This window comes from Lolium perenne, chromosome 2 (assembly GCF_019359855.2).
Source record: "Lolium perenne isolate Kyuss_39 chromosome 2, Kyuss_2.0, whole genome shotgun sequence".
NCBI classification, from domain to species: Eukaryota; Viridiplantae; Streptophyta; class Magnoliopsida; order Poales; family Poaceae; genus Lolium; species Lolium perenne.
Window position 1 is genome coordinate 278,004,940 of NC_067245.2, and position 72,089 is coordinate 278,077,028.

The following is a 72,089-nucleotide window of genomic DNA, read 5'->3' on the forward strand; positions in this document are numbered from 1 at the left end:
CACCTCAAGAAGCAAACACTTGTGTGAACTGTGCATTGATTCCTACATACTTGCATATTGCACTTATTATATTACTCTATGTTGACAATATCCATGAGATATACATGTTACAAGTTGAAAGCAACCGCTGAAACTTAATCTTCCTTTGTGTTGCTTCAATGCTTTTACTTTGAATTATTGCTTTATGAGTTAACTCTTATGCAAGACTTATTGATGCTTGTCTTGAAGTGCTATTCATGAAAAGTCTTTGCTATATGATTCACTTGTTTACTCATGTCATATACATTGTTTTGATCGCTGCATTCACTACATATGCTTTACAAATAGTATGATCAAGGTTATAATGGCATGTCACTCCAGAAATTATCTTTGTTATCGTTTTACCTGCTCGGGACGAGCAGAACTAAGCTTGGGGATGCTGATACGTCTCCGACGTATCAATAATTTCTTATGTTCCATGCCACATTATTGATGATATCTACATGTTTTATGCACACTTTATGTCATATTCGTGCATTTTCTGGAACTAACCTATTAACAAGATGCCGAAGAGCCGATTCTTTGTTTTCATTGTTTTTGGTTTCAGAAATCCTAGTAACGAAATATTCTCGGAATTGGACGAAATCAATGCCCAGGGTCCTATTTTGCCACGAAGCTTCCAGAAGACCGAAGAGGAGACGAAGTGGGGCCACGAGGCGGCCACACCATAGGGCGGCGTGGCCTGGCCCTTGGCCGCGCCGACCTGTGGTGTGGGGCCCTCGTGTGGCCCCCTGACCTGCCCTTCCGCCTACTTAAAGCCTCCGTCGCGAAACCCCCAGTACCGAGAGCCACGATACGGAAAACCTTCCAGAGACGCTGCCGCCGCCAATCCCATCTCGGGGGATTCAGGAGATCGCCTCCGGCACCCTGCCGGAGAGGGGAATCATCTCCCGGAGGACTCTACGCCGCCATGGTCGCCTCCAGAGTGATGTGTGAGTAGTCTACCCCTGGACTATGAGTCCATAGCAGTAGCTAGATGGTTGTCTTCTCCGCATTGTGCTTAATTGTCGGATCTTGTGAGCTGCCTAACATGATCAAGATCATCTATCTGTAATTCTATATGTTGTGTTTGTTGGGATCCGATGAATAGAGAATACTTGTTATGTTGATTATCAAAGTTATGTCTATGTGTTGTTTATGATCTTGCATGCTCTCCGTTACTAGTAGATGCTCTGGCCAAGTAGATGCTTGTAACTCCAAGAGGGAGTATTTATGCTCGATAGTGGGTTCATGTCTCCGTGAATCTGGGGAAGTGACAGAAATCTCTAAGATTATGGATGTGCTGTTGCCACTAGGGATAAAACATTGGTGCTATGTTCAAGGATGTAGTTACTGAAGGAGATATGCCCTAGAGGCAATAATAAAGTGGTTATTATTTATATCTTTATGTTTATGATAAATGTTTATATATCATGCTAGAATTGTATTAACCGAAACATTAGTACATGTGTGATATGTAGACAAACAAGAAGTCCCTAGTATGCCTCTTAAACTAGCTTGTTGATTAATGGATGATTAGTTTCATAATCATGAACATTGGATGTTATTAATAACAAGGTTATGTCATTGTGTGAATGATATAATGGACACACCCAATTAAGCGTAGCATAAGATCTCGTCATTAAGTTATTTGCTATAAGCTTTCGATACATAGTTACCTAGTCCTTATGACCATGAGATCATGTAAATCACTTATACCGGAAAGGTACTTTGATTACATCAAACACCACTGCGTAAATGGGTGGCTATAAAGGTGGGATTAAGTATCCGGAAAGTATGAGTTGAGGCATATGGATCAACAGTGGGATTTGTCCATCCCGATGACGGATAGATATACTCTGGGCCCTCTCGGTGGAATGTCGTCTAATGTCTTGCAAGCATATGAATGAGTTCATAAGAGACCACATACCACGGTACGAGTAAAGAGTACTTGTCAGGAGACGAGGTTGAACAAGGTATAGAGTGATACCGAAGATCAAACCTCGGACAAGTAAAATATCGCGAGACAAAGGGAATTGGTAATATATGTGTATGGTTCATTCGATCACTAAAGTCATCGTTGAATATGTGGGAGCCATTATGGATCTCCAGATCCCGCTATTGGTTATTGGTCGGAGTGAGTACTCAACCATGTCCGCATAGTTCTCGAACCGTAGGGTGACACACTTAAAGTTGGATGTTGAAATGGTAGTTCTTGAATTATGGAATGGAGTTCGAATATTTGTTCGGAGTCCCGGATGAGATCCCGGACATCACGAGGAGTTCCGGAATGGTCCGGAGAATAAGATTCATATATAGGATGTCATTTTATGTGAAATAAAATGTCGCGGAAGGTTCTATGGAAGGTTCTAGAAGGTTCTAGAAAAGTCCGGAAGAAACCACCAAGGAAGGTGGAGTCCACAAGGGACTCCACCTCCATGGCCGGCCAGCCCTAATGGGGGTGGAGTCCCAAGTGGACTCCACCATAGGGGGCCGGCCACCCCCCCACATGGGAGGTGGGAATCCCCCCTTTGGGTGGGATTCCTAGTTGGGCTAGGTTTGCCCCCTCCTATGGAAGGTTTTGGTTTCGGGTCTTATTCGAAGACTTGGACACCAACACTTGGGATCCACCTATATAATGAGGGGCCAAGGGAGGGGGCCGGCCACCCCAAGACCATAGCTTGGCCGCCCCCTTTGAGTGGCCGGCCACCCCCTCCCAAACCCTAGCTTTGCTCCTCCACTTCATATTTCCCGCGTAGCTTAGCGAAGCTCCGCCGGACTTCTACACCGCCACCGACACCACGCCGTCGTGCTGTCGGATTCAAGAGGAGCTACTACTTCCGCTGCCCGCTGGAACGGGGAGGTGGACGTCGTCTTCATCAACAACCGAACGTGTGACCGAGTACGGAGGTGCTGCCCGTTCGTGGCGCCGGAACCGATCGTGATCAAGATCTTCTACGCGCTTTTGCAAGCGGCAAGTGATCGTCTACCGCAGCAACAAGAGCCTCATCTTGTAGGCTTTGGAATCTCTTCAAGGGTGAGACTCGATACCCCCTCGTTGCTACCGTCTTCTAGATTGCATCTTGGCTTGGATTGCGTGTTCGCGGTAGGAAAATTTTTGTTTTCTATGCAACGTTATCCTACAGTGGTATCAGAGCCGTGTCTATGCATAGATGGTTGCACGAGTAGAACACAATGGTTTGTGGGCGTTGATGCTCTTGTTATCTTTAGTTTGAGTACTTTGCATCTTTATGGCATAGTGGGATGAAGCGGCTCGGACTAACTTTACATGACCGCGTTCATGAGACTTGTTCCTCGTTCGACATGCAACTTGTATTGCATAAGAGGCTTTGCGGGTGTCTGTCTCTCCTACTATAGTAAAGATTCAATTTACTCTTCTATTGAAAACATTAGTATCAACGTTGTGGTTCATGTTCGTAGGTAGATTAGATCTCTCTCGAAAACCCTAAACCACGTAAAATATGCAAACCAAATTAGAGACGTCTAACTTGTTTTTGCAGGGTTTGGTGATGTGATATGGCCATAATGTGATGATGAATATGTATGAGATGATCATTATTGTATTGTGGCAACCGGCAGGAGCCTTATGGTTGTCTTTAAATTTCATGTTGAGTAGTATTTCAAAGTAGTTGTAATAGTTGCTACATGGAGGACAATCATGAAGACGGTGCCATTGACCTTGGTGCTTCGCCGACGATGATGGAGATCATGCCCGAAGATGATGGAGATCATGTCCGTGCTTTGGAGATGAAGATCAAAGGCGCAAAGACAAAAGGGCCATATCATATCACATATGAACTGCATGTGATGTTAATCCTTTTATGCATCTTATTTTGCTTAGATCGCGACGGTAGCATTATAAGATGATCCCTCACTAAAATCTCAAGATAATAAAGTGTTCATCCTTAGTAGCACCGTTATCAAGTCTTATCGTTTCGAAGCATCTCGTGATGATCGGATGTGATAGATTCGATAAGTACATACAACGGGTGCAAGACAGCTTTTGCACATGCGGATACTAAGGTGGCCTTGACGAGCCTAGCATGTATAGACATGGTCTCGGAACACGTGATACCGAAAGGTAGAGCATGAATCATATGGTTGATATGATGAACACTTTGAGTGTTCGCCATTGAAATCACACCTTTTCTCGTGATGATCGGGTTTAGGTGCGGTGGTTTTGGTTCGTGTGATCACTAAGACAATGCGAGGGATATTGTTTTGAGTGGGAGTTCACTTAGGTTTTTAATTATGTTGAATTAAAACTTGAACTCAATATGTCATAAACTTAGTCTAAACTATTGCAAATATATGTTGTAGAGATGGCGTCCCCAATCAATTTTAATCAGTTCCTAGAGAAAGAGAAACTTAAGAGCAACGGTAGCAACTTCACCGATCGGTTCCGTCATGTGAGGATCTTCCTCTCGGCGGAAATCTGCAATTTGTGCTTGATGCACCGCTAGGTGACCCTCCTGAGAAGATGAATCCGATGAAGTAAAAGCTGTTTACGTGACTCGGAAAACTCGGTACTCTCAAGTTCAGTGTGCCATCCCGTGCGCCTGAATCCGATCTTCAAAAACGTTTTGAGCACCATGATCCTCATGAGTTGATGAATGAGCTGAAAGCTATATTCGAGACTCATGCGGCGATGGAATGCTATGAAGCATCGAAACATTTCTTCATGTATGATGGAAGAAGGCAGCTCCGTTAGTGAGCACATGCTCGCCATGACCGGGCATGCGAAGAAACTCAGTGACTTGGGAATAGTGATTCCTAACAGACTGGGGATTAATCGTGTCCTTCAATCACTGCCACCAAGTTACAAGAACTTTGTGATGAACTACAATATGCAGAACATGAACAAGGAGTTACCTGAACTCTTTGGCATGCTAAAAGCTGCTGAGATTGAGATCAAGAAAGAGCACCAAGTGTTGATGGTCAACAAGACCACCAGTTTCAAGAAACAGGGCAAGTCTAAGGGAAAATTCAAGAAGGGTGGCAAGAAAGCTGCCACGCCTCCTATGAAACCTAAGAACGGCCCTAAGCCGGATGCGGAGTGGTATTCTTTTGCAAGGAGAAGGGACACTTTGGAAGCGTAATTGCTCCAAGTATTTGGCAGATCCGAAGAGCGGCCTTGTCAAGAAGAAGAAAGAAGGTATATCTGATATACATGTTATAGATGTTTATCTCACTAGTTCTCGTTCTAGTACCTGGGTATTTGATACTGGTTCGGTTGCTCATATTTGTAACTCGAAACAGGAACTAAAGAATAAACGACAACTACTGAAAGATGAAGTGACGATGCGCGTTGGAAATGGATCCAAGGTCAATGTGATCGCAGTCGGCACACTTCCTCTACATCTACCTTCGGGATTAGTTTTAAGCCTAAATAATTGCTATTATGTACCTGCGTTGAGCATGAACATTATATCTGGATCTTGTTTAATGCAAGACGGTTATTCATTCAAGTCTGAGAATAATGGTTGTTCTATTTTTATGAATAATATCTTTTATGGTCGAGCACCACAAAAGAATGGCTTATTTCTGTTAGATCTCGATAGTAGTGATACGCACATACATAACATTGATGCTAAGCGAATTAAACTTAATGATAATTCTACTTATATGTGGCACTGTCGTCTTGGTCATATTGGAGTGAAACGCATGAAGAAACTCCATACTGATGGATTACTTGAATCACTTGACTTTGAGTCACTTGATAGATGCGAAGCATGTCTAATGGGAAAAATGACAAAGACTCCATTTTCTGGTATGATGGAGCGAGCTACTGACTTATTAGAAATCATACATACCGATGTATGTGGACCAATGAGCGTAGCATCGCGCGGTGGTTATCGTTATGTTTTAACCTTCACAGATGATCTGAGTAGATATGGGTATATCTATTTCATGAAACATAAATCCGAAACTTTCGAGAAGTTTAAGGAATTTCAAAGTGAAGTAGAAAATCAACGTAACAAGAAGATCAAATTTCTACGATCTGATCGTGGAGGTGAATATCTGAGTTATGAGTTTGGCATACATTTAAAGAAATGCGGAATACTTTCACAATTGACACCGCCGGGAACACCTCAACGAAACGGTGTGTCCGAACGTCGTAATCGAACTCTCTTAGATATGGTTCGTAGTATGATGTCTCTTACTGATTTACCATTATCATTTTGGAGTTATGCATTAGAGACAGCCGCATTCACTTTAAATAGAGCACCATCAAAATCCGTAGAAACGACACCGTATGAATTATGGTTTAATAAGAAACCTAAGCTGTCGTTCCTGAAAGTTTGGGGTTGCGAAGCCTATGTAAAGAAGTTACAACCGGACAAGCTAGAACCCAAAGCGGAGAAATGCGTCTTCATAGGATACCCTAGGGAAACTATAGGGTACACTTTCTATCACAGATCCGAAGGCAAAATCTTTGTTGCTAAGAACGGAACCTTTCTTGAGAAAGAATTTCTCACTAAAGAAGTGACTGGAAGAAAAGTAGAACTCGATGAGATTGATGAATCTATACTCGTTGATCAGAGTAGCGCAGATCCGGAAGTTGTACTGCATCGCCTACACCGGCAACAGAGGAAGCTAATGATAATGATCATGAAACTTCGAACGAGGAAACTACTGAACCTCGCAGATCGACAAGGGAACGTGCCACTCCTGATTGGTATGATCCTTGTCTAAATGTCATGATTGTAGATAACAATGATGAGGACCCTGCGACGTATGAAGAAGCGATGATGAGCCTAGATTCCAACAAATGGCAAGAAGCCATGAAATCCGAAATGGGATCCATGTATGATAACAAAGTATGGACTTTGGTAGACTTACCTGATAGCCGAAAGGCTGTCGAGAATAAATGGATCTTCAAGAGAAAAACAGATGCTGATGGTAATATTATCGTCTAAAAAGCTCGACGTGTCGCAAAGGGTTTCCGACAAATTCAACCAGTTGACTACGATGCGACTTTCACACCTGTAGCGAAGCTAAAATCTGTGAGGATTTTGTTAGCAATAGCTGCATTTTTCGAGTATGAGATTTGGCAGAAGGATGTCAAAACGGCGTTCCTTAATGGAGACATTGAGGAAGAGTTGTATATGGTACAACCCAAAGGTTTTGTCGATCCTAAAAATGTCGACAAAGTATGCAAACTTCAGCGTTCAATCTATGGACTGAAGCAAGCATCAAGAAGTTGGAACCGACGCTTTGATAAGGTGATCAAAGACTTCGGGTTTATACAAGTGTCATGGAGAGGCCTGTATTTACAAGAAAGTGAGTGGGAGCTCTGTAGCATTCCTGATATTATATGTAGATGACATATTATTGATCGGAAATGATATAGAACTATTAAGCAGTGTTAAGGGTTATTTGAATAATAGTTTTTCAATGAAAGACCTTGGTGAAGCATCGTATATATTAGGCATCAAGATTTATAGAGATAGATCAAGACGCCTAATAGGGCTATCACAGAGTACATATCTGGACAAGATTCTAAAGAAGTTTAGAATGGACGAAAGTAAGAAAGGGTTCTTACCTATGTTACTGTGCAAGGTATTGAGTAAAACTCAAGGACCGGCTACGGCAGAAGAAAGAGAAAGGATGTGTAACATCCCCTATGCCTCGGCGAGAGGATCTATCATGTATGCCATGCTATGTACTAGACCGGATATAGCACATGTCGTTAGTTTGACTAGCAGAGATATCAAAGTGATCCAGGAATGGAACATCGGACAGCGGTCAAGAATATCCTGAAGTACTTGAAAAGAACTAAGGATATGTTTCTTTGTTATGGAGGTGACCAAGAGCTCGTTGTAAACGGTTACACCGATGCAAGTTGGAACACCGATCCTCGATGACTCTAAGTCACAATCTGGGTACGTGTTTATATTGAATGGTGCCGCAGCAAGCTGGGCAAGCTCGAAAGCGGTGCACGGTGGCGAAGTCTTCAACAGAATCGAGTACATAGCGGCTTCAGAGGCTTCATCGAAGCGGTATGGATGAAGAGGTTCATTGTAGAGCTCGGTGTGGTTCCTAGTGCATTGGACCCATTAATCATTTATCGTGATAACATGGGTGCCATCGCCAATGCACAAGAGCCAAGGTCACACAAGAGGCTGAAGCATATCAAGCTGCGTTACCACTCGATTCGCGAGTACATCGAAGATGGAGAAGTAAAGATTTGCAAAGTACACACCGATCCGAATGTAGCAGATCCGTTGACTAAAGCTCTCCCTAGGGCAAAGCATGACCAACACCAGTAATGCCATGGGTGTTAGGTATATTACAATGTAATCTAGATTATTGACTCTAGTGCAAGTGGGAGATCGAAGGAGATATGCCCTAGAGGCAATAATAAAGTGGTTATTATTTATATCTTTATGTTTATGATAAATGTTTATATATCATGCTAGAATTGTATTAACCGAAACATTAGTACATGTGTGATATGTAGACAAACAAGAAGTCCCTAGTATGCCTCTTAAACTAGCTTGTTGATTAATGGATGATTAGTTTCATAATCATGAACATTGGATGTTATTAATAACAAGGTTATGTCATTGTGTGAATGATATAATGGACACACCCAATTAAGCGTAGCATAAGATCTCGTCATTAAGTTATTTGCTATAAGCTTTCGATACATAGTTACCTAGTCCTTATGACCATGAGATCATGTAAATCACTTATACCGGAAAGGTACTTTGATTACATCAAACACCACTGCGTAAATGGGTGGCTATAAAGGTGGGATTAAGTATCAGGAAAGTATGAGTTGAGGCATATGGATCAACAGTGGGATTTGTCAATCCCGATGACGGATAGATATACTCTGGGCCCTCTCGGTTGAATGTCGTCAAATTTATTGCAAGCATATGAATGAGTTCATAAGATACAACAAACAACGGTACGAGTAAAGAGTACTTGTCAGTAGACGAGGTTTTACAAGTTATAGAGTGATACCGAAGATCAAACCTCGGACAAGTAAAATATCGCGAGACAAAGGGAATTGGTAATTTATGTTTATTGTTCATTCGATCACTAAAGTCATCTTTGAATATGTGTGAGCCATTATGGATCTCGAGATCCCGCTATTGGTTATTGGTCGGAGTGAGTACTCAACCATGTCCGCATAGTTCTCGAACCGTAGGGTGACACACTTAAAGTTGGATGTTGAAATGGTAGTTCTTGAATTATGGAATGGAGTTCGAATATTTGTTCGGAGTCCCGGATGAGATCCCGGACATCACGAGGAGTTCCGGAATGGTACGGAGAATAAGATTCATATATAGGATGTCATTTTATGTGAAATAAAATGTCGCGGAAGGTTCTATGGAAGGTTCTAGAAGGTTCTAGAAAAGTCCGGAAGAAACCACCAAGGAAGGTGGAGTCCACAAGGGACTCCACCTCCATGGCCGGCCAGCCCTAATGGGGGTGGAGTCCCAAGTGGACTCCACCATAGGGGGCCGGCCACCCCCCCACATGGGAGGTGGGAATCCCACCTTTGGGTGGGAGTCCTAGTTGGGCTAGGTTTGCCCCCTCCTATGGAAGGTTTTGGTTTCGGGTCTTATTCGAAGACTTGGACACCAACACTTGGGATCCACCTATATAATGAGGGGCCAAGGGAGGGGGCCGGCCACCCCAAGACCATAGCTTGGCCGCCCCCTTTGAGTGGCCGGCCACCCCCTCCCAAACCCTAGCTTTGCTCCTCCACTTCATATTTCCCGCGTAGCTTAGCGAAGCTCCACCGGACTTCTACACCGCCACCGACACCACGCCGTCGTGCTGTCGGATTCAAGAGGAGCTACTACGTCCGCTGCCCGCTGGAACGGGGAGGTGGACGTCGTCTTCATCAACAACCGAACGTGTGACCGAGTACGGAGGTGCTGCCCGTTCGTGGCGCCGGAACCGATCGTGATCAAGATCTTCTACGCGCTTTTGCAAGCGGCAAGTGATCGTCTACCGCAGCAACAAGAGCCTCATCTTGTAGGCTTTGGAATCTCTTCAAGGGTGAGACTCGATACCCCCTCGTTGCTACCGTCTTCTAGATTGCATCTTGGCTTGGATTGCGTGTTCGCGGTAGGAAATTTTTTGTTTTCTATGCAACGTTATCCTACAGTTACTGATTACATTACGCGCAATACTTAATGCAATTGTCTGTTGTTAGCAACTTAATACTGGAGGGGGTTCGGATGATAACCTGAAGGTGGACTTTTTAGGCATAGATGCATGCTGGATAGCGGTCTATGTACTTTGTCGTAATGCCCAATTAAATCTCACTATACTCATCATAATATGTATGTGCATGGTCATGCCCTCTTTATTTGTCAATTGCCCAACTGTAATTTGTTCACCCAACATGCTGTTTATCTTATGGGAGAGACACCTCTAGTGAACTGTGGACCCCGGTCCAATTCTCTATACTGAAATACAATCTATCGCAATCGTTCTATCGCTTTTCTCGCAAACAATCATCTTCCACACAATACGGTTAATCCTTTGTTACAGCAAGCCGGTGAGATTGACAACCTCACATTTCGTTGGGGCAAAGTACTTTGGTTGTGTTGTGCGGGTTCCACGTTGGCGCCGGAATCTCTGGTGTTGCGCCGCACTACATCCCGCCGCCATCAACCTTCAACGTGCTTCTTGACTCCTACTGGTTCGATTAAACCTTGGTTTCTTACTGAGGGAAACTTGCCGCTGTGCGCATCACACCTTCCTCTTGGGGTTCCCAACGGACGTGTCGAAACCAAGGTTTAATCGAACCAGTAGGAGTCAAGGATCACGTGAAGGTCGTTGGTGACAGAGTGTAGTGCGGCGCAACACCAGGGATTCCGGCGCCAACGTGGAACCTGCACAACGCAATCAAAGTACTTTGCCCCAACGTAACAGTGAGGTTGTCAATCTCACCGGCTTGTTGTAAACAAAGGATTAAATGTATAGTGTGGATGATGGTGTTTGTTTGCGAAGAACAGTAAAGAACAATTGCAGTAGATTGTATTTCAGATGTAAAGAATGGACCGGGGTCCACAGTTCACTAGTGGTGTCTCTCCCATAAGATAAATAGCATGTTGGGTGAATGAATTACAGTTGGGCAATTGACAAATAAAGAAGGCATAACAATGCACATACATATATCATTATGAGTACTATGAGATTTAATCAGGGCATTACGACAAAGTACATAGACCGCTATCCAGCATGCATCTATGCCTAAAAAGTCCACCTTCAGGTTATCATCCGAACCCCTTCCAGTATTAAGTTGCAAACAACAGACAATTGAATTAAGTATGGTGCGTAATGTAATCAACACAAATATCCTTAGACAAAGCATTGATGTTTTATCCCTAGTGGCAACAGCACATCCACAACCTTAGAACTTTTTGTCACTGTCCCAGATTCAATGGAGGCATGAACCCACTATCGAGCATAAATACTCCCTCTTGGAGTTACAACTATCAACTTGGCCAGAACCTCTACTAGCAACGGAGAGCATGCAAGAACATAAACAACATATATGATAGATTGATAATCAACTTGACATAGTATTCAATATTCATCGGATCCCAACAAACACAACATGTAGCATTACATATAGATGATCTTGATCATGATAGGCAGCTCACAAGATCTAACATGATAGCACAATGAGGAGAAGACAACCATCTAGCTACTGCTATGGACCCATAGTCCAGGGGTGAACTACTCACACATCGATCCGGAGGCGATCATGGTGATGAAGAGACCACCGGGAGATGATTCCCCTCTCCGGCAGGGTGCCGGAGGCGATCTCCTGAATCCCCCGAGATGGGATTGGCGGCGGCGTCTCTGGAAGGTTTTCCGTATCGTGGCTCTCGGTACTGGGGGTTTCGCGACGAAGGCTTTAAGTAGGCGGAAGGGTAGGTTTAGGGGCGACACGAGGGCCCCACACAACAGGGCGGCGCGGGCCCTAGCCTGGCCGCGTGGCCCTGTCGTGGCGGCGCCTCGTCGCCCCACTTCGTAATCCTTTCGGTCTTCTGGAAGCTTCGTGGAAAAATAAGACCCTGGGCGTTGATTTCGTCCAATTCCGAGAATATTTCCTTTGTAGGATTTCTAAAACCAAAAACGGCAGAAAACAGCAACTGGCTCTTCGGCATCTCGTCAATAGGTTAGTGCCGGAAAATGCATAATAATGACATATAATGTGTATAAAACATGTGAGTATCATCATAAAAGTAGCATGGAACATAAGAAATTATAGATACATTTGAGACGTATCAAGAATCCCAACCACATAATGGAAGAACCGACATTAGTATGTAAATGGAAAGTTATTTGCAAAGTAAAGTAACAGGTGTAAGTGAAAAACATAGTGCCTAAGAGATTTGCACAAAACCAAGATTGCATGCACATGAGAGCTTCAACCACATTATGAGTAAGTCTACTATGATGTGCATTGAGTACTCTTCCAGTACTAGTGTTGAATGCAGATTCAGAAGCCACGAATGTTATGAGATAGGCAATGTACTACGAGCAAGTTTTTGCAAGGTAGGAAACATCGAGCCGCTAACCTTCCACAAATTGATGGTATCCAATTCTTGTGTTCTAGTCAGTCTAGCTTCTTCCAAATACAAGTCCAATTCTGTATGGATTAATGAAGAAGGGACAACGGGGTGACTAGACAAATATATATCATAGAGTTTCATGGCTTCTTCTTCATCTCTAGATGGCTTAGCAACAAAACCATCTGATGTATCACCACCTTCAACTTCATCTTATATTGCTTCCACAATTTAATCAATAAAAACTTCTCACCTTCTCTATTTCTATGGTTGCATGCTCTCTTACATAGATGGGGCCATAAAGGGCATTGAGAATGTGAATTTTATACCTTAGATGAAGAACCGTTGCAATGTACATAAGACCATCGGTGTCTTTCCAATATTTCTCAAACTTAGCCTTCATTTTCTCAGAGATTTTTTGTATAAGCTCCTGTCACTCTTATCCCATTTCCCTTTAGGGGGGGGGGGGGGAGATTTGGTGTGACATAATTGATGCCCGAGAATGATTTGGTGATATCGAAGAAGAGCTTCATCCTATCACATATTTATTTTGCAAACTTCCAATCATCTTTGGTTGGGCAACACTTACTTTTTTTCACGTCCCTTTAATTTTTTAAATATCTCTATGTATTGAAGTGCAATGCTAATCATAATATAAGGTGAATTCCATCTATTCTTACAATCGAGAGTTAAACTTTTTTTACACTCTATGATCAATTTTTTTACCATATTTTCAAACTTATCATGTACTTTAGGTGTGGCTGAGCAAAATGCAACACTATCACACAACCTCTATATACCATGCTCTAATACACTCATTCCATCTTTTAAAGGTGAGTTTAATATGCTAGCAACACAAGACATATGTAATTGACCATCCAACATGGGAAAACTTGTATCGAACTTATCTGGCAAAATAACCATAGCCTTGTCGTTTGTTGTACAATTGTCCAAAGTGATGGGTGAAATCTTCCTCTCAAGGTGACACTCAACGAGGCATGCATACAAGGCTTCACATATAACCTTAGTATACATGGCACATAAGGAAAACTATTTGACACAATAAAACGGCAAAATTCATAAGTATTGCATAAGCATAGTATGGAAATGTTCCATAAGTGGCACATGGGAAAATACTACTGAAGAGCAAAACCTACGGTACATGGGTGCCACCTATGGAAATGTTCTAATTTGGGAGAAAGTTATAGCTGTGTGATCAAAACCACCAAATTTGTATTCAGTCAGCAAAAGATATACTGAACGGAGACAAATAAGATAGTTTAGTTAATTAGTCATTAGTATAGAACTATAGAGATAAGCCAATATAAAATATTGAGAATACCAATGTTGAAATCGGGAAGGATGAGTATTCAACCTGTCCAATAAACTTTGCTAGCTCCCCTTTATCTTACTCGAACAAAAAACACATCCATGAGAAACTTAAAGTTCAACATTGCAATGAAATAGGTAATCTTAACTTATGCTCGGGACGCAAAGATTTTCATCCACATTTAGCCACCTAAATATTAGTTCAAATAAGATAAATAACCAAGTTTAGGCTAAGTATTGGTTAGACCAAATTATCCATAATAAATTGTTAGTTAGTTAATTTGTTGATCTAATAACTAATCCAACTCAATCTAGTCTGTTTTGAGTTGCAAGTGGTCACGAAAAGTAAGAAAGAATGTATGAGCAGTGTAAAAAAGGAAAAGTAGAAATAGAGGATTTGTATGAGCTCTACAACCAAATAGTTTCAGTTACCACATCTAGTTCTTAGAATGAAGAAACATAACCCTTTAGGTAAATGGGACCACTCTTGAGAGAGGCTTGGAAGTTGGAGCTAAAAAGGTTTAGTTTCTAAACAGTATTCAATGTTTTACGAACACAGCGTCTCTACTATAGTTGTTATTCCACTCATAGATGAGATTCGGGTTCAACCCCATTGGATCGGTCATTGGACATGGAAGTATCCATCTCCCTTTGATTCAAATCTCCATTTCGGAATCCTGAAGAGAATGGTGCGAGCACACCTACTTGTATAGCTATACAACTAGCCTCTTTCATCTAGGAAAAATACTACTGCCTCTTTATGAGGTACCTTCGAAAAATATAGTTACTACACCGTTAGTTGCCTATACTATTTATATTTTTTTTATCAAGGACAATTACATACATTTGGAAAAACGTACTTACTCCACCGCTCGCCGCCCTTCTCAATCGGGAGAAATACTACTACCTTCTTATGTAGCAACTTCGGAAACAAATATACGCTACCGTCCACCTATACTACTTCCCTCTTTTAAACGGGAAAAATATTATTGCCTTCTTCTACGGTATCTTTGGAAAAACCATTGTTTCTCCACCGTCCATAGCTTATATACTACTGCAGTCTTCTACCGTACACACTTACTCCACCATGTGCCCCTCTTTCGACATGGGAAAATATTACTGCCTTTTATTTTGTAGCAATTCCGAAAATATCTAGAGCAATTATTGTCTCCTTCTCTATGTTATCTACGGAAAAAGTTGCTCCACCGTCCCTTGCCTCTTTCAGCTGGCACGCGTTGTCCTCCCTCCAGGTACTGCCATGCTACTCTCTTCTATTCCATCTCTGCAAATTCACCTTAGCTCTACAGTAGCACTTCTCCATTATTTTAACAGTGTTTCGATCATAGCACTTCTAGAATGCCTCAACAACCTGGATATTGTGTTACTTTTATAATATATAGTTTAACAAATAATTTAATAGCTAAGGGCAGGGCGTGCCGCTGCAGATACCTTTCCTAGTATAAATTATATTCGTAAATGAACACATTTTACCTGGCTTTTATGAGTTCCCTCTCATTTACAATCCCATTGGTCCTTCAAATTATTGACCTCATGGACACCAATGGAAAAAATTGCATGTTTCAAATTTATCTGGTCGTCGAGTCGCCAGAACATTGGCAGAAACTTGTGGCTCTCGTAAGTGGCTGCAGCTTGTGATGTTTTCATTGAAAAGAAGTCAAGTACTACCACAAGTCCAATTTTGCCTTGGACGATAGCTTTCGTGATGCATTGGACCCCAAATTCGCCTGCCAGCACTTCAGATCTGTGGCATCACAAGTTAACTGGTGGCTGTCCACCGGGCACGAGCTACGTGGACCAAGCATCCCCAGAGGCCAAATGAGGCCGTGGTTTCCCCTCGTGTTGCCCCCAAGATCTGAGCTTCTTTCACTTGCCGGGTAACTACACCTCCACGTCATGGATCTCCTCGAGTTTCTACGGGAACTCACGTGGCTAGATCCCACCCGTCCGAAACAGACACTCCCACCACAAGATGCACTTAAAAAACAGCGATACGGAATCTCCTCCATCGCAGGATAAGGTGCCTTCGTCCTGAACATCGTCGTTCTTCCATTCCCAACCTCCAGTTTCCACTCCATCGTGATGGCAGCCAAATGCTACTCAGACTGGCCTCCCCTCCCCCCTCTCCATCCATCGAGACGAACATCGCCCAGCACCTCCCTCTGCACGATCAAGCGGCAGCTCGCAACTTTCGTCCTGCACTGCTCCAGGTCCTGCGCTTCCCCTGTTCTTGAGCCCAAGAATTTCTCCGGTGAGCTCCATGTCTTGTCTGCTCCGTCGCCGGCGCCGCCGGCGCCCGTGCCGCCGGTTCGGGACGCTCCGAAGCTCGGCATCTCCAACAAGTTCATCCGAGGCCTCTGCAGCGACCGGCAGACCGAGCAGCTCGCCTTCGAGTGCTATAGGCGGGCTCTGCAGCAGCCGGAGTTCCGGCCGGACAAGAAGACGATGAACGCGCTGGTGGTGCAGCTGCTCAGGGCCAAGCAGTGGAGCTCGCTGGAGCACCTGGTCGAAGATCTCAGGGCCTACGGTGTGCTTCCGGAGAGACGGACGTGCGCGCGGCTCGTGGCGAGCTGCGTCAGGGCGAGGAAGTTCGGTCTCGCCGACGTACTGCTCGGGGTTCTCGAAGGGAAGAAGGGCCCAACCGCCGCCGTGTGCTTCAGCTCGGCGTTGCAGGCTTACAACAAGCTGCACATGTACCGGAGCACGGTGCTGCTGTACGAGCGGATGAAGGCGGCCTGCCTGTCGGTGAACGCTGACGCCTACCGCGCCGTTATGGCGGCCTTCGGGGCGTTGGGTGAGCCGGACCTGGTGGCATCGCTGTTCAAGCAGTACAAGGCTCGGAAATGGTACCCCTCTGAAACCTGCCTCGAGACGTACACCATCGCCTGCGACGCGCTGGGACGAGCAGGCAGGGCCTTGGACGCGCTCAAGTGCCTGCGAGAGATGGAGGCGGACGGCATCTCGCCGAACGCCGCGATCTACTCCTCGGTCATCGGCGCTTTGGCAGATGCCCGAGAGACGGCGTCGTCGGAAGACGTGTACCATGAGGCGTGGAGGAAAGATATGCTGCGAGATCCGGACATGTTCCTGAAGATGATCATCATGCAGGTCGAGGCCGGGATGCTGGAGGACACGCTCGGCGTTGCGAAGGACATGAGGGAGATCGGCTTGAGGGTCACCGACTGCATCATGTCCACGATTGTCAATGGCTTTGTGAAGAGGAGAGGCCTGAAGCCAGCCATCAGAGCTTATGACAAGCTGATCGGCTTAGGATGTGAGCCTGGTCAGGTCACCTACGCCTCGGCGATCAACGTGTACTGCCGGCTCGGCCGGAGCGACAGGGCGGAGTCCGTCTTCTCAGAGATGATCGACCGGGGCTTTGACAAGTGTGTGGTGGCATATGGTAACATGATCTCCATGTATGGGCAGATCAGGAGAGCGTCGGACGCCACGAGGCTGCTCGCGCTGATGAAGCAGAAGGGGTGCGAGCCCAATGTCTGGGTGTACAACTCCCTCCTGGACATGCGTGGCAAGCTTGGAGATTCCAGGCAGGCTGAGAAGATCTGGAAGGAGATGATGCGGCGCAAGGTCCAGCCTGACCGGGTGAGCTACACGGCCATCATCGGCGCGTTCAACCGGTCGGGAGAGCTTGATCGCTGCATTGAGTTCTACCAGGAGTTCAAGGAGACAGGGGGGAAGGCTGACAAGACCCTGGCTGGTCTCGTGCTAGGGGTGTTCTGCAAAACCAGCCGGTTCAACGAGCTTGTCCAGCTGCTGAGGGACATGAAAATGCAGGACATAAAGCTGGACAGGAGGTTGTACACGATCGTCCAGAACAGCCTCCGAGAAGCCGGACTGGAGGTTCATGTGAGGTGGCTCCAAACTTATTTCACTTCAGTGGAGGAGAAAACTTGATGTCACACTCCAGGAGTGGGTTCCTGGTGTTCATCTTCAGCACCGGAACATGGCGATTGGGTGTCTTCAAAAGGCACTGCTCTGTAAATTTGAAGCAAAATAGGTAAATATTTGCTTGCCCGATGCTCCTTGAAGCTTACATGCTTGCGTTCCTCAGGCTCCGTCCTTCCCTGCATCATGAAGCATTGACACTGTAAATGTATTTTAGAATGTGCGACCTTTGTATCACCAAAATGATCTCATTCGAGATTTCTCGGATAAGCTGTATAGCTCAATAATCAATTCTGGATTAATGTTAAATGTAAAATGATACTCGTGTACAGTTGTACTATAGCCCACCGTGGAGGCGGATGTAACTTAACATTTCACAGATGCTCACATTGGGCTTTTTATATTATTAATTTTTATTTGAATTGTTCTAGAGAAATATCAAGTCAGAATATTATATAGTCCGAATCATTGTGAACATATTGAACATATATGCTATCCTTTGGCTATACCTTCAAGCCAATCTGGATTTCTAAATTTAAGGCTAAATAGGTACATATTTCTTTTTTATAACTGCATGTCGCATAGGCTTCGTCGAAAAAAATGGCAGTCATTATCGGTATGACACTTTGTAGTGCTATGATGTCGGTATTATTAATTCCGGATTAATGCCGAATGAATGATACCCTTGTACAGTTGTACTATAGCCCATTGTGGTGGCAGGTGTAACTTGGTATCAATACTTAAAATTTCACATATGCTCACATTGGGATTTTTATAATATTATTAAAAAATGAATTGTATTAGGGAAATGTGAAGTCACAATATTGTATAGTCTGAATGATTATGAGCATATTACACATATATGCTCACAATAGACTATACCTTGGAGACAATCACACAAAAGAACATGGCGGGAGATTTCAGAAATTGAGGCTAAATAGCTACATATTTTCTTGTCCCAATGCTCCTTGAGACTACATGTTCGTGTGCTTGATTCCGACTTTCCTTGAAACACCAGACTATTTTAGATAAAGTTGTCACATATGTATCATCAAATGATCATGTCGAATAAAGTGTATAACATTTTGGTATGCTTATCAAATTTCATGGTACAATCGCAACTATACCATGGCCTAGTGTGGCAGGCATAACTTTCTACCAATACTAAACTTTAAACATGAGCTCGCATTAGGTTTTTATATGGGGTTGTATGCATCAATTGATGCAGAGGATGAAGCTATGCTCTCTTTTTGGATAAAAAAGGTTTTTCTATTATTTCCATTTGATTTGTGCTAGAGAAAAAGCAAGCTGCACCAGCATATATGTTGATAAACTATGTATATGCCACATAAACACAAAGTCATCCACATGCTACACTTTGCAACCAGCCATCAGAAGAAAATTGTAATTTGCAATGTACTGAACAAATTGTGCTTCGTTTGTTTATACCTTCACGTTGTGTACCATATCATATAAACATGGAAGAATGAGAAAACTGTGAACAATATCATCAACCAAAAAGAAAGGGGTGGGTCTAGACGTCTAGTAGCAAATAAAAATGGTGAGATGCATTTCATTGAATAATTGTATCTGTTGTGGCTACCAGAGAATGAGGAAAAACTAAGAAGAGAATTTTTCAATGAAACATAAAGGACCTAGTAGACGATGGCAGTTAAATGAACATCCATATGGTTAATGTTGATGGCTGTGTTTACAATATCAATCCCCATAGGCCTCGTTGAGAAAAAAGGAGGCACGGGTTCCTTCATTATCCTCCGTCGGTATATCACTTTGTACATCAAGGATGAGGCGGAATAAATGGTTATCGGCTAGTTATACTAAATATTTTTACTTTTATACGCTCAATTTCACCAATCATCGATTTTAGTTGATAAGAAATTTATCAAACAATTGTAAGCACCATATTTTATTTCTAACACATATGATATTATTTTTGGTAAAATTAAATCTCAAACTTAACTTTATACAAATTGAGTGTTACAAATAACAAATTCTCAGCTTCATGGATAAAATCTTTAAATTCTCTAAGCAAAGTTTCTAGGATAAAATCTTTCTTTTCATCATCCTCAGCTTCATGGAGTTTAAGAAACATTTGCTGCATTATAGGATTAAGGCTAACAAATCTAGCCTCCAGCATTTGAACTAAATAAGCTGCAGCAGTTTCATAATTAGGAGCAAGTTCTACCAGGGATTTATCCTCAATATCTTTATGCTTATTAACATGATTGTAGAATTTTTCAATGTTATCTTTCCCAATTATAGAACCACTACCTACAGATAGGTCCTTCAGATCGTACTTAGGAAACAACATAATGAACTAGAAACAAAATAACAACTATGTAAGAAACTAAGTTTTTTGTGTTTTTTATATAAAGACAACTATAAAAGAAACTAATTCTTTTGTGTTTTTGATATAATCAATCAAACAAAACAAAATAAAGTAAACTAAGCAAAACAATAATAAAGTAAAGAGATTGGAGATGAGATACTTCCCTTGCAGAAATCCTCTTTCTCCCCGGCAACGGCGCCAGAAAAAGAGCTTGAAGGTGATTATCGTAACGCCGACTTCACATTGTTGGGGAACCCCAAGAGAAAGGTATGATGAGCACAATAGAAAGTTCTCCCTCAGTAAGAAACCAAAATCGACCAGTAGGAGAAAGGCGTGACTTCTGAAGGTGTTGCTAGCTGACTAGTGGCAGAGCGCACTACCGGCGTCAGCAACAACGTGGAACCTGCACACAACAAAACCAAAATACTTTTCCCCAACTTACAGTGAGGTTATCAATCTCACCGATTTTGCTGAACACAAAGGATTAAATGTATCAAGTGGAAGGAGATTTTTGCAGTAACTAAAGAGAACAGAGCTTTCTAGTAAGTAATAGAACATGATTGCGGTGATTGAATTTATGAGTGTAAAGGAAAGGACCGGGGTCCACAGTTCACTAGAGGTGTCTCTCCATAAAGATAAATAGAATGATGGATGAACAAGTTACAGCTGGGAAATTGACAGGATATCGACCATACATGACAAGATGATTACTATGAAATTTGTTTGGGGATTAAAAAAAATACATAGACCGTAATCCAATTGCGTCTATGACTAATAATCCACCTTTCGATTATCGTCTGAACCCCTTTCAGTATTAAGTTGCAAGCAACAGATTATCGCATTAAGCAATGTGTGTAATGTAAACAATAGAATTACCCTTGGATAAAACATTGTTGTTTTCTCCATAGTAGCAACAACACATCTACAATCTTAGAAGTTACTGTCACTCTCCCAGATTACTAGAGGTATGAACCTACTATCGAGCATAAATACCCCCTCTTAGAGTCACAAGCATCTACTTGGCCAGAGTATCTACTAGCAACGGAGAGCATGCAAGATCACAAATAACATATGACATGAATATATAATCAATCTCAACATAGTATACAATATTCACCGAATCCTAGCAAACACAAGATGTAGGATTACATAAGAATGATCTTGATAATGTAGGGAACCTCACGAGATCTAAACATGAGGCACAAATTGGAGAATACAACCATCTAGCTACTGCTATGGACCCATAGTCCAGGGATAAACTACTCATGCATCACTTCGGAGGCGGGCATGGCGATGTAGATGCCTCCGGCGATGATTTCCCCCTCCGGCAGGGTATCGGGAAGATCTTCAGAACCCCCGAGATGGGTTCTACAATGGCGGCCGCGACAGAACTTTTCGTGGATGGAGGCTCGGGCATTCAGGGTTTTCCCGAGATCGTGAATAAATAGGCGGAGGGGCGATATCGGTGGCCACTTGGGTGAGCCACACCATGCCTTGGCGTGGGCCCAGGCATGGCCGCGCCAAGGGGTGGTTTGCCCCCCCCCTGTGGCTCCTCATCGTCTCCCCTTCGGACTCTGTCTTCGTTACGGTAAGATATTAACTTCGGCTTTTGTTTATTCCAATTCCGAGAATATTTCATGTACAACTTTTGTAAAATACAAAAACAACAGAAAACAGGGAACTGGAACTAGGCATCTTGTTAATAGGTTAGTGTCGGAAAATGTATATAAGTGCAACGAAGCATGAGAAAAACATATATAAATTGTTGTAAAACAAGCATGAAGCATCAAAAATTATAGATACGTTTTAGACGTATCATTCATCGAAAACGGAATCCGCATGCATCTTCTATCGCGTGTTCATGTTTGGAGGTTTTACCTGTTTGATGTTTCATAGATAGGCCAAAACTTTTATATTATTTTTCTTACTCAACGGTTGGACTATGATATTTCTATGCATAATGTTATAGAGATCGTTTTCGTGATTCCAACGAGCCCAAGATCATCGAAATCGGAGTCCGGGTGCAAAAGTTATCGCATTTTCGACGTGTGGCTCGGCATGCCAAGTGCTGCTGCTGGGTAGGTCGGCAGCCACCCGGCCCTCGATCCCCCCCCCCCCCCCAACGTGTAGGATAACGTTGCATAGAAAACAAAAAATTTCCTACCGCGAACATGCAATCCAAGCCAAGATGCAATCTAGAAGACGGTAGCAACGAGGGGATTATCGAGTCTCACCCTTGAAGAGATTCCAAAGCCTACAAGATGAGGCTCTTGTTGCTGCGGTAGACGTTCACTTGCCGCTTGCAAAATCGCGTAGAAGATCTTGATCACGATCCCTCCGGCGCCACGAACGGGCAGCACCTCCGTACTCGGTCACACGTTCGGTTGTTGATGAAGACGACGTCCACCTCCCCGTTCCAGCGGGCAGCGGAAGTAGTAGCTCCTCTTGAATCCGGCAGCACGACGGCGTGGTGTCGGTGGTGGTGGAGAACTCCGGCGGAGCTTCGCTAAGCGTGCGGGGGAGAAGGAGGAGCGGGGCGGCTAGGGTTTGGGGAGAGGGGGCGCCGGCCACTCTAGGGTTGCGGCCACCTTGTGGTGTTGGGGTGGCCGGCCCCCTCCCCTTGGCCCTCATTATATAGGTGGAACACCCAAGAGTTGGTCTACAAGTCTTCGAATAAGACCCCAAACCAAAACCTTCCATAACTCATGAAACCTACCCAAGCTAGGACTCCCACTAGAGGTGGGAGTTCCACCTTCCTTGGGAGGGGGTGGCCGGCCCCCCTTGGGGAGTCCACTTGGGACTCCTCCCCCTTAGGGTTGGCCGGCCATGGGAGGTGGAGTCCCACCGGGACTCCGCCTTCCTTGGTGGTTTCTTCCGGACTTTTCTAGAACCTTCTAGAACCTTCCATAGAACCTTCCGAATCATTTTAAATCACATAAAATGACATCCTATATATGAATCTTATTCTCCGGACCATTCCGGAACTCCTCGTGATGTCCGGGATCTCATCCGGGACTCCGAACAAATATTCGAACTCCATTCCATATTCAAGTTCTACCATTTCAACATCCAACTTTAAGTGTGTCACCCTACGGTTCGTGAACTATGCGGACATGGTTGAGTACTTACTCCGACCAATAACCAATAGCGGGATCTGGAGATCCATAATGGCTCCCACATATTCAACGATGACTTTAGTGATCGAATGAACCATTCACATACGATACCAATTCCCTTTGTCACGCGATATTTTACTTGTCCGAGGTTTGATCTTCGGTATCACTCTATACCTTGTTCAACCTCGTCTCCTGACAAGTACTCTTTACTCGTACCGTGGTATGTGGTCTCTTATGAACTTATTCATATGCTTGCAAGACATTAGACGACATTCCACCGAGAGGGCCCAGAGTATATCTATCCGTCATCGGGATGGACAAATTCCAATGTTGATCCATATGCCTCAACTCATACTTTCCGGATACTTAATCCCACCTTTATAACCACCCATTTACGCAGTGGCGTTTGGTGTAATCAAAGTACCTTTCCGGTATAAGTGATTTACATGATCTCATGGTCATAAGGACTAGGTAACTATGTATCGAAAGCTTATAGCAAATAACTTAATGACGAGATCTTATCCTACGCTTAATTGGGTGTGTCCATTACATCATTCATACAATGATATAACCTTGTTATTAATAACATCCAATGTTCATGATTATGAAACTAATCATCCATTAATCAACAAGCTAGTTAAGAGGCATACTAGAGACTCTTTGTTGTCTACACATCACACATGTACTAATGTTTCAGTTAATACAATTATAGCATGATATATAAACATTTATCATAAACATAAAGATATAAATAATAACCACTTTATTATTGCCTCTAGGGCATATCTCCTTCAGTCTCCCACTTGCACTAGAGTCAATAATCTAGATTACATTGTAATATACCTAACACCCATGGCATTCTGGTGTTGGTCATGCTTTGCCCTAGGGAGAGCTTTAGTCAACGGATCTGCTACATTCAGATCAGTGTGTACTTTGCAAATCTTTACTTCTCCATCTTCGATGTACTCACGAATCGAGTGGTAACGCAGCTTGATATGCTTCAGCCTCTTGTGTGACCTTGGCTCTTGTGCATTGGCGATGGCACCCATGTTATCACAGTAAATGATTAATGGGTCCAATGCACTAGGAACCACAACGAGCTCTACAATGAACCTCTTCATCCATACCGCTTCTGATGAAGCCTCTGAAGCCGCTATGTACTCTGATTCTGTTGAAGACTTCGCCACCGTGCACTGCTTCGAGCTTGCCCAGCTTACTGCAGCACCATTCAATATAAACACGTTCCCAGACTATGACTTAGAGTCATCAGGATCAGTGTTCCAACTTGCATCGGTGTAACCGCTTACAACGAGCTCTTGGTCACCTCCATAACAAAGAAACATATCCTTAGTTCTTTTCAAGTACTTCAGGATATTCTTGACCGCTGTCCAGTGTTCCATTCCTGGATCACTTTGATATCTGCTAGTCAAACTAACAGCATGCGCTATATCCGGTCTAGTACATAGCATGGCATACATGATAGATCCTACTGCCGAGGCATAGGGGATATTACTCATCCTTTCTCTTTCTTCTGCCGTAGCCGGTCCTTGAGTCTTACTCAAGACCTTGCCTGGTAACATAGGTAAGAACCCTTTCTTACTTTCGTCCATTCTAAACTTCTTTAGAATCTTGTCTAGATATGTACTCTGTGATAGCCCTATTAGGCGTCTTGATCTATCTCTATAAATCTTGATGCCTAATATATACGATGCTTCACCAAGGTCTTTCATTGAAAAACTATTATTCAAATAACCTTTTACACTGCTTAATAGTTCTATATCATTCCCAATCAATAATATGTCATCTACATATAATATCAGGAATGCTACAGAGCTCCCACTCACTTTCTTGTAAATACAGGCCTCTCCATGACACTGTATAAACCCGAAGTCTTTGATCACCTTATCAAAGCGTCGGTTCCAACTTCTCGATGCTTGCTTCAGTCCATAAATTGAACGCTGAAGTTTGCATACTTTGTCAGCATTTTTGGGATCGACAAAACCTTTAGGTTGTACCATGTACAACTCTTCCTCAATGTCTCCATTAAGGAACGCCGGTTTGACATCCATCTGCCAAATCTCATAATCAAAAAATGCAGCTATTGCTAACAAAATCCTCACAGATTTTAGCTTCGCTACAGGTGAGAAAGTCTCATCGTAGTCAACTCCTTGAATTTGTCGGAAACCCTTTGCGACAAGTCGAGCTTTATAGACAGTAATATTACCATCAGCATCTGTTTTTCTCTTAAAGATCCATTTATTCTCGACAGCCTTGTGGCTATCAGGTAAGTCTACCAAAGTCCATACTTTGTTATCATACATGGATCCCATTTCGGATTTCATGGCTTCTTGCCATTTGTTGGAATCTGGGCTCATCATCGCTTCTTCATACGTCGCAGGGTCCTCATCATTGTTATCCACAATCATGACATTTAGACAAGGATCATACCAATCAGGAGTGGCACGTTCCCTTGTCGATCTGCGAGGTTCAGTAGTTTCCTCGTTCGAAGTTTCATGATCATTATCATTAGCTTCCTCTGTTGCCGGTGTAGGCGGTACAGGTACAACTTCCGGTACTGCGCTACTCTGATCAACGAGTATAGATTCATCAATCTCATCGAGTTCTACTTTTCTTCCAGTCACTTATTTAGTGAGAAATTCTTTCTCAAGAAAAGTTCCGTTCTTAGAAACAAAGATTTTGCCTTCGGATCTGTGATAGAAAGTGTACCCTATAGTTTCCTTAGGGTATCCTATGAAGACGCATTTCTCCGCTTTGGGTTCTAGCTTGTCCAGTTGTAACTTCTTTACATAGGCTTCGCAACCCCAAACTTTCAGGAACGATAGCTTAGGTTTCTTATTAAACCATAATTCATACGGTGTCGTTTCTACGGATTTTGATGGTGCTCTATTTAAAGTGAATGCGGCTGTCTCTAATGCATAACTCCAAAAAATATAACGGCAAATCAGTAAGAGGCATCATAGAACGAACCATATCTAAGAGAGTTCGATTACGACGTTCGGACACACCGTTTCGTTGAGGTGTTCCCGGCGGTGTCAATTGTGAAAGTATTCCGCATTTCTTTAAATGCATGCCAAACTCATAACTCAGATATTCACCTCCACAATCAGATCGTAGAAATTTAATCTTCTTGTTACGTTGATTTTCTACTTCACTTTGGAATTCCTTAAACTTCTCGAAAGTTTCGGATTTATGTTTCATGAAATAGATATACCCATATCTACTCAGATCATCTGTGAAGGTTAGAACATAACGATAACCACCGCGCGATGCTATACTCATTGGTCCACACACATCGGTATGTATGATTTCTAATAAGTCAGTAGCTCCCTCCATCACACCAGAAAATTGAGTCTTAGTCATTTTTCCCATTAGACATGCTTCGCATCTATCAAGTGACTCAAAGTCAAGTGATTCAAGTAATCCATCAGTTTGGAGTTTCTTCATGCGTTTCACTCCAATATGACCAAGACGACAGTGCCACATATAAGTAGAATTATCATTCAATTTAATTCGCTTAGTATCAATGTTATTTATATGCGTATCACTACTATCGAGATCTAACAGAAATAAGCCATTCTTTTCTGGTGCTCGACCATAAAAGATATTATTCATAAAAATAGAACAACCATTATTCTCAGACTTGAATGAATAACCGTCTTGCATTAAACAAGATCCAGATATAATGTTCATGCTCAACGCAGGTACAAAATAACAATTATTTAGGCTTAAAACTAATCCCGAAGGTAGATGTAGAGGAAGTGTGCCGACAGCGATCACATTGACCTTGGATCCATTTCCAACGCGCATCGTCACTTCATCTTTCAGTAGTCTTCGTTTATTCTTTAGTTCCTGTTTCGAGTTACAAATATGAGCAACCGAACCAGTATCAAATACCTAGGTACTAGAACGAGAACCAGTGAGATAAACATCTATAACATGTATATCAGATATACCTTCTTTCTTCTTCTTGACAAGGCCGCTCTTCAGATCAGCCAGATACTTGGAGCAATTACGCTTCCAGTGTCCCTTCTCCTTGCGGTAATAGCACTCAGCATCAGGCTTAGGGCCGTTCTTAGGTTTCATAGGAGGCGTGGCAGCTTTCTTGCCACCCTTCTTGAATTTTCCCTTAGACTTGCCCTGTTTCTTGAAACTGGTGGTCTTGTTGACCATCAACACTTGGTGCTCTTTCTTGATCTCAATCTCAGCAGCTTTTAGCATGCCAAAGAGTTCAGGTAACTCCTTGTTCATGTTCTGCATATTGTAGTTCATCACAAAGTTCTTGTAACTTGGTGGCAGTGATTGAAGGACACGATTAATCCCCAGTCTATTAGGAATCACTATTCCCAAGTCACTGAGTTTCTTCGCATGCCCGGTCATGGCGAGCATGTGCTCACTAACGGAGCTGCCTTCTTCCATCATACAGCTGAAGAAATGTTTCGATGCTTGATACGTCTCCGACGTATCGATAATTTCTTATGTTCCATGCCACATTATTGATGATATCTACATGTTTTATGCACACTTTATGTCATATTCGTGCATTTTCTGGAACTAACCTATTAACAAGATGCCGAAGTGCCAGTTCCTGTTTTCTGCTATTTTTTGTTTCAGAAATCCTAGTAACGAAATATTCTCGGAATCGGACGAAATCAACGCCCAGGTTCCTATTTTGCCTGGAAGCATCCAGAACACACGAGAACCACCAGAGAGGGGGCACTGGGCCCCCAGACCATAGGCCGGCGCGGCCCAGGCCCTGGCCGCGCCGCCCTATAGTGTGGGCACCCCTTCGACCCTCTGATGCCGCCTCTCCGCCTATTTAAAGCCTCCGTCGCGAAAACCCTGATACGTTCGACGAAACCAGAGAAAACCTTCCAGAGCCGCCGCCACCGTGACGCCAAGATCTGGGGGACAGGAGTCTCTGTTCCGGCACGCTGCCGGAACGGGGAAGTGCCCCCGGAAGGCTTCTCCATCGACACCGCTGCCATCTCCACCGCCATCTTCATCACCGCTGCTGCTCCCATGAGGAGGGAGTAGTTCTCTATCGAGGCTCGGGGCTGCACCGGTAGCTATGTGGTTAATCTCTCTCCTATGTACTTCAATACAATGATCTCATGAGCTGCTTTACATGATTGAGATCCATATGATGAGCTTTGTATCGCTACTAGTTGTGTGCTACTCATGTGATGTTATTAAAGTAATCTATTCCTCCTGCATGGTGTAAAGGTGACTAGTGTGTGCACCATGTGGTTCTTGTCGTAGGCTATGATCATGATCTCTTGTAGATTGTGGAGTTAATTATCATTATGATAGTATTGATGTGATATATTCCTCCTTCATAGTGTAATGTGGACAGTGCGTGCACTATGTTAGTTCTTGGTTTATTTTGCAATGATCTATTATGCTCTAAGGTTATTTAAATATGAACATTATTGTGGAGCTTGTTAACTCCGGCATTGAGGGTTCGTGTAATCCTACGCAATGTGTTCATCATCCAACAAAAGAGTGTATGTAGCACATATGAGAAAGAGTTATTTATTATGCGATCAATGTTGAGAGTGTCCACTAGTGAAAGTGTAATCCCTAGGCCTTGTTCCTAAATACTGCTATCGCTGCTTGTTTACTGTTTTACTGCGTTACTACTGCTGCAATACTACCACCATCAACTACACGCCAGCAAGCTATTTTCTGGCACCGTTGCTACTGCTTATTCATACCACCTGTATTTCACTATCTCTTCGTCGAACTAGTGCACCTATTAGGTGTGTTGGGGACACAAGAGACTTCTTGCTTTGTGGTTGCAGGGTTGCATGAGAGGGATATCTTTGACCTCTTCCTCCCTGAGTTCGATAAACCTTGGGTGATCCACTTAAGGGAAAACTTGCTGCTGTTCTACAAACCTCTGCTCTTGGAGGCCCAACACTGTCTACAGGAAAAGGAGGGGGCGTAGACATCAAGCTATTTTCTGGCGCCGTTGCCGGGGAGGAAAGGTAAAAGGTATTCACACTCCGGATCTCGGCTACTAAGCTATTTTCGTCGTTGTAAGTACTCGAAGCTATTTCCTTTAGATCCTGCAATTGCAACTTTTTGTTTCTTGTTTACACTAGTTTGGCATAATGGACAAGAATGAGCTTCTTATGCTATTTCCTGATTTAAAACATGGATTGTTTGATGCGAAAAATTAAAAAACCTATGGAATCTTATTTGCATGCTGGTAGTAATATTAGTATGAACGCTTTGAACACCATTGTTGATAATGATATAGAAAGTTCTAAGCTTGGGGAAGCTGGTTTTCATGATCTTTTTAGTCCCCCAAGCATTGAGGAGAAAATTTTCTTTGATGATACTTTGCCTCCTATTTATGATGATTATAATGATATTGGTCTTTTAACGCCGCCTACTATGGAGAGTAATTTTTATGATGATAATACTATGCCTCCTACACTTGATGAGAATAATAATGATAGCTACTTTGTTGAATTTGCTCCCACTATTACTAATAAAATTGATTATGCTTATGTGGAGAGTAATAATTTTATGCATGAGACTCATGATAAGAATGCTTTATGTGATAGTTATATTGTTGAGTTTGCTCATGTTGCTACTGAAAGTTATTATGAGAGAGGAAAATATGGTTGTAGAAATTTTCATGTTACTAAAACACCTCTCTATGTGCTGAAATTTTTCAAGCTACACTTGTTTTATCTTTCTATGCTTGTTGCATTATGCTTCATGAATTTGTTTATTTACAAGATTCCTATGCATAGGAAGCATGTTAGGCTTAAATTTGTTTTGAACTTGCTTCTTGATGCTCTCTTTCGCTTCAACTACTATTTCTTATGAGTGCATCATTAAAACTGCTGAGCCATCTTAATGGCTATAAAGAAAGAACTTCTTGGGAGATAACCCATGTGTTATTTTGCTACAGTACTTTGTTTTATATTTGTGTCTTGGAAGTTGTTTACTACTGTAGCAACCTCTCCTTATCTTAGTTTTGTGTTTTGTTGTGCCAAGTGAAGCCTCTAATCGAAGGTTGATACTAGATTTGGATTTCTGCGCAGAAACAGATTTCTATCTGTCACGAATCTGGGCTGTTTTCTCTGTAGAAAAATCAGAAAAATATGCCAATTTACGTGCGTGTTCCTCAGATATGTACGCAACTTTTATTAGTTTTGAGTTTTCTGATCTGAGCAACGGAAGTATTTATTAAAAATTCGTCTTTACGGACTGTTCTGTTTTGACAGATTCTGCCTTTTATTTCGCATTGCTTCTTTCGCTGTGTTGGGTGGATTTCTTTGTTCCATTACCTTCCAGTAGCTTTGAGCAATGTCCAGAAGTGTTAAGAATGATTGTGTCACCTCTGAACATGTGAGTTTTTGATTATGTACTAACCCCTCTAATGAAGTTTATGAGAAGTTTGGTGTGAAGTAAGTTTTCAAGGGTCAAGAGAGGAGGATGATATACTATGATCAAGAAGAGTGAAAGCTCTAAGCTTGGGGATGCCCCGGTGGTTCACCCCTGCATATTTCAAGAAGACTCAAGCATCTAAGCTTGGGGATGCCCAAGGCATCCCCTTCTTCATCGACAAATTATCAGGTTCCTTCTCTTGAAACCATATTTTTATTCGGTCACATCTTATGTGCTTTACTTGGAGCGTCTGTGTGCTTTTGTTTTTGTTTTTGTTTGAATAAATGCTTGTGTGGGAGAGAGACACGCTCCGCTGGTTCATATGAACACATGTGTTCTTAGCTTTTAGTATTCATGGCGAAGTTTCTTCTTCGTTAAATTGTTATATGGTTGGAATTGGAAAATGCTACATGTAGTAATTTGCTAAAATGTCTTGGATAATGTGATACTTGGCAATTGTTGTGGTCATGTTTAAGCTCTTGCATCATATACTTTGCACCCATTAATGAAGAAATACATAGAGCATGCTAAAATTTGGTTTGCATATTTGGTTTCTCTAAGGTCTAGATAATTTCTAGTATTGAGTTTGAACAACAAGGAAGACGGTGTAGAGTCTTATAATGTTTACAATATGTCTTTTATGTGAGTTTTGCTGCACCGGTTCATCCTTGTGTTTGTTTCAAATAAGCCTTGCTAGCCTAAACCTTGTATCGAGAGAGAATACCTCTCATGCATCCAAAATACTTGAGCCAACCACTATGCCATTTGTGTCCACCATACCTACCTACTACATGGTATTTCTCCGCCATTCCAAAGTAAATTGCTTGAGTGCTACCTTTAAAATTCCATCATTCACCTTTGCAATATATAGCTCATGGGACAAATAGCTTAAAAACTATTGTGGTATTGAATATGTACTTATGCACTTTATCTCTTATTAAGTTGCTTGTTGTGCGATAACCATGTTTCTGGGGACGCCATCAACTATTATTTGTTGAATATCATGTGAGTTGCTATGCATGTTCGTCTTGTCTGAAGTAAGAGAGATCTACCACCTTATGGTTAAGCATGCATATTGTTAGAGAAGAACATTGGGCCGCTAACTAAAGCCATGATTCATGGTGGAAGTTTCAGTTTTGGACATATATCCTCAATCTCATATGAGAAAATTATTAATTGTTGTTACATGCTTATGCATAAAAGAGGAGTCCATTATCTGTTGTCTATGTTGTCCCGGTATGGATGTCTAAGTTGAGAATAATCAATAGCGAGAAATCCAATGCGAGCTTTCTCCTTAGACCTTTGTACAGGCGGCATAGAGGTACCCCTTTGTGACACTTGGTTAAAACATGTGCATTGCAATGATCCGGTAGTCCAAGCTAATTAGGACAAGGTGCGGGCACTATTAGTATACTATGCATGAGGCTTGCAACTTGTAAGATATAATTTACATGATACATATGCTTTATTACTACCGTTGACAAAATTGTTTCTTGTTTTCAAAACCAAAGCTCTAGCACAAATATAGCAATCGATGCTTTTCCTCTATGGAGGACCATTCTTTTACTTTTATTGTTGAGTCAGTTCACCTATTTCTCTCCACCTCAAGAAGCAAACACTTGTGTGAACTGTGCATTGATTCCTACATACTTGCATATTGCACTTATTATATTACTCTATGATGACAATATCCATGAGATATACATGTTACAAGTTGAAAGCAACCGCTGAAACTTAATCTTCCTTTGTGTTGCTTCAATGCTTTTACTATGAATTATTGCTTTATGGGTTAACTCTTATGCAAGACTTATTGATGCTTGTCTTGAAGTACTATTCATGAAAAGTCTTTGCTATATGATTCAATTGTTTACTCATTGCATATACATTGTTTTGACCGCTGCATTCATTACATATGTTTACAATATGATCAAGTTTATGATGGCATGTCACTCCGTAAAATTATCTTTGTTATCGTTTTACCTGCTCGGGACGAGCAGAACTAAGCTTGGGGATGCTGATACGTCTCCGACGTATCGATAATTTCTTATGTTCCATGCCACATTATTGATGATATCTACATGTTTTATGCACACTTTATGTCATATTCATGCATTTTCTGGAACTAACCTATTAACAAGATGCCGAAGTGCCGGTTCTGTTTTACGCTGTTTTTGGTTTCGTAAATCCTAGTAACGAAATATTCTCGGAATCGGACGAAATCAACGCCCAGGTTCCTATTTTGCCCGGAAGCATCCAGAACACACGAGAACCACCAGAGAGGGGGCACTGGGCCCCCAGACCATAGGCCGGCGCGGCCCAGGCCCTGGCCGCGCCGCCCTATAGTGTGGGCACCCCTTCGACCCTCTGACGCTGCCTCTCCGCCTATTTAAAGCCTCCGTCGCGAAAACCCTGATACGTTCGACGAAACCAGAGAAAACCTTCCAGAGCCGCCGCCACCGCGACGCCAAGATCTGGGGGACAGGAGTCTCTGTTCCGGCACGCTGCCGGAACGGGGAAGTGCCCCCCGAAGGCTTCTCCATCGACACCGCTGCCATCTCCACCACCATCTTCATCACCGCTGTTGCTCCCATGAGGAGGGAGTAGTTCTCTATCGAGGCTCGGGGCTGTACCGGTAGCTATGTGGTTAATCTCTCTCCTATGTACTTCAATACAATAATCTCATGAGCTGCTTTACATGATTGAGATCCATATAATGAGCTTTGTATCGCTACTAGTTGTGTGCTACTCATGTGATGTTATTAAAGTAATCTATTCCTCCTGCATGGTGTAAAGGTGACTAGTGTGTGCACCATGTGGTTCTTGTCGTAGGCTATGATCATGATCTCTTGTAGATTGTGGAGTTAATTATCATTATGATAGTATTGATGTGATATATTCCTCCTTCATAGTGTAATGTGGATAGTGCGTGCACTATGTTAGTTCTTGGTTTATTTTGCAATGATCTATTATGCTCTAAGGTTATTTAAATATAAACATTATTGTGGAGCTTGTTAACTCCGGCATTGAGGGTTCGTGTAATCCTACGCAATGTGTTCATCATCCAACAAAAGAGTGTATGTAGCACATATGAGAAAGAGTTATTTATTATGCGATCAATGTTGAGAGTGTCCACTAGTGAAAGTGTAATCCCTAGGCCTTGTTCCTAAATACTGCTATCGCTGCTTGTTTACTGTTTTACTGCGTTACTACTGCTGCAATACTACCACCATCAACTACACGCCAGCAAGCTATTTTCTGGCACCGTTGCTACTGCTTATTCATACCACCTGTATTTCACTATCTCTTCGCCGAACTAGTGCACCTATTAGGTGTGTTGGGGACACAAGAGACTTCTTGCTTTGTGGTTGCAGGGTTGCATGAGAGGGATATCTTTGACCTCTTCCTCCCTGAGTTCGATAAACCTTGGGTGATCCACTTAAGGGAAAACTTGCTGCTGTTCTACAAACCTCTGCTCTTGGAGGCCCAACACTATCTACAGGAAAAGGAGGGGGCGTAGACATCAATGCTTCATAGCATTCCACGGCCGCATGAGTCTCAAAAATAGCTTTCAGCTCATTCATCAACTCATGAGGATCGTGGTGCTCAAAACGTTTTTGAAGATCGGATTCCAGACTGCACAAGATGGCACACTGAACTTGAGAGTACCGAGTTTTCCAAGTCTCGTAAACAGCTTTTACTTCATCGGTTTCAGTTTCTGCAGGAGGGTCACCTAGCGGTGCATCAAGCACATATTGCAGTTTTCCGCCAGAGAGGAAGATCCTCACATGACGGAACCAGTCGGTGAAGTTGCTACCGTTGCTCTTAAGTTTTTCTTTCTCTAGGAACTGGTTAAAATTGATTGGGGACGCCATCTCTACAACATATATTTGCAAAAGTTTAGACTAAGTTTATGATAAATTGAGTTCAAATTTTAACTCAACATAATTAAAAATCTAGGTGAACTCCCACTCAAAACAATATCCCTCGCATTGTCTTAGTGATCACACGAACCAAATCCACCGCACCTAAGTCCGATCATCACGAGACAAGGTGTGATTTCAATGGCGAACACTCAAAGTGTTCATCATATCAACCATATGATTCATGCTCTACCTTTCGGTATCACGTGTTCCGAGACCATGTCTGTACATGCTAGGCTCGTCAAGGCCACCTTAGTATCCGCATGTGCAAAACTGTCTTGCACCCGTTGTATGTACTTGTTGATTCTATCACACCCGATCATCACGAGATGCTTCGAACCGACAAGTCTTGGTAACGGTGCTACTAAGGATGAACACTTTATTATCTTGAGATTTTAGTGAGGGATCATCTTATAATGCTACCGTCGCGATCTAAGCAAAATAAGATGCATAAAAGGATTAACATCACATGCAGTTCATATGTGATATGATATGGCCCTTTTGTCTTTGCGCCTTTGATCTTCATCTCCAAAGCACGGACATGATATCCATCATCTTCGGGCATGATCTCCATCATCGTCGGCGTAGCGTCAAGGTCAATGGCGCCGTCTTCATGATTGTCCTCCATGTAGCAACTATTACAACTACTTTGAAATACTACTCAACATGAAATTTAAAGACAACCATAAGGCTCCTGCCGGTTGCCACAATACAATAATGATCATCTCATACATATTCATCATCACATTATGGCCATATCACATCACCAAACCCTGCAAAAACAAGTTAGACGTCTCTAATTTGGTTTGCATATTTTACGTGGTTTAGGGTTTTCGAGAGAGATCTAATCTACCTACGAACATGAACCACAACGTTGATACTAATGTTTTCAATAGAAGAGTAAATTGAATCTTCACTATAGTAGGAGAGACAGACAAACGCAAAGCCTCTTATGCAATACAAGTTGCATGTCGAACGAGGAACAAGTCTCATGAACGCGATCATGTAAAGTTAGTCCGAGCCGCTTCATCCCACTATGCCACAAAGATGCAAAGTACTCAAACTAAAGATAACAAGAGCATCAACGCCCACAAAACCATTTTGTTCTACTCGTGCAACCATCTATGCATAGACACGGCTCTGATACCACTGCAGGATAACGTTGCATAGAAAACAAAAAAATTCCTACCGCGAACACGCAATCCAAGCCAAGATGCAATCTAGAAGACGGTAGCAACGAGGGGATTATCGAGTCTCACCCTTGAAGAGATTCCAAAGCCTACAAGATGAGGCTCTTGTTGCTGCGGTAGACGTTCACTTGCCGCTTGCAAAAGCGCGTAGAAGATCTTGATCACGATCCCTCCGGCGCCACGAACGGGCAGCACCTCCGTACTCGGTCACACGTTCGGTTGTTGATGAAGACGACGTCCACCTCCCCGTTCTAGCGGGCAGCGGAAGTAGTAGCTCCTCTTGAATCCGGCAGCACGACGGCGTGGTGTCGGTGGTGGTGGAGAACTCCGGCGGAGCTTCGCTAAGCGTGCGGGAGAGAAGGAGGAGCGGGGCGGCTAGGGTTTGGGGAGAGGGGGCGCCGGCCACTCTAGGGTTGCGGCCACCTTGTGGTGTTGGGGTGGCCGGCCCCCTCCCCTTGGCCCTCATTATATAGGTGGAACACCCAAGAGTTGGTCTACAAGTCTTCGAATAAGACCCCAAACCAAAACCTTCCATAACTCATGAAACCTACCCAAGCTAGGACTCCCACTAGAGGTGGGAGTTCCACCTTCCTTGGGAGGGGGTGGCCGGCCCCCCTTGGGGAGTCCACTTGGGACTCCTCCCCCTTAGGGTTGGCCGGCCATGGGAGGTGGAGTCCCACCGGGACTCCGCCTTCCTTGGTGGTTTCTTCCGGACTTTTCTATAACCTTCTAGAACCTTCCATAGAACCTTCCGAATCATTTTAAATCACATAAAATGACATCCTATATATGAATCTTATTCTCCGGACCATTCCGGAACTCCTCGTGATGTCCGGGATCTCATCCGGGACTCTGAACAAATATTCGAACTCCATTCCATATTCAAGTTCTACCATTTCAACATCCAACTTTAAGTGTGTCACCCTACGGTTCGTAAACTATGCGGACATGGTTGAGTACTTAGTCCGACCAATAACCAATAGCGGGATCTGGAGATCCATAATGGCTCCCACATATTCAATGATGACTTTAGTGATCGAATGAACCATTCACATACGATACCAATTCCCTTTGTCACGCGATATTTTACTTGTCCGAGGTTTGATCTTCGGTATCACTCTATACCTTGTTCAACCTCGTCTCCTGACAAGTACTCTTTACTCGTACCGTGGTATGTGGTCTCTTATGAACTTATTCATATGCTTGCAAGACATTAGACGACATTCCACCGAGAGGGCCCAGAGTATATCTATCCGTCATCGGGATGGGCAAATCCCACTGTTGATCCATATGCCTTAACTCATACTTTCCGGATACTTAATCCCACCTTTATAACCACCCATTTACGCAGTGGCGTTTGGTGTAATCAAAGTACCTTTCCGGTATAAGTGATTTACATGATCTCATGGTCATAAGGACTAGGTAACTATGTATCGAAAGCTTATAGCAAATAACTTAATGACGAGATCTTATGCTACGCTTAATTGGGTGTGTCCATTACATCATTCATACAATGATATAACCTTGTTATTAATAACATCCAATGTTCATGATTATGAAACTAATCATCCATTAATCAACAAGCTAGTTAAGAGGCATACTAGGGACTCTTTGTTGTCTAGACATCACACATGTACTAATGTTTCGGTTAATACAATTATAGCATGATATATAAACATTTATCATAAACATAAAGATATAAATAATAACCACTTTATTATTGCCTCTAGGGCATATCTCCTTCACAACGGTCATATTTTGATGGGCTATAAAAGGGACCTTATTCCCCATTGTTCTTAGGGTTTTTAGGCACGTTTTTTACCACCATTATTGACCTTCTTGAGCTTACTTTCCTCTCCCTTCCCTCCTATGATTCTTGCATATTCTTGGGGGATTTGAAAGAGGAGATCTAGATCTACAACCTCCTCCAATCCATTCCTCCTCTAAGTGAGGGGAACTCTTGGGATCTAGATCTTGGAGTCATTTGTTGATTTTCTCCATTATTCTTCCTCTCTAATTCCATCCTAGCATTTGTTGGTTTGGTGGGATTTGAGTGTGAAGGATTTGAACACATTTGGTGTTCTTGCTTGCATTATTGAATAGTTTTGAGCTCTGCACCACGATTAGTTCGAGTGAGAGACCGTGAGCTTGTTACTCTTGGAGGGTGACCTCCTAGTTGGCTTGGTTGGTGTCCCGGTGACCTCTTCATGGAAGGTTGTGAAGGGACCCAGGCTTCTCCTTCGTGGAGCTTGTGAAGTGGTTGTGGAGCTTGCCATCTCCGGAGTGGAGAGAAAACTAGCCATAAGGAAAGGGCTATTCCTTCGTGTGATAGGCTCGGAGAAGAAGGTGAGCCTTCGTGGAGTTGGGAAATCCTTCATGGGATCCCCACCTCTTCAAACGTGACGTACCTTCTTGCAAAGGAATGAAACACGGGAATATATCTTCGTCTCCACGTGCCTTGGTTATTATACCCGAGCTTACTTTCCTTTGTGATAGCTATCTAGCTTGGAGTATTTATCATATCTTGCTATCACTTGTTATTCATATATATATATATATATATATATATATATATTGTGTCTATCTTGCTTAGATCTAATTGTTATTATTGCACTTAGTTGAGCTTAACATATTTAGGATTTGTGCTTGTAAAGTAAACATTAGTTTAATTCCGCATTCTTACAAGTCAAATCCGTAAGAGTTTATAAATCGCCTATTCACCTCCTCTCTAGGCGACATCTGGTCCTTTCAATCCGGAATAAAGAAAAAATACTTCAAGGAAAAGGACCTTATGCTTTTATCGACAACACGTCTTCCAAAGCCATTTCAAGGATGGGCAAATAGGGAAATCACCCATCAGTGACTAGGCCTTTGAAAAACATAAATTTGTTGTTGAATTAAAGGCCATCCAATCATCAAGTCACCAGCCCATTCAATTTATGCACTAGCTAGTTTAATCAAAAGCCCAAACCGATGGAGATAGACATGCCATATATTTTAATACTCCTCCTCATATTTAGGCTATTTTAGTCCTCGGTCATGGGTTCAATGGAGACCGCAAAACCGTTTCCTTAAAACTGGGTTGGCAGGGTCTTAAAGTTAAGACCTCTTCGCTCCGATACTATATTAAATTCATGCACCAACCAACTTAGCGAAAAGTAGAAAATGTGAAAATAAGCTAGACAATATATTTCAACAGTAGGAAATATACTATATTGAATTCATGCCCTGACCACTTAATCAAAAGTAAAAAAAAACTGATAAAAATGAGATAAAAAATATTTCAACAATAGGAAAGGCTATGTTGGGCAGAGATATCTTCATTTATTGCAAAAGAAAATGGGTGTGGCTAAAAGTATCCCCGAGGGAAACATGATTCCGCTCCAACCATAGCAAAATTGAACTACCACCTCTGAATGTGCAGGCAGTTGCCCTGAATTAATCGAAGAGACCTCAAGCAATTGGGTTCCCCTTTGCCCCTGACCATAAACTGAGATGACCCTGGCGCATCCACGGCGGGAAACTTGGAATAACATGGCGATTTGCCATTTGGATGATATGTCAACGATGTGACCCTCTTATTTTTAGACAATTAACAGATGAGAATTGAGATGCGCAGCAAAGATCCCTGCACGAATTTTCCCAATCGTGTGTTTAAAATGGATATACATGTGCAATCTTCATCTGAAATCTGACGGAAGTATAATGGTTTAGCGATGAAACTGAAAGGATTAAGAACAGGAATTGTACATCATGTTTTATCTCTTCTCACTTGTGTATTTACACATATGCATCGACCACCTGCAATCTAAAAGCTACCGCACTTCCCCCGCTCGTTACCGCGTCAAAATCCACGTAACAACCGCACCTACCACTCCAGGAGCACGCACGCCACAGCCGACACTGACTTGATCCGTTGGTGAAACCGCACGCCACAGCCTTCTGACCCATTGTTCTTAGGGTTCTTAGGCACGACTTTTTACACTATTATTGACCTTCTTGAGCTTGTTTGCTCTCCCTTCCCTCCTATGATTCTTGCATATTCTTCGGGGATTTGAAAGAGGAGATCTAGATCTACAACCTCCTCCAATCCATTCCTCCTCTAAGTGAGGGGAACTCTTGGGATCTAGATCTTGGAATCATTTGTTGATTTCCTCCATTGTTCTTCCTCTCTAGTTTTATCCTAGTATTTGTTGCTCTGGTGGGATTTGAGTGTAAAGGATTTGACCACCTTTAGTGTTCTTACTTTGCATCATTTCATAGTGTTGAGCTATCCACCACGATTAGTTCGAGTGAGAGACCGTGAGCTTGTTACTCTTGGAGGGTAGACTCCTAGTTGGCTTGGTTGGTGTCCTGGTGACCTCTTCGTGGAAAGATGTGAAGGGGACGGGCTTCTCCTTCGTGGAGCTTGTGAAGTGGTTGTGGAGCTTGCTATCTCCGGAGTGGATGGACAGCTAGCCATAAGGAAAGGGCTATTCCTTCGTGTGATAGGCTCCGAGAAGAAGGTGAGCCTTCGTGGCGTTGGGAAATCCTTCGTGGGATCCCCACCTCTCCAAACGTGACGTACCTTCTTGCAAAGGAAGGGAACACATGAATACATCTTCGTCTCCGCGTGCCTTGGTTATTTCTTCGAGCTTACTTTTCTTTGTGATAGCCATCTAGTTTGAAGTATTTATCATATCTTGCTATCACTTGTTGTTCATATATATATTGTGCATATCTTACTTAGCTCTAATTGTTATTATTGCACTTAGGTGAGCTTAGCATATTTAGAGTTTGTGCTTGTAAAATAAACGTTGGTTTAATTTCGCATTCTTACAAGCTAAATCCATAAGAGTTTTTAAAACGCATATTCAACCCCCCTCTAGGTGACATCTCGTCATTTCAATCCGGAATAAAGAAAAAATACTTCAAGCAAAAGGACCTTGTGCTTTTATCGTCAACACGTCTTCCAGTGCCATTTCAAGGATGGGAAAATAGGGAAATCACCCATCAGTGACTAGGCCTTTGAAAAACAGAAATTTGTTGTTGAATTAAAGGCCATCCAATCATCAAGTCACCAGCCCATTCAATTTATGCACTAGCTAGTTTAATCAAAAGCCCAAACCGATGGAGATAGACATGCCATATATTTTAACACTCCTTCTCACATTTAGGCTATTTTAGTTCTCGGTCGTGGGTTCGATGGAGGCCGCAAAACCGTTTTCTTAAAACTGGGTTGGTAGGGTCTTAAAGTTAAAACCTCTTGGCTCCGATACTATATTAAATTCATGCACCAACTAACTTAACAAAAAGTGGAAAATCTGAAAATAAGCTAGACAATATATTTCAACAGTAGGAAATATACTATATTGAATTCATGCCCTGACCACTTAATCAAAAGTAAAAAATTGATAAAAATGAGATAAAAAATATTTCAACAATAGGAAAGGCCATGTTGGGCAGAGATATCTTCATTTGTTGCAAAAGAAAATGGGTGTGGCCAAAAGTACCCCCGAGGGAAACATGATTCCGCATTCAATCATAGCAAAATTGAACTACCACCTCTGAATGTGCAGGCAATTGTCCTGAATTAATCGAGGAGACCTCAAGCAATTGGGTTCCCCTTTGCCCCTGACCATAAACCGAGATGACCCTGGCGCATCCACGGTGGGAAACTTGGAATAACATGGCGACTTGCCATTTGGATGATATGTCAACGATGTGACCCTCTTCTTTTTAGAAGATTAACAGATGAGAATTGAGATGCGCAGCAAAGATCCCTGCACGACTTTTCCCAATCGTGTGTTCAAAATGGATATACATGTGCAATCTTGCTCTGAAATCTGACGGAAGTATAATTGGTTAGGCGATGAAACTGAAAGCATTAAGAACAGGAATTGTACAGCATGATTTATCTCTTCTCACTTGTGTATTTACACATATGCATGGACCACCTGCAATCTAAAAGCTACCGCACTTCCCCCGATCGTTACCGTGTCAAAATCCACGTAACAACCGCACCTACCGCTCCAGGAACACGCACGCCACAGCCGACACTGACTTGATCCGTGGGCGAAACCCCTAAGCAAACAGCAGAGCGGGCAACCCCTGTGGCCTCGCCGTCGCCGTCACCGCCGGCCGGAGCGTCGTCAGCTTGTTGGCCGGCGCCCTGCCGAGCACGGAGAGGCGGCCCTTGGAGACCTTCTTGAAGGCGGCGGCATTGCGGCTTGCGAAGCGCCTGCGCTGCGCGTCCTGCAGCCCGACCTCGCAGCTCCGCGACGTCTTGAGGCGCTTGCTGCTAGGCGGCTTGGCCAGGTCCTCCAGCACGCCCACCGCCGCGAGCGACGCGAAGGACTGCGACTTGCCGTCGAAGAACTTGGACAGCCCCCTCCTGCGCGGAAAAAGAAAAGAAAAGAACATGTCAGATCACAGCTTCAAGATCCGTCGAGCTTGTGAAGAAATGCAGCAGGTGTCGAGGAGATCACGTACTTGAGCGGGAGCTGCGCCATGAGCGAGGACATCTCGAAGCTTTCGGTGGAACCCGACGAGCTGGAGCTAGAGGTGGCGTCGTCCTCGAGCTCCTCCCACGACGACGACAACATGGAGTCCGTCGCCGACATCTCGGAGTCGGACGGGCAGCCGATGTCCTCCTCCTGCTCCTCGCAGCTGGCCGCCATCCTCCCGTTGCTCATCGGATACAAGACGTAGGCCTCCATCTCTCAAACGAACAGATCACACGAACGAGTGTAAATGAAAGGTTTGCGATCGATCACGGTTGCTTGGGGGAAGAGGACGGGGGGATCGGGAGCTATAAAGGTACCGGGGGTGGGGAGGATAAGAATGAGGAGTCGTCGTGCTAGTCGAAGTCGAGGGATGCGCGCGGGACGAGATAAAGAACGCAGTTCGTATAGATAGAAGGAAATTAAAACAATTCAGCGCGATGGTTATCTGAGACTCGGTGGAGTGGGTTGATGAGGAGGGAGGGGGATGGGGATAAGGTATCCACGTACTCGCTTGCACGGCTTTGCGAGATGCGACGGGTCTGGGCACTGTGTTGTGTTCCCCTTTCCGCAGGCGTACCGACCATCCCCATCCGGTGGACCCGGGCTATGCTTGCATAGTGGTGGCGTTGCTCGAGTACTCGGCTTTGGCTGCGTGTTTTGGTCGTCCGATCCTTATCTCGTATAGTCAGCGGCTCAGATCAGAGATCGGGTGTAGTTGGATTAAATAAACAGCTTATATTATATCTGTTGAGGATGCTCGGGTTGCTGAGTACTGGATTGCTTGGCATGCTGTGGTTTTGGACGGTGGCAGGAAGTAATACGGCCAGAAGAGAAGATAGGTGTTCTGGATCTCGTCTAATTTAATATTGCTTATCCATTATCTTAATTTATTTTTGCTAAAAGGGATAAATCCCCTCATTTCCATTAATAGAACCACCTGGTAATAACAGGGATTGATTCCTCGAAAGGAAAGTTTCAGCAACAACCTAATGTGCTCCCTTTGTGGTCACTACCAAAAACATGATTTACATATACAAGCACACCATCTTTTCTCGAGAATAATTGTTTAGATTTCTCTCAAGTACAATGTTGCAACTCCATGCGAATGGAAGGCACCCATGCAACAAGTTTAGTTAGCACAAAACACGGGAGATTTTCTGAACCATTAAACCATGCCGCTGGCTTTGCTTTTTTGGTATATGAGAAACGAGATAGTTGCCTTGTATACAAAGCCGGAAGGGGTATCTCTTCAAAAGGCTGTAACTATTTCTCAGGGGATTGAGAACTATCTTCGTTCTTAGGCAGATGATGTCATCGAATCTCAGTTGCAATTCATGTTGCAATTGATGACTAGCACGAATCACGAAGTAAATCAAATGGTGTAGGACTTGATTGAGCATAAACTTAGTTCTCAGCTAGCTCAGAACTAGCAAATCCCCTTCAAAAAGGAGGAAATGGAACTCTACAACATCCATGTTGAAAGGAAACATGATTCATGTTGTCAATTGTATATGCCCTTAGCAAATAAGATCATCATTCAAAAGTGAAAGATCGAGATGTCGCGTAGAGGGGGGGTGAATAGGAAATTAAAAACTCTTACGGATTTGTCTTGTAAGAATGCGGAATTAAACTAACGTTTAGTCTACAAGCACAAACCCTAAATATGCTAAGCTCAACTAAGTGTAACAATAGCAACTAGAGCTAAGCAAGATAGGCACAAGATATATGTAGCACAAGTGATAGCAAGATATATGTACTTCAAGCACGATGGCTATCACAAGGAAAGAGAGCTCGGGTATAGAAATAACCGAGGCACGCGGAGACGAGGATGTATTCCTGTGTTCCCTTCCTTTGCGAGAATGTACGTCACGTTTGGAGGAGTGGAGGTCCCACGAAGGATTCCCCGCGCCACGAAGGCTCACCCTATTCTCCGAACCACACCCACGAAGGATAATGGCCCTTTCCTTATGGTTAGCTTTTCCTCCGCTCCGGAGATGGCAAGCTCCACAACCACTTCACAAGCTCCACGAAGGAGAAGCCCGGTCCCCTTCACAATCTTCCACGAAGAGATCACCGGGGCACCAACCAAGCCAACTAGGAGGTCTCCCTCCAAGAGTAACAAGCTCACGGTCTCTCACTCGAACTAATCGTGGTGGAGAGCTCAACACTATGCAATGATGCAAAGCAAGAACACTAGAGGTGTTCAGTCCTTCACACTCAAATCCCACCCAAACAACAAATGCTAGGATGAGATTGGAGAGGAAGAACAATGGGGAAAGTCAACAAAAGACTCCAAGATCTAGATCCTAAGAGTTCCCCTCACTTAGAGGAGAAATTGATTGGTGGGGATTGTAGATCTAGATCTCCTCTCTCAAATCCTCAAGAATGGGCAAGAAACATGGGAGGAATCAAGGGGGGAGCAAGTTCTTCAAATAGCAACAATGGAGGTGAAGAAGGGGAAGAACTAGTTAGCCCAAGGTGGAAGAAAGGGCTATTTATAGCCCAAGAGCAAATAAAACTGTTGGGGGAAAAAGACAGAGAAAATGGGCAGAAAAATCGGCCCAGCCGGCGGAGCAGCAGCCGGATAGGCCAGCGTGCAGCCCGGCCGGACCGGTTCCCAGGCCGGATGGGGAGGGTGGGCCGTGTGGAGGGGAAAAGCCCAGCCGGGGCAAGCCGGCTGCTCCCACCGCGCGTGGGCCGCGCGTGCTCTGTGCGGCAGATAGGTGTGGGCCGCACGGGGGAGCAGGGGGCACCGGCCATGGTGTGGGCCGCGCGGGGGAAGGCAGCCTAGGCCGGATGAGGGGAGGCGGGCCGCGCGAGGGCGAAGCCCAGCCGGCAAGGTGGCCGGTCAGACCGAGGCCACCGCCGGCGGGCCGATCGGCGGCCGGTCCCTGGGCCGGTCCGGGCTAGGATGCCCCTAGTACACCGCCCGGTCGGCGTGAGCGCCCGGGCCGGTTTCGGCCGGCGGGCCGGCGTGGTGGCCCAAGAGACTGCCTCGGCCGGCCGCCCTTCCCCTTTTTTTCTTTTCTTTTTTTTCTTTTCTTCTTTTTCCTTTTTCTTTAATAACTAATGCTCCCGAACTCCGATTGACATGAAATCAATTTTGTTGGAAATATGGAGACTCCTCACAGAACATTTTAGATGATTTTAGAGAGGGAGTCTCCCACCGTCAAGAAACGGTGAAGACGTCCAAACTCGAAAACGCAATAGAAGATGCATGCGGATTCCGTTTTCGATGAACTTGGGCTTGTTGTAAAGCTAGCAACAAGCTCAAGAACCTCACACAGAAAAATACCAAGAAGCAATAAGGATATGCAAAGTATGCAAAGGATTGAGCTCCCTAAGACGATGTGATCAAGTTACCCAACCGAAAGCCCCTCTTGATAGTGCGGCTATCTATCCTATAATCTGGTCTCCCAACAACCACCTTGAGACCGGTAAAAGAAAAACCTATCAAGGTCATACCTTTGCCTTGCGCATCTCGCTTGATCTTGATGATAACACGTCAAGCTCTACACAAGCCGGAATGCTTCACTTGATCAATGTTGCTTCGTGAAGACTCACAAATGCTGCCCCATACACCATGATGGGAAAGCACTATTGATGCATGATACGTCTCCGACGTATCGATAATTTCTTATGTTCCATGCCACATTATTGATGTTATCTACATGTTTTATGCACACTTTATGTCATATTCGTGCATTTTCTGGAACTAACCTATTAACAAGATGCCGAAGTGCCGATTGTCGTTTTCTTGTTTTTGGTTTAGAAATCCTAGTAAGGAAATATTCTCGGAATTGGACGAAATCAAAGCCCAGGGCCTATTTTCTCACGAAGCTTCCAAAAGTCCGAAGGAGAGACGAAGAGGGGCCACGGAGGGGCCACACTATAGGCGGCGCGGCCCCTTGGCCGCGCGGCCCGTGGTGTGGGGCCCCGTGCCGCCTCTTGACCTGCCCTTCCGCCTATAAAAAGTCTCCGTGACGAAACCCCCGCATCGAGAGCCACGATACGGAAAACCTTCCAGAGACGCCGCCGCCGCCGATCCCATCTCGGGGGATCCAGGAGATCGCCTCCGGCACCCTGCCGGAGAGGGGAATCATCTCCCGGAGGACTCTACGCCGCCATGGTCGCCTCCGGTGTGATGTGTGAGTAGTCTACCCCTGGACTATGGGTCCATAGCAGTAGCTAGATGGTTGTCTTCTCCCCATTGTGCTATCATTGTCGGATCTTGTGAGCTGCCTAACATGATCAAGATCATCTATCTGTAATTCTATATGTTGCGTTTGTTGGGATCCGATGAATAGAGAATACTTGTTATGTTGATTATCAAAGTTATGCTATGTGTTGTTTATGATCTTGCATGCTCTCCGTTACTAGTAGATGCTCTGGCCAAGTAGATGCTTGTAACTCCAAGAGGGAGTACTTATGCTCGATAGTGGGTTCATGCCCGCATTGACACACAGGACATGTGAGAAAGTTCTAAGGTTGTGTTGTGCTGTTGCCACTAGGGATAAAACATTAGTGCTATGTTCAAGGATGTAGTCACTAGTTAGAGTACGCAACATACTTAAGGCATTTGTCTGTTGTGAGAAACTTACTACTGGTAGGGGTTCGGATGATAACCTGATGGTGGACTTTTTAGGCATAGAAGCTGTTGGATGACGGTCTAGGTACTTTGTCGTAATGCCCAATTAAATCTCACTATACTCATCATGATATGTATGTGCATGGTCATGCTCTCTTTATTTGTCAATTGCCCAACTGTAATTTGTTCACCCAACATGCTGTTCGTCTTATGGGAGAGACACCTCTAGTGAACTGTGGACCCCGGTCCAATTCTCTTTCTTGAAATACAATCATCTTGCAATACTTGTTCTACTATTTTCTGCAAACAATCATCTTCCACACAATACGGTTAACTCTTTGTTACAGCAAGCCGGTGAGATTGACAACCTCACTGTTTCGTTGGGGCAAAGTACTTTGGTTGTGTTGTGCAGGTTCCACGTTGGCGCCGGAATCCCTGGTGTTGCGCCGCACTACATCCCGCCGCCATCAACCTTCAACGTGCTTCTTGGCTCCTCTGGTTCGATAAACCTTGGTTTCTTTACGAGGGAAAACTTGCTGCTGTGCGCATCATACCTTCCTCTTGGGGTTGCCCAACGAACGTGTGAAATACACGCCATCAAGCTCTTTTTCCGGCGCCGTTGCCGGGAGATCAAGACACGCTGCAAGGGGAGTCTCCACTTCTCAATCTCTTTACTTTGTTTTTGTCTTGCTTAGTTTTATTTACTACTTTGTTTGCTGCACTAAATCAAAATACAAAAAAATTAGTTGCTAGTTTTACTTTACTTGCTATCTTGTTTACTATATCAAAAACACAAAAAAATTAGTTTACTTGCATTTACTTTATCCAGTTTGATTTATTGTCTTGCACTCTATATTAAAATACAAAAAAAATTAGTTACTTTTGTTACCATGTCTAGCTCTGAACCTGTTACTTCTTCGCCTGAAGAATTAGTCTTCACTTTTAAACAAGGGGATGAGGAGAGTTTTAAGGATGCTTGGTCTAGAATTTTTACTTCTTATCGTAAAACTGAACCTCAAATGACTCTAAGTTTGCTCCTCGGTAATTTTTATTTTGGTCTTATGGTTCGCTATAGATATGCTTTGGATACTTTAGTGGGAGGAGATTTCCTTCATTGCAAAGGGGATCAAGCTTTTAATGCCATAAAGAAGTTGGTTGCATCACATGATTCAGCTAATAACTTTGATTCAGTCCTCACTAGCATTTATAATAGATTAAATAATCTTGAGATAAGTACATCTCGCTTGAATGATAATTATTGCCACGTTCGTAATCGTCTTGAACAAGTTTTAGTGAACTCTAAACTCTCAATGTGGGATCCTGCTGTTAAAATTGTCATCGGTGATCGAACTCTCCATGCCTACTGTGATATTATGTATGAATTTTGCCTTATGCCTGAAAGTATTTATAAATATTTGAAACTTTGGGGAGTCGAGGAAGGAGGAGAAGAAATAACTCTCATTGATAACTCTACTATAATTCCTAAAGGAATAGCCGCAGGTGTGCATACAACCATTCTTGGAAGAACAATATCCATTGATTATCTTGTTGTTGAAACAGAAAAACTCACACTCGGAAGATCCCTGCTGAAACTATTGGGAGCAGTCATTGATGTTGGAGAAGGCACTCTGAAATTCACCTCTATACCGGGGGAAACTCATACTTATCTCATTGAGCAGCGCTCTCATGTTAAAGTTTATATGGCACAACTTGCATACTCAATCATAATAGTCTCCTCATAATCATTGATAACTTGCAAAGTTATATTCATTCAGATAAAACTTGTACTAAACAAGGAAAAATAAAGACATGATGAAGCAAATCACAATATAATGGTTTGATCACAACTACTCAAATGCTTGCTTGAGATGGAGGGAAATAGGTTTACTGACTCAACATAAAGTAAAAGACAGGCCCTTCGCAGAGGGAAGCAGGGATTAAATCATGTGCTAGAGCTTTTTCAGTTTTGAAATCATATAAAGAGAATAAAAGTAGTATTTTGAGAGGTGTTTGTTGTTGTCAACGACTGGTAGCGGGTACTCTAACCCCCTTGCCAGACAACCTTCAAAGAGCGGATCCCATTTTATTTTTATTTTGTGTGGCACTCCTTCCAACCTTTCTTTCACAAACCATGGCTAACCGAATCCTTCGGGTGCCTGCCAACAATCTCATACCATGAAGGAGTGCCTTTTTATTTTGGTTTTATTATGATGATGACACTCCCCCCAACCTTTGCTTACACAAGCCATGGCTAATCGAATCCTTCGGGTGCCGTCCATCAATCACATACCATGGAGGAGTGTCTATTTAGTTTAATTAATTTGGGACTGGGAATCCCATTGCCAGCTCTTTTTGCAAAATTATTGGATAAGCGGATGAAGCCACTAGTCCATTGGTGAATGTTGCCCAACAAGATTGAAAGATAAAACACCACATACTTCCTCATGAGCTATAAAACATTGACACAAATAAGAGATAGTATATTTTGAATTATTTAAAGGTAGCACATGAAGTATTTACTTGGAATGGCAGAAAATACCATGTAGTAGGTAGATATGGTGGACACAAATGGCATAGGTTTGGGTTAAGGTTTGGATGCACGAGAAGTATTCCCTCTCAAGTCTGAGTCTTTGGCTAGCAAGGTTAATTAGCAAGCATAAGAGTCGAAAGAAACAAACAAATATACATGTGATAGAAACAATCATGCATCTTCCTTATAAGCACAAACAATTTTAACTTCAGAATAATAAGCTATGAGCTAACAAGAAAGAAAGACAATGAAACAACTACATGTATTTCTCTTTTCTACTTAAACCTCAAAGTGTTGTTGCTATTGACCAATGCTAAGTTTGCCAAAACCAAATAGATTTATTCAATGCTCCCAAAGTGATACCAATACTAACAACAAGGTAAATCATATAGCAGAGATTGCAAACTAAAATAAGATGTGCAATATGTAAATGATAAGACTTCTCATTAATATTCCATAACGATAACTCACACCAAGGGATACATAGACAACCAACTAAAGGAGAGATACTTCCAAACTGCAACCCATCTTGTATGATAACTTCCCTACTCATGATATGACACTACTTGACAATAAAAAGTAAAAGGTAGTGATGATGTGATACCGCGGCACTCCCCCAAGCTTGGAACAGACCAAGGGGATGCCAATACCGATGATGAATTACTCCTGCGGCGATGGTGGTGATGAACTCCCGTCATCAAACTTCCAAGGAAGAGGCTCGCCATCAAGAAACGACATCTTGGTCTCGGGAATCCTGAAACTAGCAGCACGGCTTATGTATTTAAACCTGTTTTCATACTCACGCTTACGATTACGAACGTCATAGAGTTGTGCTTGGAGCTTGTTGGTGGTGTCGTGAAGTGAGAGGATGTCGCCCCAAAGCTTTGCGCTTTCCTTCTCATGTTCAGCAATGAGTTCGGACACAATCTGTGGAAGATATCCACCTCACGCTCAGCCATCTTCTTGTATTTGAAAACCTCTTGTTCTAGCTTCTCCATCCTGTCTTCCAAGCTTCCTTCTCCTTTAGGACCTGGACATCCTTGATCTGCGGTTCTCCTTCAACGAGCAGCAACTCCTTGGGGTGCATCCTCAGGCTCCTCCATGTACAAGTTGCCAACATCCTTGCAGAGCTGTCCTTCGGAGTTTCCGATGAAGACATGATGGCTCTAGATCCGAAGCAAATCCCGGCGAAACAGCTCGAAACAAAACACGTCGAGAAAACGATATACGGGCGTCCGGGGGTCCGGGGGATTATATAGCAAAAAATTTCACGACAAAGGAAAGTACCGAGATCGAACCGTAGTCGGAAAGGGGCGACGAGGCGGCGGACCATAGGGCGGCGCGGGCCCGAGCCAGCCGCGCCGGCCTATGGTGGCACGCCCTCGTGCGTCTTTTCCACTCCGTTTCGATCTCGTAATTTTTCATATTTTCCAAAAACAGCAAAAATATTGTTCGGAAAGAAAATTGCGAACTTGTTCTTACCAGGCCTGTTACCTATTCAAAGTCGAGTTAAGTGACTGTCAATTTGTCCTTTGATGAAAGCTTCCGGTGTTTCCACTCGAATGATATCAACATCAACATTATAAGAATCACCTGAGATATAATGCTTGAGTCTTTGTCCATTCACCACTTGCATAGCATTGCCTTGGAGAGAGCTAATTTTAATTGCTCCTGAACGATACACCTCCTCGACAACATATGGTCCTTCCCATTTCGAGAGTAATTTCCCTGCAAAGAATCTGAGACGAGACCGATACAATAGGACTTTATCCCCAATATTAAATTCTCTTTTGATAATCCTTCTATCATGCCATTTTTTAACTTTCTCTTTAAAGAGTTTAGCATTTTCATAAGCTTCACTTCTCCATTCATCTAGAGAACTCAATTGCAACAGCCTCTTATTACCGGCAAGTTTAGGATCTTTATTTAATTCTCTAACAGCCCAATAAGCTTTGTGCTCTAGTTCTAAAGGTAAATGACAAGCTTTCCCATAAACCATTTTATAAGGTGACATTCCCATGGGATTTTTATAAGCAGTTCTATAAGCCCAAAGTGCATCCTTCAATTTACTAGCCCAATTCTTTCTAGTTTTATTAACAGTCTTTTGCAAGATAGATTTAATCTCTCTATTTGATAGTTCTACTTGCCCACTAGTTTGAGGATGATAAGGGGAAGCAATTCTATGATTAATACCATATTTAGCAAGAGTTTTTCTAAAACCACCATGAATAAAATGAGAACCTCCATCAGTTATAATGTATCTAGGAACTCCAAATCTAGGAAAAATAATATCTAAAAGCATTCTTAAAGAGGTCTCACCATCAGCACTTTTTGTAGGTATGGCTTCCACCCATTTAGTAACATAATCAACAGCAACAAGTATATGAGTGTTACCTTCTGAAGAGGGAAAAGGTCCCATGAAGTCAAATCCCCAACAATCGAACGGTTCAATAACAAGAGTATAATTCATAGGCATTTCATTGCGTCTGGAGATATTACCAACCCTTTGGCATTCATCACAAGATAAAATAAACTTCCTTGCATCTTTGAAGAGAGTTGGCCAATAAAAACCTGATTGTAGAACCTTTTGAGCGGTTCTTTCTCCGGCGTGATGTCCTCCATAAGCACTACCATGACATTTACTCAATATCTCTTGTTGTTCATATTCGGGAACACATCTTCGTAGAATACCATCCACTCCTTCTTTATATAAGTGTGGGTCATCCCAGAAATAATGCCTCAAGTCATAAAAGAATTTCCTCCTCTGCTGAGTTGAAAAGGTTGGAGGCAAGTACTTGGAAACAATAAAGTTAGCATAATCAGCATACCAAGGACTGTCTCGCGAACTCACCTTTATTGCAGCCAATTGTTCATTTGGAAAACTATCATTAACAGGAACAGGATCATAAGCAATATTTTCCAATCTAGACAAATTATCAAAGAACAGGATTATCAGCACCTTTCCTATCTACAATATGTAAATCAAATTCTTGCAACAGAAGTACCCATCTAATAAGCCTTGGCTTAGCATCTTTCTTTTGCATAAGGTATCTGATTGCAGCATGATCAATATGAATAGTAACTTTTGAATCAATAATATAAGACCTAAACTTATCACAAGCAAAGACTACAGCTAACAATTCCTTTTCAGTAGTAGCATAATTTCTTTGAGCAGCATCAAGAGTTTTACTAGCATAATGAATAACATTCAGTTTTTTATTTACCCGCTGTCCAAGAACAGCGCCTACAGCAAAATCACTAGCATCACACATAATTTCAAATGGTAAGTTCCAATCAGGAGGTTCAACTATAGGAGCAGTTGTTAAGGCTTTCTTAAGAGTTTCAAAAGCTTCCTTACAATCATCATCAAAAACAAAAGGTACATCTTTTTGAAGAAGATTAGTAAGAGGTTTTGAAATCTTGGATAAATCTTTAATAAACCTCCTATAAAACCCAGCATGACCAAGAACACTACAAATACCTTTAACATCCCTAGGATAGGGCATCTTCTCAATTGCTTCAACTTTAGCTCTATCAACTTCAATACCTCTCTCGGAAATTTTATGTCCCAATACAATTCCTTCATTAACCATAAAGTGGCATTTCTCCCAATTAAGAACAAGGTTAGTTTCTTCACATCTCTGCAAAACTTTATCAAGGTTCCGCAAGCAATTATCAAAAGAATTCCCATAGACAGAGAAATCATCCATGAATACCTCTACAATACTCTCGCAAAAACCATGAAAAATAGCAGACATGCATCTTTGAAAAGTAGCAGGAGCATTACATAAACCAAAAGGCATACGTCTATAAGCATAAGTTCCATAGGGACAAGTGAAAGTGGTTTTCTCTTGATCCTTAGTTTTAACAGCAATTTGTGAAAATCCAGAATAACCATCAAGAAAACAAAAATGAGTATTTTTAGATAACCTTTCTAACATTTGATCAATAAAAGGCAAAGGGTAATGATCTTTTTTAGTAACCTTATTAACTTTTCGATAATCAATGCACATTCTATAACCTACAACTACTCTTTGAGGTATGAGCTCATCATTATCATTAGGCACAACAGTCATTCCTCCTTTTTTAGGAACACAATGCACATAACTAACCCATCTACTATCAGCAATAGGATATATAATACCAGCTTCAAGAAGTCTCAATACCTCATTTCTTACCACATCCTTCATCTTAGGAATTAGACGACGCTGAGGTTCAACAACAGGCTTCGCATCTTCTTCCATATTGATGGCGTGTTGGCAAATAGAGGGAGAAATCCCCTTCAAGTCATCAAGAGTGTAGCCAATAGCACCTCGGTGTTTCTTCAATATTTCCAATAACCTTTCTTCTTCAAACTCTGTAAGCTTAGAACTAATAATAACAGGATATATTTTCTTATCATCAATATGAGCATATTTAAGATTATCAGGCAAAGGTTTTAAATCAAAGACAGGATCTTCCTTTGGTGGCGGTGTTGTACCCAGATCTTCCACCGGTAAATCATGCTTAAGAATAGGTTGGCGGAGAAAAATTTCCTCAAGCTCATCTCTTTCTTTCCTAAAAACTTCACTCTCGCTATTCTCCAAATGTTGCTGCAAAGGATTATTAGGAACAAGAACAATAGATGCACACTGTTCCATTTTAAAATCATTACTAGGCAAATCAGCTTTATAAGGAGTTTTGGTGAATTTAGAGAAGTTAAACTCATATGATTCACCAGCAAATTTAGTCAAAATTTTCTCTTTCTTGCAATCTATAATAGCTCCACAAGTATTTAGAAAAGGTCTACCAAAAATGATAGGACAATAATCACTAGCAGCAGAACCAAGTACCAAAAAGTCAGCAGGATATTTAATCTTACCACATAGAACTTCCACATCTCGAACAATACCAATTGGAGAAATAGTTTCTCTATTAGCCAGCTGAATAACCACATCAATATCTTCAAGTTCACAAGAACCAATTTCGTGCATAATCTCCGTATAAAGCTCATAAGGAATAGCACTAATACTTGCACCAATATCACATAAACCATAATAACAATGATCACCAATTCTAACAGATAGCATAGGAACACTAGCTTGCTTGGGTTTATTAGGATGTGAAACAATATTAGAAGCATCTTCACAGAAAACAATATGACCTTCTTCCAAATTTTCAGTCACAAGATCTTTAACTATTGCAACAGCAGGTTCAACTTTTATTTGTTCATCAGGTTCTATAGGTTTCTTTTCACTTTTATGAACCGCACTATTTATAACAGAGTACTCCTTCATCTTAGCAGGGAAAGGAGTTTTTTCAATATAAGCTTTAGGAATAACATGATCAATAGTTTTAACTACAACGCATTTATTAATAGATGAATCAATTTTATCTTTATACGGTTCATGATACTTATCAAAATTCTTCTTAGGCAATTCATAATGAGAGGCAAAAGCTTTATAAAGATTTGCAGCAACTTGAGAATCAAGACCATAAGTAGCACTCATATTACGAAATTTATCAGTATCCATAAAAGCTTCAATGCATTTGTAATCGTAATTTATACCTGATTCTCTATCTTTGTCGATCTCCCATCCTTCAGTATTTTCCTGGATCCGATTGAGAAGGTCCCTTTTAAACTCTTCCTTATTGCGCGTGAATGATCCAGAACAAGAAGTATCCAGCAAGGTCTTGTCTTCAAAAGAAAGTCTTGCATAGAAATTATCAATAATAACATTACCAGGGAGCTCATGAATGGGGCATTTGAGCATTAAAGACTTCAATCTCCCCCAAGCTTGGGCAATACTCTCTCCATCATGAGGCCAAAAATTATATGCGATTCCGATCCTTGTGAATTTCACTTGGAGGATAGAACTTAGAATAAAACCGGGGCACAATATCATTCCATTCAAGAGAATCCCCATTATCCAGTAATTTATACCAATGCGCCGCTTTACCAGACAGCGATATAGAGAATAGTTTCTTCCTCACTTCATCCATAGCAATACCTGCACACTTGAATAAACCGCATAATTCATGCAAGAACAGTAAATGATCTCCAGGGTGGACAGTTCCATCCCCTGTATAACGGTTATTCACTACGCGTTCAATAATTTTCATAGGTATTTTGTATGGTATTTCCTCCTCACCTGGCGCCTCATCCACTACCTTTGCAGTAGTAGCGGATTTCCCAAATAAGCATTCTAAAAGAGATCTCTCCATAATGAATTATGGCAACAGGCAGAAATAAAATCAGCAAAAACAGTAGATATTTCCCTTACCAATTCCACTTACCAATAGCGCTTCACTCCCCGGCAACGGCGCCAGAAAATAGTCTTGATGACCCACAAGTATAGGGGGTGTATCGTAGTATCTTCGATAAGTAAGAATGTCGATCCCAACGAGGAGCAGAAGGTGTTGACAAGCAGTTTCGATGAAGGATTCACTGTAAATGCTCACAGACAAGTATTCAGGGGGTTTTGATATAACAGATGAATAAAGTACGAGTAAGTAAAGTGCGAGAGTAACAATTGCAGCGAGTGGCCCAATCCTTTTTAGCACAAAGGACAAGTCGGGTTGTTTACTTATAGTGACCAAACGTTCTCGAGGACACACGGGATTTTAGTCTAGTGCTTTCGCTACATACAGCTAAATAATCTTCATTGTTATGATAAGTGTTGTGTGGGTGAACCTATGCTAATGTACCGCCCTTCCTAGGACTAATACATACTTGTGATTATACCCCTTGCAAGCATCCGCAACTACAAGAAAGTAATTAAGAATAAATCTAACCACAGCCTTAAACTCTGAGATCCTGCTATCCCTCCTGCATCGATATACCAACGGGGGTTTAGGTTTCTGTCACTCCGGCAACCCCGCAATTGGCATACGAGTACAAGATGCATTCCCCTAGGCCCATAAAGGTGAAGTGTCATGTAGTCGACGTTCACATGACACCACTAGAAGAATAACACCACAACTTAAATATCATAACATTGAATATTACTCAACCATAGTTCACTACTAACATTTAGACTTCACCCATGTCCTCAAGAACTAAACGAACTACTCACGAGACATCATATGGAACATGATCAGACGTGATATGATGACAAATAACAATCTGAACATAAACCTTGGTTCAATGGTTTCACTCAATAGCATCAACAACAAGTAGAAATCGATACCGGGAGAGTTTCCCCTATCAAACAATCAAGATCAAACCCAAATTGCTACGGCGGTGACGATGTCCAGCGGTGGAGACGGCGGTGATGATGGTGGAGATGATGATGATGGTGATGGAGATGATGTCCAGCTCGATGACGGTGACGATGGCGTCGATTTCCCCCTCCCGGAGGGAATTTCCCCGGTGGATCTCAGCCCGCCGGAGAGCTCTTTTCTCTCTGGTGTTCTCCGCCCCGCAGAGGCGGCTGTAACTCTTCGCGAGGTACCCTCTGTGGCTTAGGTCTTCGGGACGAAGGATTTCGCGAAGAAAAGGAGGCGAAAGGGGCCGTGGGGCCCCCTCACCACCAGGTGGCGCGGCCAGGCCATGGGCCGCGCCGCCCTATGGTTTGGGCCCACCTTGGGTCCAGCTGGCTCCCCCTTCTGGCTTCCTTCGTCATCTGGAAAAATAGGATTTTTGGTATAATTTCCTTCCACAGTTGATCTTCCGAAATATTGCGTTCTGACGGTGCTTTTTCCAGCAGAATCCTGGCTCCGGTGCTCGATCCTCCAATAATGATGAAACATGCAAAATAGATGAAATAACATAAGTATTATGTCCAAATATGAAATATATCAATGAATAACAGCAAATTATGATATAAAATAGTGATGCAAATTGGACGTATCAGGGTGGAGATGATGAGGACATCCCTACCATACCACTACCTCCGTCATTACAAGATAAAGATGAACCTGCTGTGAAGCTCAAGTCCAATGAAGTTCGGATTGGACCTATTACAAGGGCTCGTGCGAAGCTACTTAAACAACAGGTGAATTTGTTTCTAAACAATACTTCGATTGATGAGAACATTATACTGCCTAAGTCTTGCTACTTATGTATCATCAGGTATGAAGAGCTGGAGACAAGCATCGCACGAGGAGGAGAGAAGTAGCTGGACGTGAAGATGGACGTGAAGCTGGATATGGAGCTGGACATGAAGATATCTCATGGTCGCGCGAGGGAGGAGCGGGAGGCATGCGCGAGAGGAGAAGAAGAAGTCCAGACCGGCCCAGCACCCGGTCAGACCGGCCGCCATGCCGGCGCGCCTGGTCCCTGGCCCGGTCCGACCGGGCGGCCAGCCGGATCCAACCCGGCGCCAACCGGGCGGCACGCTGATGCCAACCGGGCGGGGTACTGAGCCACACGTCCCGCCACCCGGTCGTCACCCGGTCCCTGGCCCGGTCCAGACCGGACCGGCCGGTCCCAGGCCCGGTCGACCGGCCGCCAGACCGGCCGTGTCCGAGTCTGTCTCGACCAGATCTATTCTGGGTCGGTTATTTTTGTATATTTTCGACCAGAAGTCGTCCCGGACGCCTATATAAGTGCCCAGGACGCCCCCTAGCTGCTTTAGACCACATTTAAGATAAATCCTAGTTCTTAGTTGTTTGCTTTACAAAACTATTGAATCCCCTACACCATATTGCTTGATATTGTGTAGATCTGAAAAGTCTTGTGTGATCTGCTGTTCCATTGAGAATTAGACGGTTGCAACTTACCGCTTCGTGGTCGGCAGCTACGTGCCCAAGTGTGTGGAGTTGCGAATATCTTGCAGGGTTGAGAGCTGTTGCATTGGCGACATGGACCAATCGAGAGATCTTGTTGCGTCATACAAGTTATCAACCACTTCGTCAAGTTACCTCCGCTGCAATCACCCCGTGATCATCATCACCACCGTTGCTTACTGAGAAGATCGGGCCACCCCATATCAATTATTTTGAATTGAAGTAAGTAACAGATTATGGATGGTTTGAAACAACACAAGCATCATAAGAACAGAAAATGATGAGTAACAAGGAAGAGGTCTTAGCAACTTTGCACCGCCTTACATGAGCGATCTATTAGTGCAACCACTAGAGTTAGATTAGCACACACATAAGTTTATGGAGACACAATATTCCACTACTGAAAGTTGTGGCCGCGACAAACTCAGAAGTAGGGTGCCGAGAGAGAACACAAACATTGGGCACGACCTTCAATGCTAATATTTGAAGTAGATTATTTCTCAAAAAAAAAAAAGTTCGTTGATAGACAATAAGGACAAAAAGGAACAGACATATATGTAAGTTAGTACAAGATTTTGTAGTTTTGTATAGTTAACCATGAATCTAAGTGGCAGCAATCCCATTTTACCGCACATTAAGTTCTTACCGGACAACCTAATATACTACCAAATAATAATTATGATTTCGCCAGGACAAACACCGGCATACAAGAATCAAGCATATAATAACCTAAAGGCACACAAGCCATCAAGCGTTTGTTGCATCAACTTAATTATTCCGACAATTAATTTTTGTGCTAATTTTTATACTACGAATTGTATAAACACGTTAACGTAGCAACCATTTTTTTATTTGTAATAACAAATGATCATACAAAAAATTATGATGTATAATAAAATATAAAATACAGTAACACCTAGTGTGGGGTGATCACGGCAATGCACATACATGATGAACTTGGGTTTAGAGAAAGAGGCATGTTGGTGATTCCGACAACATTCAAACACAAGACACAAGGGACAAATAGATTTACCCAGCTTCAGATCTCCAAATGAGAAACCCTACATGCTGCTTATTGTTTGTACTAGTGGTTGAGGCGCCCCATGGGGCGCCGACTCACTGATCAGGTGCAATCCAATCATATGACTTGGGACGCCTTCGTGCAATTGTTGTCTGATCAAATCCCGACACTCAATAACAAAGCAAGCATAAGGCAAGCTAGACTATATGCAAGATTAGCCATAGAGATAGAGGCATATACGATAACCTTAAGATTTAAGCGAAAGAAACCCATTTCGATCTCCTTTAGGTTCACTGATTTATGGTGCCATGTTCATCCAAAACAGTTCTGGAAGGGTCATAGACAAATGGTAATCAACACTAAGTCCTTCAAAAAGACCTTACATGTTGGAGTGATCGTCGCAAAATTCACATCAAGCAACTAAGTAGGGACAGGGCGAAGATCACTGTTCAAAAACTAGGCCGATTCAGCGATTAATAGGCCGATTAATCGCTACAAGGGGCCGACTGTGTCGATTATCATTAATTGCTTGTATTAATCCTTTAGCCCGATTAATCAGTTCGAAAGTCCGATTACTAGGTATGTTTCCGATTAACTACTACACTTGGTCCAATAATTTGCAAAAATTTCAATGCATATCGGCAGTACAGGCGCTACCCCGCCCCAATAAGGTATGTTTTGCGAAGCTCCCGCTTGATTCCAGCCTCCAGTAGCTCGACTCGCACTATCACCAGCTAGTTCATTGCCCTCCCTAACCAATTCATCGCAGTTGCCCAGACCTCGGATACATGAGCTCGAGGACGGCTTGAATATGTTAGGTGGTTGAGGTGTAAGAGGGGTTGTACCCTAGGTAGGTGGTGGGAGAAGATTAACTTCAAAGGTGAAAGGAGAAGAAGTGGAAGGAAAGAACATAGTTTCAGCTAGTGGATTCTGATTCCCTCGGGACCTTGTTAGATTAGGTCACGAAAGAGAAGCGTACATGTTTTTCTAGGATTTTAGACTCTAAAGAAGTAGGGCCAGACATATAGAGGCTCATATACTATTATTTTTCTTACATAAACTATTTTAAGTGTTAATTTGTGTAGATTGCATCGATTAATAGCTGACCGATTAAATCAGTTAATCGTCCGAATTCCGATTAATCGCTACTCCCAAGCCGACCGAGCAGTTAACGATTACCGATTTCCTTAACATTGGCGAAGATTAAAAAAAAACTGGTACAATGTCAGTGAGTTCCAACACTACATGAGACCAAGAATTATCAAACAATCCGCAAATGGCACAAAAAGACATCTTTTCAGAAAATCATAAAGGAAATAGTAATGCCAGACAATATTTTGTCGCCTTCTGGAAGCCAAGACGATGTAATAGGGTTAATCTTAGAGAGTGCCTTGCCCAAGAGTATTAAAGTAGGTTCCCTTCTTTTGATTGCCCATCAAATCCTCAAAAGAGGATGTGCCTGCCATTCTTCCGTTTCTCAGGAGAACAAGATTTCCAATCCTTGCCAGCAACATCCAAGAATGAAGGCGCCACAAAGCCGATTGCAAAAGTATTGAGTATTTACTTCGAAGGCTGAAATCAACTCATTTGGCTCAGCATTATACAATGTATTACCACAATTAAATGAGTTAAACATCTAGATCATAGCCATAATACATTGAAGGACTATTAATCAGGTTAAGTAGACAAAAAGATAGACTGGAATATAATACTTTGTTTTCATACACATGTACTTTGGCAAATATTAAAATATCCTTGTCAAGCCGAGTAATAGTCCTTCAATGTATAGTCCTGAGTAATACTTCCGATGATAGCCCCAATTCTAACAGCTGTCATATGAAATGGCACTTCCATATTTTTCCAATACACTAACTGATTAAATGTTTTTTCGAGGTGACTGATTAAATGCTTAAAGATGAGTTACCTGCAATTACTTTGTATTTAGCAACTTAACAATATTTTGTGTGGACTTTGTAAAATTTTCTCATGATCTCCATTTCGAGTCCGTGCTACTCTAGGGATAAAAGGGAACTTAGAGGCAGCTATATGAATTCATGATTTCAAAGGTATTAAATAGACAGTACCTACTAGTGCATTCTTAGAGAAACCCAGAACTGATCTTCTATGGCTGCTAAATGACAAAAGTAATCTACTCGCACTTGTTTTGTATCTAGTCAAATAGCCAATGCAGCAGCTTCTCCAAAATATTCAATATCATCTGCTTCATTTTGTAGCTTGCAAAGGATGACAAAATTATCACAAAACCTTCAGATATTTCTACTAAAGCTAGCTGCATATAAAAATACATCATTACTATTTAGTTATACCAACTATTTAGAGGCACAGACTTGACAGAGATATAACCAATTGATCAAGTTATCACTTAATTACCTGACAGTGTGAACATGAGGTGAAGTTGTTCTCCGTTCCAGCACTCTTCTGTTTCAGCTGCAGCGGAAATTTAATGTAAATGCTGGCACTACATCATTGATGAAAGTTTGCTCCAAGCATGATTTCAGTTCTTCTTGCATCTTGTAGTTCTTGAACTGGATGAGTATATTTCAAGCTCAACAACAAAGAGCGGATGATAGATGAGCATGATCAGCTTGATGAACCCGAAGTGACACTGATCCATCTATAAAAAGATGAATTTTTCAGTACGAAAATACAATGCATAAGGACTGTACCTCTATCAGAAATATCGATGAAATCTAGCAGAAACAAATTATAGATAGCATTTAGGTCTAGCAAAAAAAATGTATACTTGGGACAATATCCAGATGACACCGAGTACGCAAAGAAGAGGGGCTTCATGCATCATAGCAAGTATTACTCTTTAGTCTCGGCAAGTGTTCCAATATCACAATACCTTAATTTACCAATGGACACGAGCCACCAATGAAGCAACATCAATATTTACAATGCAGTCATAGATTGCTTCTACACGCAATCTCACAATAGTAGATGAAACCTTAATTGGAGAAAGGTCATAAAAGAAAAGAAAAACACAATCATGAAGTGCTTCTACCTCACCCACACTAATTCTGAAATATTCTGTAACGGAAAACTACACCAAGGAATAAGAATATCTTCACTACAACAAGGAATAAGAGTATCTTCAGAAATGATTAAAAACCATCTACATGTATGTCAATCATTTGTAGTGAGATAGCTGTGCACACAAGATTGAATGCCATAAATTACCTGATTGGAAAGAAGAATCTACTCGTTTATGTGAGAGCTCACAGTTGAAACGGACTGAAAGATTACATAGCATCATCCTATTACCGGGTGATCAGTCTTTAATCAAGGTGTAATCATCAAGAGTAAGGAGGTAACAATAGAGGGAGTAGCTGAAAAAATGAAATTAGAAAGATAAGCCAGATTTTCATAACGGATCGATTGTTAGTCATAGCAAATCCTCGCTACAGCTACAAGAAAATGAAGTGCCATGGGGTAAATGAGCAGTACCCCTAGTCTAATCTCAGTTCCTCTTTGAGAAGAGGAGAAGAGAGGCGGCAACGGCTCCGCCCGTGTTGGTCGGCCGCCACGCTCTGCGGCGCACGCATACAGGCACATCCCCTCCCCTTATCCACTACCATTGCGTCGTCCTCCCCGTCTACATCAAACCTCTCCCCCGTCCCCGGTGATGGCTTCTTCTTATCCTTTTCTTCTTTCCCCTTCCTACTCCTCTGGCGAATTCCGTCGAGCAGATCGCAAACCCGCGTGATTTGATCAACCACTGAAGGAGGGGCTCGACGAGATGACAAGCACGACGCTAACGAACCTTCGGTCAGGCTCTAATTTGCCCAACGTCCCCGTCCCCTCTCTTAATTTAAGTAGAAGGGAGGGAAGAGGTCGTTGTGCTGGAAGGGGCTACCACGGCATTCGTCGTCTGCTCCTCGCCAATGGACGGCGCACTCCTTCCTTTGTTGACGAATCCTAGTTGTGAGAGTGAGACAAAGGCGACGTTGGATCTGCGATGACGAAAACGGGAGAGAGATTAGCAACACGCCAACGCAGCACGACAACAGGTGGTCACTTCCCGTCGCCGGCTAAGTCCTGTTCGATCAAACCACCAGCTCACCCACGTTTGCAAGGTCCAACTCCTTCTTGAACACCGCGTCCTCATAATCTCAGGTATGTGCGTCATCTCCAATCCACGAACACGCACTCGTGGAGCAAATCATCGCCGGCGAGCTGAGCGACGCGGTCACCTACGAAAGTAGGCTACAAAGAAACGAGGAACAAGAAGAGGAGGTGTGTGGCAAGGAAAATGGGACGGGCGTGGGGCTCTATGCATCTGCGACTGCGAGGACAGTCAGTCTGTACGCTGTAGCCTGCTTCACCCACCTCTCTGCCACAAATTGCACAATGTACAAAAAATCGCAACACACCTAGACAATGACAGGTCGGTCCACAAGAAGCTATGGCCCATTGACAGTGTTGCTTACATCAAGCAAATCAGCGTTGAGAAAACCAGACTTGAGCAAACCAGCGTGCGCCAGACGAATCAAGCAACGAGGCAAACTTCAGCGAACCAAAATGAGGAATGCAGCTATCGTGGAGCCCTATGAGATAGGGGAAAGGTATGCAAACTTGCTTGTTCTCAATTGATGATGAGATTACAAAGTTGCCTAGATAGGCTATGTCCTAGCGGGACTAGGGTTTCGATGCTTGGGTGTCATATTTCTGATCTGCTTAGCCTTGCTTGGAGGCCCCTACTAGATTTATATAGAAGGCATGGTCTCGTGTGCCACGTTATTCGAGTCGTATACACATTGGTATCTTCCTTATATGAATTTTCGCTGGTCGACACGTCTAGTTGTTGGGCTTTCTTTCTTAGTCTTCATGGGCCTCTAGTTATATAGAACCATGTATTATAATAATGGGTACTCGATAAGGTGTGTCCACATCACTACCCACGATACTTACTAGCCGATTCTCTAGTAAAACTTAAATTACAATTCAAATTTTAACAACTAGTCTTCAACCCGTGCACCTGCACGGTCAACCGATTATTTTACCATCATAAATTAGGGACACTATTTGCAGTTTATGATAAAAATAATAATTGTTCGCAATATCACGTGTCAACCTCAATTTATCTTGTGATGGAGAAATTTGTTACATATATTTTTCTATTAAAAATACAAATTGTTGCTATATGATATCATACAGATTATCTTACAAATATACGGCTTGATAGTTACATTTTTCACACGTAGAGAGTCGAGTTTGAACTGCGACATAACATATGTGGTGAGAAGGAAAATAAAAGTATGTAATTTTTTATAACATTGAGATAATTCTTGATATTAGTTATCGTTACTAATATGCTGACCACATGTCACTTGTATTAATACGTTGTACGGTGAGAATTTGCATTTGCAAAATATATAAATGGTTATTTTATTTAAATCTCAACTGCATAAATTAAGTTATTTAGAAGATGTGTGCTTAGACATCTATCCATTTGTTCTTCTTATACAACTAAGCACACATCAATATATTAATTAACAGAATAACCTTAGTCATGGGCTAAGCGTATGAGCTGAATATGAAGAAAAAAAAACTCTCCGGTCCTAAATACTTGTAGAAAGTTCAATGAATCTAAAGAGATTTTAGCCTATATTTGTTGCGGTCGAAACCCACCGGCGAGCAGCGACGGGCAACACAGTAGAGCCGGGAACAACTTAGGGCTGCGGCTGGCCCTGGTCCCTCCGAGCGACGGCCCGCAAAGCCTCTGGTACACACGTCCGATGCTGGTGCAGGGCGTGCCACCTGACCTATACCTGGTCAGGAAGGTGATGGAGATGCCTCGCTTAGTTTCATGCATGGCATACACGTAAACATTAAATACGAGCCTCGATCGGCTCTCAGGTTATCCTGTGAATCGGCTCAAGGAGCCGATCCACCCATGATTCGTACGAGGTGCACGAATATATGGTGGTCCTGCTTGATCAAGATAAAGCTAAAGCGATCTACGACGATTTAGGGTTTTCACCGCATAATCGGATCATCCTACTCACGATTGGGCCTCGCGGCCACGCACGGTGATCGTAAGCCGATCCTAGACAAGGCCTAAAAACCAACACGAGGTTGATCCCCGGAACATCCTGTCTAGGACTAGCGAACGACACCCTACGTGCCGCTGGATCCTCCAACCCTTTGTAAGGCCTAACTATTGCAGATATTAAACTAATCCTTGAAGAACAAGGAGCAACCGTAACGGATCGGATCTACTAAATAATGATCAAGCGGGGTGCCGCCCCTACACCTAAGATAGGTGTAAGGGCGGCTAGATATGCAAGGGTTGCACTACGATAGCATATGATACGAAGAACAATGCTAACCCTAACACATCTAAGATAACTACGTTGCCCGCCATCAAAAAGGCTTCAGTACGAGCAACGCGTGAATAACATAAAGCTTGTGCTGCATGCGATCTAGGCAGCATGATGCTTACCGGTAGAAACCCTCAAGACGAAGGAGTTGGCGATGCGCCGAGATTGATTTGTGGTTGAACGTTGGTTGTTATTTATTTCATAAACCCTAGATACATATTTATAGTCCAGGGGACTTTCTAACATGGGAATAGTCCCCACCGTGCACGAGACAAACTCTACCTAAACGACACGTATCCTACTATATTACAGATACACGGGCCAACTAGCCCAAACTTTGCATAACAGGCCGATTCACGTATTTCTTCCATGTATATTCTTCAAATCCATCTTGATCGCGGCCCACCTCTGACTCGGTCAAATTCTGGTGATAACACATGCCCCCCTGGTTTTGGAATTGGTAATTCCAAAATCACTCTGCTTTTTCTTCATCGGGTCATGTCGTGGCAGAACCGTCGCAGTATCCTTCATCATGATGCCTTGCCTTCTCAACTTCTCCGCGTGACCTGGCAGTTTTTTTTTAGGCATCACTTCCTCGGAAACTGCTGTGGCATTGAATTTCCACTATATCCCCTTTTATTTAACCGCTCCGCACAGTTTACTTCCGCATCCCCTTCGCATTAGCACTCCCAAAAGCCCTCCTGCGCCACCATGTCTTCTTCCTCCTCTGCTCCATCGGATCTTTCCAGTCAGTCCTCCTCTTCCCGCGAGCCGACGCCGGAGCCGAACCAGGAGGAGGTCCACGCGGCGAACATCCGCCGCGCCATCGAAGCCGGGGAGGAGTCTAGCCATGACTTCTCCATCTGGTCGGAGGACGACAAGTCCCTGACCGACGGGGAGAGCGACCTCCGCTTCCTCGCCAATGGGGAAACGGAGGAGGAGAGCGATGATGATCGCTTCTCCTGCGACGACTTCACCTCTCCCGAGGAGGAGGAGGAGGAGAAGGAGGAGGAGGAGGACGACACCCCCTCCGACGAGCCGCCGGCCAAGCGCTTCTGCCCCTGGCCGGGGAACCTCAGCGACTTCGACATCGACGACGACGACGCTGACGAGGAGGACGTAGACAACGAAGGCCCGGTCGGCGGCCGCTGGAGCAGCGACGATGAGCCCACCGGGAGTAGCGCCGACAGCGGCGATGACGGCGACGACGAGGGCAGCGACGGCCCATAGATTAGGACCATTAGCATAGGATCAGTAGTAGTAGACGGGGCAATGTACCCCCTAGTACTTCCTTTTGAGAGCAATCAGCTCTATATGTAAGAAATCTTGCTTATCAATGAAGAACTTATCCCAATTCGTTTTTGCCGATTCCTTTGAGCTTAATTTAGCCGACTTCCCCTCATACTGATTTTGCCGATCTGTCCCCTTAGCCAATGAGTAATGAGCCGATAGCAACACATCGGTCCTTTACAATTCATCCTTCAATTCTTCAACTGATGACCTTGAGATCTGGTAGACAATGTAGAGTCTTCAAGAGAGCCTTTGAATTCCTCCAACCAGGCCTAATGGTCTTCTTCAAGCACTCATCATTTTGTGAAGAAGGTTGCGACGAAGGATCAGCCGATGGTATCCCCAATCGGCTCCTAAACAGAGCATCTACCAGGCCTGCTGCCCCCCGAGCCTTGCTCAAGGCGAAAATATCAGTGAGGATGCACCAAAGCCGATCACCTTTCTTCCCTCGAAAGCCGATGTATCTCTTCTGACAGCACTGCTGAACTAGCACCAAGGGTTGAAAATCCTTGACAAAAAGGTTCAGGCCCCAGAATCGGCTCAAGGCAGCTGAGGAAGCTCTCATTGTTTTACTCCCTCGAGGAAGCAGAAGGCCCCACAGCTGAACTGGACTTGGTGAAGATCCGTGCTTTGAACACGCAGCCAGTAGATCCTGCGTAGTTATACTAGAGTCGATGGCTGTGCATCGGCTTTGTGTCATAAAAAAATTTAAATTTTTTACCGGCCGATTTTTCTATCGGCCCCCAATGTTTCACTGCACACAGGTTCATCTGCACCTGTTCATCTGATTAGATGCCCCCCGAGCCGAATCTGCCAGGTGACTGCAGATATCGGCTTTGTGGTTAGCCAAGGCACTGTATTTGCACGTCGGCTCCGCTAGGATTCGTGTTGACTCTCATCCGCCGACGTGGCCGCTGCCCAATTGATCAATGTTGAACGTAAGCAGAACCTGTTGTGAAGATAATTTTGGCCGATTGCTGAAAATCGGCCTCCATATTGATCGAAACGCTCAATGAAGGTCTTGTAATTTTCCTTCATAGATTTTTTGGGGCCGATCACAAGGATCAGCCTCGCCACGTTTGCTCATTGGTTTGCTCCAGTTACATGGTCAGGCCGGTGGATAAGACCAGCCTAACCCTTCCCTTCGTCACGTCGATGCGCTCGCAGTCGTCCAAATTGATACCTGAGAGTGGCTCTTGGCCTGCTGCTTCCCAAGCGTTCATGCCAGCCGTTGAAATTTCGGCTGAGTCATCGGCCTGGACGACCTCTACTTCATATCCATCCCACTGTATTATGCATTGGTGCATCGTGGAGGGAATGCAGCAGTTGGCGTGGATCCAATCTCTTCCTAGCAGAACAGCATAGGTGCTCTTGCTATCGACGACGAAGAACGTCGTAGGGATAGTTTTCCTTCCTACGGTCAGATCCACGTTCAGAACACCTTGTGCGTCAGACGCTTGGCCGTTGAAATCGCTCAATGTCATGTTGGTATTGATCAGATCCGAGCTAGAGCGTCCCAACCGACGTAGCATAGAGTAGGGCATAATGTTGACTGCCGCTCCGGTGTCCACCAGCATCTTATTGACAGGCCTCCCATCGATATAACCTCGCAAGTACAGGGCCTTTAGATGTCTGTAGCTTCTTTCTCGTGGCTTCTCAAAGATAACCGGCCGTGGGCCGCAGTCAAGTTGTGCCACAGGTGCCTCGTCTAATCCTGGAGCACTGAACTCCGAAGGAAGGATGAACACCATGTTTGTGCCAGCCGATGTTTCATCATCGGCTTTCCTTTGCTTGGGGCGCCACTCCATTTTCCGTGGTCGACCCTCTTCATCCAGGGTTCGCTGAATTTTCGCAGCCAGATCAGGTCGCGCCTTCCTTAGCGTATGCAGGTATAACCTTTCGGCTTCCTCCAAGCCGCGCAACCGCTGAACCCTACGCTTTTGGGAACGGCTGAGTCCATCAGGGCACCACCTTGGACGGTGGTACCTGTCTTCTTCTTCTTCTCCCTCGTCTTCCGAATCCTCGAGATCTTCCAACCGAGGGGACTCAGCGCGTTTGCTTCGAGGCGGGAGAGGCCCTAAGCGTTGGAATACGGACACGTTGGCTGCCTCCTTCTTCTTCTGGTTGCATTCTGGGCAATTGCCGATTGTAGGCAATCGGCTCATTCCTGAATCCCAGCAGTGTCTGAAGAAGGAACAGTCCCAGTGCCTGTCCTCGTCGTTTCGCTCCCTTGACTTTTCCTTGGCACGGCGCTCGTACTCCTCCTCATCGCGATCATGCCGACGACGTCTTCTGGCTTCTCTAGCCAGACGATCTCTTTCATCATCATCGCTGGATCGTCGGCGTTGGTCATACTGACTCGCATACTTGTTGAGGAGGTGATCAGCGAGGGGTCGCTGATATCTTACGTTCTTTACTTCTCCCTCTGTGACGTAGCGCTTGCCATCGTGATGGAGCCGATCGCATGGAGCAGCCTCCTCTATGTCCTTGCTACGAGAGCAGCTGCCCTCGTCTCCATCCTTGCCAGCGTGGTGCCCAGGTCCTATCATGTTGATACTGAACGAGTGAAAGGACACGGATGTCGCCTAGAGGGGGGGGTGAATAGGCGATTTAAAACTTTTACGAGATGGGCTTAACAAATGCGGAATAAAACTAGCGTTTACTTTGTCAAGCCCAAAGCCTATATACTATTGTTCACCTATGTGCACCAACAACTTATTCTAAGCAATGGTTCACCTATGTGCACCAACAACTTATGCTAAGCAATACAAGCAAGTATGTGATAGCAAGATATATATAACTTCAAGCACGATGGCTATCACAAGGTAAAGTGCATAAGTAAAGAGCTCGGGTATAGAGATAACCGAGGCACGCGGGAGACGATGATTTATCCCGGAGTTCACACTCTTGCGAGTGCTAATCTCCGGTGGAGAGGTGCGGTTGCTTAGTGCTCCCGAACGCCACAAGAGGCTCACCTTGAGGTGTGGTTGCTCGATGCACACCAACGCCACAAAGGCCTCACCCCAAGATGCGGTACTCACACCACACACCGAACGCCACGAAGGCGCCTCACCTAAATCTCCGGTGACCCTCGCCACAAAGGCCTAGGTCACGGTTCCACTAAGGGATTTCCTTCGAGGCGGAAACCGGGCCTTACACAAAGATTGGGGCACACATCCACAACTTAATTGGAGGCTCCCAACAAACCGCCACAAAGGCCTAGAATCCGTCTAGGGTTCCAAGAACCCAAGAGTAACAACTTCCTTGCTTTCACCTCCACGAATCACCGTGGAGAACTCAAACCGATGCACCAAATGCAATGGCAAGAACACCACAAAGATGCTCAAGTCCTTCTCTCTCAAATTCCAACAAAGCTACAAAAGCTATTGGGGGAATAAGAGAGGAAGAACAAAGGAATTCACAAAGAACACCAAGATCTAGATCTAGAGAGTTCCACTCACAAAGAGATGGATTTGATTGGTAGAAGTGTAGATCTAGATCTCCTCTCTCTTTTCCCTCAAATGGGGGCAAGAATCATGGAGGGATTGAGAGAAAAGGGCAAGCTTCTCAAGAACAACAATGGAGGAGAGAGAGAGTAGAAGAAGCTCCAGCCCAAGGAGGAAGAAGGGGGGTATTTATACCCCCAAGAAAATCGAGCCGTTTGGGCAAAACCATGGCCGGATAATCCGGCCTACGTAAGCGCCGGATTATCCGGGGGCCGGATTATCCGGCCTCAGGGACAAAACCTGGACAAAATCCGGCCAAAAATCCGGCCCCTATACTGAGCAGCAATTCCTTAGGTCCTTAGCCGATTTGGGGCGGATAAGTCCGAAATATCCGGCCCGGATAATCCGGCCCGGATATTTCCGAAATATCCGGCCAAAGCAAACTGCAGAAACACCAAAACTAAAACGGGCATAACTTTTGCATCCGGACTCCGATTTCGATGATCTTGGGCTCGTTGAAATCACAACAACGAGCTCTACAACAATATGCATAGAAACATCATAGTCCAGCAAAGGAGGATAGAAACAAATGATGAAAGGTTTGACCTATCTCAAAAAGACATACCGGTAAAACCTCCAATCTTGAAAATGCAACAAGTTGCCCATGGAAAAACCATTCTTGATGAACTAGAGCTTGTCATGAGAATAAGCACAAGCTCTAAATCATCACATGGATAAGATCCAAATGACAACCAAGAAAGATGATGAAAGGATGCAAAGGTTTGAGCTCTCTCCGAACGATACGATCGAGTTACTCACTCGAGAGCCCTCTTGATAGTACGGCAACTAAACTATAAACCGGTCTCCAACTACACTATGAGACCGGTGAGAAAGAAACGCTATCAAGAGCAAACCTTATACTTGCGCATTCCACTTGAGCTTGATGACGACGATCTTGACCTCAACAAGATGGAACGCATTTCTTGCTTGTGCTTGCTTGACGAAGTCTTGTAGATTGCTCCCCCATAAACCACCATGGGAGAGCTTCTTCTTCGGCGCATCTTCGCATAACCATGACCACCATGTGGATTGCTCCCCCATAATCCACCATGGGAGAGCTTCTTCTTCGGCGCATCTTCACATATCCATGATCACCATATGGATGGCAAGACTCAAGCAAAGGATCTCTTCGAGATGGCTCATCTTGAACTTGCACATCATTTCTTCATTCTTCATCATGTTGATGTCTTGAAGTAACTTGAGGGCTCACTTCATCTTCATCTTCAAGACATACTTGACACTTGATATCCTTCATCAATTTCTTCTTATTGCAACCTTGAAGCCAACATATGGTTCAAGAATTGCCTATGGACAACTCCTACAAATATAACTCAATGCAAACATTAGTCCATAGGGATTGTCATTAATTACCAAAACCACACATGGGGGCTCCATGCACTTTCAATCTCCCCCATTTTGGTAATTGATGGCAATCTCTTTGAGAGGGTTTATATAAGGAATTTAAGTAACAAACAAGTTGAATCTATAGAGCAAACTCCCCCATAATATATGCATGTGTGAATGATCTTGACTTTCATTGCATATATTGGCATTCAAAGCCTAGTGGAGTTTCCTCTAAATATTCAACTATGCAAAGCAACAAGATGTAATGCAATAAAGGCACATGCTTAAGCACAAAGCAAAGACATAACCAAATTCCCTTAAACCCTCCAAACTTCTCCCCCATTGGCACCAATTGCCAAAATGGGTGAAAAATTTAGAAGGCCAATATAGTGAGAGTTCCTCCATAGCGTGTGCATTTCTCATAA

At 43.4% G+C, this 72,089-nt stretch overlaps 2 protein-coding genes and 1 long non-coding RNA gene across 3 annotated transcripts; 1 reads left to right on the plus strand and 2 right to left on the minus strand.

Moving 5' to 3' along the window:
* Window positions 1-15,878: 15,878 nt before the first annotated feature.
* Window positions 15,879-18,265, plus strand: LOC127336474 (pentatricopeptide repeat-containing protein At5g13770, chloroplastic). Its single transcript, XM_051363291.2, has one exon. The coding sequence runs from the start codon at window positions 16,020-16,022 to the stop codon at window positions 17,850-17,852; it is 1,833 nt and encodes a 610-aa protein (XP_051219251.1). The 5' UTR covers window positions 15,879-16,019; the 3' UTR covers window positions 17,853-18,265.
* Window positions 18,266-41,670: 23,405 nt separating this feature from the next.
* Window positions 41,671-42,785, minus strand: LOC127336475 (uncharacterized). Its single transcript, XM_051363292.2, has 2 exons — window positions 42,316-42,785; window positions 41,671-42,217 (listed from the first exon to the last, which is right to left on the minus strand). The coding sequence occupies exons 1-2, from the start codon at window positions 42,540-42,542 to the stop codon at window positions 41,908-41,910; spliced, it is 537 nt and encodes a 178-aa protein (XP_051219252.1). The 5' UTR covers window positions 42,543-42,785; the 3' UTR covers window positions 41,671-41,907.
* Window positions 42,786-60,351: 17,566 nt separating this feature from the next.
* Window positions 60,352-63,481, minus strand: LOC127336477 (uncharacterized). The gene is made up of 5 exons (XR_007873342.2): window positions 63,269-63,481; window positions 62,649-63,154; window positions 62,382-62,530; window positions 61,569-61,812; window positions 60,352-60,749 (listed from the first exon to the last, which is right to left on the minus strand). It is a non-coding gene; the product is annotated as an uncharacterized lncRNA (long non-coding RNA).
* Window positions 63,482-72,089: the final 8,608 nt, after the last annotated feature.

Coding starts and splice junctions, on each gene's coding strand:
- LOC127336474 (XM_051363291.2), top strand. CDS start 16,020: ATGGCAGCCAAATGCTACTCAGACTGGCCTCCCCTCCCCCCTCTCCAT.
- LOC127336475 (XM_051363292.2), bottom strand. CDS start 42,542: ATGGAGGCCTACGTCTTGTATCCGATGAGCAACGGGAGGATGGCGGCC. Junction 42,218..42,315: donor ATGGCGCAGCTCCCGCTCAA/GTACGTGATCTC, acceptor TTTTCCGCGCAG/GAGGGGGCTGTCCAAGTTCT.